The 72089-nt window shown below is 33.9% G+C and overlaps 1 protein-coding gene and 1 long non-coding RNA gene across 2 annotated transcripts; both read right to left on the reverse strand.

Annotated features, from left to right (window-relative positions):
• Window positions 1-9627: 9627 nt before the first annotated feature.
• On the reverse strand, window positions 9628-23736 carry LOC128240788 (uncharacterized). Its single transcript, XR_008262302.1, has 6 exons — window positions 23495-23736; window positions 19620-19714; window positions 15427-15534; window positions 12554-12646; window positions 11690-11733; window positions 9628-11003 (listed from the first exon to the last, which is right to left on the reverse strand). It is a non-coding gene; the product is annotated as an uncharacterized LOC128240788 (long non-coding RNA).
• A 12017-nt stretch (window positions 23737-35753) lies between these two features.
• On the reverse strand, window positions 35754-43141 carry LOC128240784 (uncharacterized). Its single transcript, XM_052957661.1, has 3 exons — window positions 42833-43141; window positions 41925-42092; window positions 35754-41672 (listed from the first exon to the last, which is right to left on the reverse strand). Exons 1-3 carry the CDS (start codon window positions 43122-43124, stop codon window positions 41248-41250), a joined length of 885 nt encoding a protein of 294 aa, XP_052813621.1. The 5' UTR covers window positions 43125-43141; the 3' UTR covers window positions 35754-41247.
• Between the last annotated feature and the right edge of the window lie 28948 nt (window positions 43142-72089).

Consider the following 72089-nt stretch of genomic DNA (forward strand, 5'->3'; position numbering starts at 1 on the left):
TGTAAGCTGAAAATGATCCGCAAATGGATCTTAATGCCGTGAATGATTATTCTGATTTCTGAAAGTAAAAGGTGAAAAAACTGTATATATTGTGCAAGATGACAAATAAGCCTTTTTTATTATCAAGGGAATAATGTTGAAGTTGCTGATCAGCTGTCCTGTAAATTTCGAATTTGAACTTAAAATGAACTGAAATCCGGTAATCTCTGAAAACGAAATAACAAAAACAACACATGGACTATCAATCGTTCTTTTCAAATGCCTTTTTAACAAGTTGCGCTTTGTACTAGAAAAGTAAGAAGACGTGACATTAAGCGCATATATCCACGGTTTTGAACACTCTAATCTATAAGATCAAGCAATGTTTGCCATAAATCATGAAATATCTTGCCGCTATAGTTTAGCAAACATGCAAGAATAATCGTTCTTGGCGCTTATATTTTCTTTCCTAATCATGAATTTTTTGTCCTTGACATCAAGGTTTTTATTTAAGGAAACACAAAGGAAAATAATCGACCGAGTATTTCTTATGAGGATTGAATTGCGTGTCCATATGTTATCTAAGACGGAATTTTATTTTCGTTCACGTGACGCCATATCCGCGAAAATTGATTGCTTCTAGTGGCACTTTTATATTACTGTTTTGGTCCTAATCGCGCCTCCAGTTGTCATGGTTATGAACAATGAAATAAAATATAGCCTCCAGAATTGGACGGAGAAAAGATGGTTAAGATTTACTGCAACAATATGGATAGATTTAAACGAGATGGTTATGTTGATGTCGTAGAACGTCATCTCAATAGATGGCATTTTTAAGATGATATCTAATACATAATATTGTGAATGCTAAAATATTTATTGTAGTCTTTTATTGTCTCATATGGTAGAAATACTGTATTTCCAAATTTCTTTCAAATTAAACTCGTTATCCTTCATAAGAACCATTGTTTTTGATATTTATTCACCCGTTTTGGATAATTAAAGCAATATTATTAATTTAGGTGAATCTTATTTGAGAGTAAAAGTGAATCTTTAACGTGTTTATTTTTTTTTTTTATTAAACAATCTGATAAAATCTTCTTAAGTAAAACTTGCTCAACTCCTAATCACCATGTTTTTTTCTTAAATTGCTTCTATGGAAATATATACTTGTGATTTGAAAAGCTCTGAAACGTACTAAAACATTCTGATTCGTATACAATCAAACAAAATATTTATATTGTACCTTACAAATAGATATATTAACCGGCTACAATAAAAAACAAACAAAGAAAACATGATATAGAACATTATGCGACGTTGAGTAAGTCAATCAGGTACAAAACACACTTATAAGTACGTTATGAATAATTCACTAAAATGCAATCGCATTTAGGCACGTTATAAGCGCATTTAAGGACATAAATTAACTAGTAAAAATCAGTACATTCGCATTGAACCACATATCACTTCAGGAGAAATAGGTTACAATCTGCAAGTATAATTATGTTTTTAACCAAATTGGTATCCAGAGAAATAGGTGCTAAAGTCTTGATTTCCCTCAATAAATTTGCCACTTTCATCTGCAACTACATACACGGTGTCCTCCTTACTTAATTCCAGCACGGTTGTACCGGAAGCAGTGTCAAACTCAACGTCCTTTCCATGCATATCGGGATACACTTTCATTACAACGACATCTCATTTCTTGATGCTAAAATGTCCTTCGAAACCATAACTTGGATATCCGTATTGTCTTACAGTCAGAGAAAACACAAACAAGCCGTTGGTTGGGGCGGTAAACAGTCCTGTTGATGGTTCATACCCACCGCCGATGTTGGTTATCACGTTATTAAACACTAAAGGCGCGCTAGCTGTCGTTTTACTGATATCGTCACTAAGGCTAGCATAAAAAGCGATCTTTTCAAGCTGACCTGAATTGAAATAAACAAGAAATAAATGCAAATGATTGATTCAAACATCCGGCTTTGGGTGAAGGCTGGAATCTGTAAAACAATAAAATATAAAGTTTGTAAACCAAAAAAATACACATTATGTTTTATTTCCATTATTCCATTATAAAAGTTATCTTCTCTAAGACTTCAGCATAAATCGCTCACATGTACTTCATTGTGATCATATTTTATTTCTTATATATTCGAAATAACTTTTCATATTATCAGATAAGAACCAGTATTACCATAACATTCCCTAAATTTACAAGTTTTCCATTCCCGGTCGTTTCCAACGCACTGTCAACCGAACTTCCTAAGGGCTGGATTGTCACATGACCGTGATCTCGCTACCGTGGAAACGCCACACGTAGCAGGACATGTATTCCACGACGACCAATCCGACCACCCGCCGTCTGTGTGGAATAAACGTTACTTATTAAAGGCGTATATGGTGTGTTAATGTCTTCCCCTACCCCATTAGTCAGATCCTGGTGGGGTGTTGACATATGGTAAGAACAGAAAATTAATTATATCATGACACGTCTAGCAATAACAGTAATAGCAACACTATTCGGAAAATATTTTATCTTAGGATCATGAAATGCAATGGGGTAGCTATAGCTAGTATTAAATGTGACAAATATTACACTGACACAGAAAACACTTGTGATTAACAGGGCATAACTTTGAGAGGTTCCAAATATCATCGCAACTGCATTTAATTCTTCGTCAACATATACATAAGAGTTATGAAGTGTAAATTATATGTTGTAAACGTAATAACATAATGAAAAGAATGCCGATGATAAACGCGAAAATAGTGTATCTGCTGCTTTAATTAATGGCACTTAATACATTTATGTTAATGTTAATATCGTAAACAATATATTTCCAGGCAATAGCATCACCTACTGCCATCCAGTTTGTACGCGTAATCATATAATATATCATTTTAAACCTTAACAGACAGGACGTCATAATGTGTTTCCCTGCCTGCTGAAAACGGGATAAAATCTAAGTTAGATCATAACGTGTACAATCCTAATGATTCGCGATGGTCGTCCCGGCCTCCTGGATCATTAAGAATTTACACAGAATATTCTAAATAGTGCATTAAATCTGAGATCGGGAGTTATTTATTTGTAATTGACTTTATCAATGATCGTATAACTGTTATTCTAGTAAAATGAAAGCATGTTACCTGTTGAGTTTGCAACATATTTCTGAATGAAATCATTCAAATCCATCGAGACATCTTCTTTTGCCGTTTGAATCTTATTACGAACATCAGTTTTTATATCGCCCACTGTAGCATCATTCAAGTCCATTCTTTTAGCAAACTCTTCCAGTTTAATTTCAGCCCTAATCATTTTCTCAATCATTTTCTCATCGTAATCAAACCTGGAATAACATTTCGGTTCATCAGCAATAGCCTTGTTTGATAACAGGACTATCAGTATTGCAATTCGTAATATCGTGGTATCCATAATGTTTATAACTTAAGGTGAATTGCAAGTCTGCTGTTCCACAAAGAAATCGAAACCCTTATTTCTATTTCACATATTCCGTGTATTACTGTAGAACCAAGCTTATCAAGATATCATATCAACCAATACTGATCTACGAGATATGAAGAAAAGAGATTCATTTGTAAATTGGAAATCGATCCGTTTTCAATTTCTCATCTCCAAATAAATATGATCACCCACAGTGCAGGTACACTATTTCAACAACCGTTCTGTCTAAACCGACGTTATTTTTGGGGCTTTATTCTGACAATATACAATACAAATTCATTTCATACCCATTTTAGCCACATGATAGAAAACTTTTACGGCGTATTTTTAAACCGAGTGAGCACCAACACAAGCTATTGTTATTTGCGTTCAATCGATAAAATATATTGCGTTCCTTCACTGAAACAAACAATAAACATCAATATATTTAAGATTTCACAAGTCTTCTTGATTGTTAATATTTCATTGTTTTCATGTTTTTAAAATCAGTTACAACTAGGAACGTTTTTAAATTATTTTGTAATTGAATACATTGTCAAATGGTCAAATGTTGTAGTAAGTACATCTAGCTTCAGACAGGTTGTCTGACTAATTTGAATTCTTTATGCAGATAGGCTTTTGAATGATAAAATCAAAATAAGGCATTAGGGTAGAATGTGTATATGAATTGAACACACACACACACACACACACGTACTTGCAAGCACCGCCAACTGAGGACACGCAACATTTCACATCCAAATGAGGACACCATTTTCCAGGGTGTAATTTTGAAAAATAATTACGTCAATGTGTTAAACGGACTTAAAGCTATCTGGTTAGAGGTTTAAATACGTAAACATTTTTTAACAAAACACCGCCAACCAGGGACATTGACACACCCTAAAAATGCGAACGAAACGCCTCCAACCAAGGACATTCTGCCTCCGACCTCCAAATGAGGACAATTTATTACCAGGTAAATTTGAAGAAAAAAACAAACCGGTTGTTCGGGAAACGTTATACGTCAACCTGTTCGTTGTGTGAATTGACTGTAAACCCTCATTTAAGAAAAAAAATATACTCGGGACAACGAAGAACCCAACGGGGGTCACACTGACCTCATCGGTTCATTTGTTTAACATTCTGCATGGCGTTTTTTAACAGATTCCGCCTGTCATTCTTACATGTTTGTTTCCTTGATCCACATATATCCCTCGATATTCTTTGTGTACGACAAATAACAACTTCTAAATCCCAGAATCTGTTCAGGATGCACATTATCAAGTATGTTCATTCCAGATGGACCTTCGATTTCGATTTCATTATTCTGTCAAAGTCGACATTGTTTCTCCGTTGTTTTTTTTTCACTGGTCCATGGGACTCGTTTCGTGGCCGTTGGAGCGCTAGATTGCAGAGTTGGTGTCATGGACGTTGAAACACAGGCTCGCGGGCTTGGAGTCATGGTAGTTCCGGCGCTGGGTCGCGTGACGAGATACGTAGTCGTTTGAGCGCTAGGTTGCGGGGTTAGAGTCAGAGTCGTTACAGCGCTGGGTTGTTTGATGAGAAACGTGGTCATTAGAGCGCTAGGTCGCGGGATAGGAGTCAATGTCGTTGAAACCATCGGCTTGTGATGAGACACGTGTTCGTTAGAGCGCTAGGTCGCGGGAATGAAGTCATGGTTGTTGAAACGCTGAGTCGTGTGATGATAGACGTGGTCGTTAGAGCGCTAGGTCGCGGGAATGGAGTCATGGTCGTTGAAATGCTGGGTCGTGCATTGAGAGACGTGGTCGTTAGAGCGCTAGGTCGCGGGAATGGAATCATGGTTGTTGAAACGCTGAGTCGTGTGATGAGAGACGTGGTCGTTAGAGCGCTAGGACACTGGAATGGAGTCATGGTCGTTGAAACGCTGGGTCGTGCATTCAGAGACGTGGTCGTTGGAGCGCTAGGACACTGGAATGGAGTCATGGTTGTTGAAACGCCGGGTCGTGTGATGGGAGACGTGGTCGTTAGAGCGCTAGGTTGCGAAATTGGAGTCATGGTCGTTGGAACACTGGATCGTGTAATGAGAGACTTGGTCTTTGGAGCGCTAGGACGTGGGAATAGAGTCATGGTCGTTGAAATGCTGGGTCGTGTGAAGAGAGACATTGTCTTTAAAACATAAGATCGCGGGATTGGAGTCATGGTCGTTGAAACGCCGGGTCGTGTGATGAGAGACGTGGTCGTTGGAGCGCTAGGATCCGGAAATGTAGTCATGGTCGTGGAAACGTTTGGTCGTGTGATGAGTGACGTTGTTGTTGGAGCGCAAGGTCGCGGGATTGGAGTCATGGTCGTTGAAACATAGGCTCGCGGGGTTCGAGTCATGTTCGTTCCAGCGCCTGGTCGTGTGAAGACAGACTCGGTCTTTGAAGAGCTGTATCACTGGTTGGGGTCGTGGTCTTTGAAGCGCTTGGTCAGACTATGCTGTCAATATACAAGATAACACTGTGCGGACACTTATTCTTAGTAAATCAAGTAGGTAATTGACCAGATAAGGCGTTGTACGTATGTAAAACAGTTCAATGGAATTTCGCTAGATTTCGCTTATGTTTATTTTTATTTAATCAAGTTCTGCCCGTAATCATTAGCTGCATGATGACTTTGAACTGCCATGATGCTATCACTACATGTGTTGTGGTTAATGAACTTAGTAAGATGAGATAGCAGTGACTGCACTTCTCAGTCAATTTATATAAACATTTGAAGAAACAGAGTGATCCGTGACAAGAGATCCGTGTGCGAAGCATGCAACCGCTTGGTTCTTTAAAGAACCGGCAATTTCCTTTGTATCACCAGAACAAGGCAAGAAATGTTTATTTGTAATACACGACGTGTATTAACAGGGTGTTAATGAGCTATTTTCCGACACGTTTAACATCATAATAAGCATATCATAAAAAAAGTGCACAGCGGGAAAGAAATACAAGATATTAAATTTAATGCCGAAAATAGAACGACACAAAGGCAATCATAAAATTGATTCCTAAATAGTGGGTGATTAGGAATTGATTCACACAAATAGAAACATTATCATTTTGGGCCAAGGCATAAGAATAGTTAGCATAAATATAGCCGTGACAACTTTATAAATATTCTTATATATGGTTGACTTCGCCAGCATTCTACGATTTTGAATAATATATTTCCTTAACCTTTTTCTTAATTTCGAAAATAAATTTAGATAAAACAAATAGGACCATGGGATATTCATTTGAAAAACTTTGTCGCCAAAGACTGTGAAATCTACGGTCATTTTTCAAACTTGCATATTTTAAAGCATTTTAATACTGTACTTTGATAGCTGTATTGGTAGGGAATTTCTTATGCATTTTTTTTTTTTTTTCATAAGCCGAACTTCAATGAATAAAGATTTTTTTTCAATATATCTATAGAGTCGTATATCACCCAATAGGGCGGTGTTTTACCCTATACAGTTATTCACACTATTACCAAATAAGATTACGGTCGGAACGCTCGAACGAAATTTAACAATGAATAATGAAATAATTAACATTATACAGGATCCCCGAAAGGGCCGTGTTTTCCGTATACAAATATCATAGGGCCTTACTTGGGCCGCATTTTACACTAGTTTACAATCGGAACACCCTGACCATCTCCGCCATAAAACGACGGCCGAGGTGTTCCGATTGATTACTGTAAAAGGTTGCGTTGCACGAAATTTGTGATGGTTGGCTTATACCATATTTATCGAGTACCGCGATTGATTTGTGTTTATATACGAAGTCGATACATGTGTATTTATTGCAAATATTTACAGCATAAGTTTTAGGTAGGCAAACAAGCTCTGTCTCCGTTCACCTACCTTAAAGTGACACTCTTATTCAAAATCAACTCATACCCATGTATTAGAAATATACATTTTAAGCGATAAACCTTTAACTACTTACTAAATAATACATATATGGAAAGTATAACTTACTGATAGCACGATTGTTGTGGTGTATTTAATGGCTAAAAACGCAAAAATATTAAATGATTGGTGAATGCTAAAAGATTTCCTGTGATTAACAATAGTCGTATCAGGATGGAATACCGTGTTTTCTGCAACTTTCTTTCAAATTTAACTCGGTATCCTTCATAAGAACCATTGTTTTGACATTTATTCATCCTTTTTGGTATTTTTAAACAATCGTATTAGTTATGGTAAATCTTACATGGGTATAAGAGTGCATCTTTAAAAAGGGTAGGTTTGACGGCAAATCTTTTTTCAAGTTATTATTTTTATTACCAAAATTTACCCTTTGTGACCCAAAACCATAGATTCTGTGCTTCAAAACATCAGAAATTCCAGCATTAGAATCTTTGACATTATCTTAAGCCTAAAATACTTCAGTGTCCTAGTTATGGTGAACCCAAGCATAAATGTATAATGAAACTATGTACAATCCTCCAATGTATATCAGTGTCATGGCAAAGGGTTACTTTATTTAATGGAGCGATATCCTGGTAAATCATCGTCAGGGTGCTTGTAATGTAAATTCATGCATATAATTATGTATGATTATTAAAATAATGCAAATTAATAACCAGTTCTCTTCATTATAATAGCAGTGTTGCAGACCCTTTAATGCTAAGAAATATCAGCCTCGACAATAGGCAGATAAATTACCCATTTTTTACTTTCAAAAATCCATTGTTCGAGTGCTCTACACTTATTCGAAAAATCATGTAATGTTTGTTCGAGATTTTCTCAGTTTGTTCAGGCGCGTAGGAGCTGGTACCACAGGGGCCGTGGCCGCGGTCCCAATATTCTAGCTATTAACGGCAATTGGGCCGCAAAATTTGATACCAATTTTTTTTTTTTAAATTGTATTTCAAATGAAGCTACGCGCATATAGATTAATACATGTCTGACACGATATTGAATATACAGGTCACCATGGCATGATTACTCTAACTGATTAAAATGAATTTAATGTGTGTGATTTATTAATTTGTGACTATTTGTGACTGTTTGTATTTGGTACAGAAATAGAAAATAATAGTATTAAATGTGTGCTTACAAACGTGTCCATAACATGTGTATTACTGTTTTATCATATTAGCAATTTTTTCTCAGTGAATAAATGTAACCAAACGATATTAGTTTTAGATCTAACAACTATTTGAAACGTAAAAAAGGTTTAGAGAAAAAAACATGAAAACAAAACCTGAACTCACTGGAAATCGAGTCTTTCAATGCTTACAATTAAAAAAAATCTCGACCGGAGGGGACACCCAGGCGTGACACGAGCCCAACCCTTCCGCGGACCAAATGTCATTTGGAGTCCTTTGCGCCTGATGTGTTCGTTTCGAAAGATACCCCGCTTGGTATCTTCCTAACTGTAAACTTCATTTCTATTTTTGTTCCTAGATATGATCGTAAGAAGAACACATGGATTGATTTGTTCGGCCCCTACTCAACCCCCCCCCACCCCCCACGATCTTCCTTCGGACTCGTCAGTTAATTTCCACCATGCGGAGCCATTCATGTATCTTAGTTCTGGTCCATAAACGAAATTCAATCCACCAGTGTTAAGCAATGTTGAGGCTCTTTGCTACTTGAAATATTTTTGTCTTCGGCGAGTAGGCTCTGGCTGCCTTCAAATGGATGGAACTTGGAAAGGGTGTTTAAATGTATTTGTAAAATGCTTTTATTATGTTGTTGTTGCTATTCATTGAATATATGATCAGACCATACTTTTTGCATTTTTGATGCATGAAAAATGCCTAATTTAGCGACGCCGACGGGTATCAATCCAGCGAATTCGTACGGTACTACAGAACAGAAATGTTGTCGGTGCGTTTATAGGTCAAGCTGGTAAAATCTTTCTCACTGTTTCTTTTCTAAAAAAATAACACCTCTGCATATTGTAACTCTTATATGGAAGTAAAACAGATAGTCATTCTAACTGCCCTTAATTTCAATGGCTATTTCAGCGTGTGATAACGACTGCGTTGAAAAAACTGAATCACCCAGTGTGTTACATGGGAATAATACTGTAATGTAATGCGAACAACGCATCATCTTGTGAAACTAAAATGACTCCTTTGCACTTTAAGGATGTGACACAGATATCTGTTTGCATATACATCAAGGATAATGTCAGCAAGTCAGTAAAGTTTTCAGAAGTATTTTATTGGTCTGATTGTAATACTGTAATAGTTAAGTGTCAATTAACAGAAACTTCAGAAGGATGGATATATTTATATAGCTGATCATTACAGGACAGGTATTAAATACGAATATATCAATACTAAGTAATCAGTATTATGTAGACAAATGGATACAAATACATGTCAAAAGAACCTCGGATACATACCATGCTCGGATATGTGAAATAAGTACATAATTATCAACAGCCGGAAAGTAGATAATTTTTAGCTCCAAAGAGCAGAATTCATACTTCTATTTATATGATAAAATATGTTGAAAGTCCACTTTACACAACAATCACTATTAAAGCTATTAAAGTCTAAACTAAGGCATATCTTATTTCAACATTGAACCTTGATCTTGCCAAGGTCAACAAGAGCGCCATGAAGAGAACACCAGCGCTCGTCTGTTTTTTTCTCCTTCGAAAATGAGGCATAACTCAATACAAACTAAAGCCAGAGTTATGCCCCTTGATGTACACATGCATATTGTCCCTGGCAACATATTAACCAAGTTTTATCTAAATATGAAGTGATTTAGTTACTGTCCTAGGTAAAAGACTGCATGATGCCCACAGCCCTGACAGGTGCCAAGGCATATCACAATACCAAGATACTTTTTTCTGAATTTTTTTTTTTACAAAAATTAATGCATATCAAATTTCAGTAATTAACAAATCTTCATTCATTGGCTCTAGATACAATTCAACCAAACAAATACTTAACGTTTTGATAGCAAACAGAAGAAAATTAATACATTTTTGTTTGACATGTTCATACATGATGATATTTCATTTGCATTTCATCAATTTATCCAACAACACGAAAAACATCACATCACTGAGAAGTGACAGAAGCATTCAATACAAAACAATACCACACACAATTATTTACCATGGAACAAAAAAACAATTGAATACACTGCAGTGTAAATGACCACAAACATCATGGACAATTCGAGCAAAATCACCTCCAATTGAGGACAAGTTATTACCATATTTAATTTCAAATTTTTAATTGTTAAAAAATAAATAAAAATAGAACAACATCCAAAGAAAATGTCAATCACTGATTGTATTCAGATATAAAGCTTAAATCAAAATGCAATCTAGTCTATTCTATAATTTAAAGTATCTATTTGTTTAATTGTTTGCTTTTTGATGAGCCTATTGCAAGGCCAGTTGCCTTGTTCTAATATACCCTTTCACCATTGTCCTTGATCGCCTGGCAAGAATTGGATACTTCTTTATAAGTTCAAGACAATCTAACTTATTTTTGGTGGAGTATTAAGCTTAAAACACTTTTTAAGGCCATTTTCTACCACGTCTTCTTCAGCCTAGCTCCAAGGTGTTCTGACTGTGGCTGTTCGTTTTTCCTAAAACACAGAAATACAGGCTATTTTATAGACAAAAAAAATCACTATATTTTGAGCACTAAAATATGAAAGTGTGTTCTTGATAGTCCTCTATAGGACAAATAACCATAAAACATATAATCCTATATTAAAACATGTTTTATTAATTGAAGTTGTCTAGAAATTGGCAACAGTGCCTCTGCAAGTCAATATATAAATATGACCTGTATTCAAGATGATGTGTTTTCACTGATAACCTTTATATTATTTGATTTCTGAATTTGTACACTAAAATGGGCACGGTAAGCAAACTCATTTTTCTGTAGCACTGACCTGAGCAACATGTCTTACAGTGCTATATAATATACATTGTTGTCCATGTTAAACATGTTTAACTTCAGGATTTTATTTGATATGTAGAAATTCAATTCAAGGCCTTTCTGTTAAATACAATTAGATATTTTCACTGTAACTTTTTACACTGATCAGTAACATGACACACATTCTGGCTAATTTAAACACTGAATAGGTTTTTTTTAAGATTACAAGTATGGTTGTTACACAAAATAATTTGTGCACTAAGGAAGACAACAGAAAAGCCTGATCACAAAAGTGCACTACTCCTTTACAGAAACAACACTTTTTAAATCAAATTTGCTTTCAGAATAGAAATTTCTAACTGTTACAAATTTCAATATGATTCTTACATGGTTTGTGCCAATCCCAGCATTTAGGACTGCTTCGAGTTGACCTATGGAGACAAAAACATATTATATACGCAAATAGGTCTGCTATGTTTCTTAACGCTAACAATTAATGCTATTTATAATAATGAAACAGGCGTCTTTCGACAAGTATTATTTGAATGAAATTGATGTACATTAACAAAACCTCTTTCTGAGGACTTTTCTAAAAATATCACCTCCAATGGAGGCCAATTACTTTTATTAGACACCATGCCTGTATTGAGATCTCAGGTATTTCAAATTTCCTTGATGCCTATTATTTAAAATGCAGTACTGGTTATGAAATATTGAATGTGTAGTGTTTTTAATACAGGAGATAATTTATCTCAAACACACACACACCAACCTCGATTTAGGGAGACAATTTATCTCTACACAACTAGGCTACCTCTGGTATTTTGATTTTGTTCTGTGGTAAGCATAATACTGAAAAAAGTATTCAGCTTTACTGATTGTAAGCAGGTACATATATTAAACATTTCGGTTAATGATAATGTTATTTACATACAATGATGTACAACCAAGATTGTGAAATGACATTCAACCTACGACTAGAATGATGTCAAACTGATTTTAATATCTCTGGTGGTTTGAATTTCTTATTTGTTAAGCAAATTTCTACATGTAGTCATCACCACAAAAGGCAATGAATTTGGTCGAACACCCATTGATGTCCAAATGAAGACACTTCATTCCAATCACTTGGAACCCATTATGAAAACTATATTCCAAGACTAATTCTTTTACAACAAGGGCAAATCTATACATGAAAACATCAAATATCAGGCACCCGTTCATCTTATATTAAAAAAACGATAAGTGTACCTATTTCAGTCCCTGGTTGATCAACGGAGGCATCAGCATTATCAACATCCACATCATCAGTATCAACAGTATTCACATCATGGCACTGTCCAGCTGCAATACAAAAACATCACATCACTGAAAAATGACAATAGCATCAAAAACAGAACAAGATTATACATTATGGTATTTACCATAGAAGAAAAACTACTAAATACAGTGCAGTGTGAATGACCTCCAACTGAGGACAATTCTAGCACAAACACCTCCAATTGAGGACAAGTTAATACCTCTGGACAACACATAAAACTATTTCATAAATATCTCTTGTTTCAAATATCATCCTACTCTAGGCACTTCAAACAATTTAGTCTTTAAGACAGGAGGCACGTTTAAAGAAAGTATTTTAAAGAAAATCCACTGACAACCACTATAAAAAAAACTTCTGCAACTTCTATTTAAGAAACAAGAGCTGTTATAAGACAGCGCGCTTGACTACGCCGCTTTGACTTAGAAGTGAAAACAATAACAATGTTATATATGCCTGTCAAACACAATAAAACAATCAAATTAAAAAAGTGAACAAGAAGCGGGATGTGACAAAACCAGGTTTTTAATGATTGGCAGAAGAGATTCAGTTTCAACTGCTTTCTTCTATCTTTAGTAGCAGTGACCTTGATGCCATGGGCCCCAAACACAATCCCATGGAAGTCCTCCATAAACTCTTCCTACATATTAAGTTTGGTCACAGTATGTCAAACATAACTGAAACAGTAATCTATTTTTAGTAACAGTGACTTTGACCCAAGGGGGCCGAAAGGCAATCCATCAAAGCTCTGCATATTGTCCTATATTCCAAGTTTGGTCACACTATGTCAACCCTTACTTGAGATATTCAGTACTAAGCATATTTTAATTTTAGTAGCAGTGACCTTGATTCGATTGGCCCCAAACACAATCCAATGGAAGTCCTCTATAAACTTTTCCTACATATTAAGTTTGGTCAAAGTATGTCAACCATAACTGTTACTACATTTTCCTGTGCTACAGAAGTTCATTACTTTTATTTGGATCGGTTTTTCTTACTGCTTAAAGACCGACTGAATTAGTTTCAGTAAGTTATCTGTCCTCTGACGATACCTTCACCATTTTTACTTTCCTGGGCTCTGTTAAGGTAGTGCATGGATTCCCTGTGGGCCACTCACATTTTTTCATATAGGTTTTCCAATTTAAAAAATTGATTATTGTACCTGAGATGTTAAATTTCTCTGATTTTTGATAGTTAGAAATAAATTACTTGGAGTTTATTTTTTTATACTGTGTTTGTCATTTTTTGACACTCGACAGAATTGTTTCAAACTTACAGCCTAAAGTTGCATTATGGCTTGCCTGAGCAGCTAGGTATATCTAAGGCATTTATTAGTTTCATAGTTATTTTGGTTTTTACAGTGTTATTTTCATTTGAATTTAATTAATGAACTTGAATTCTTGAATAGATTGTATAAAAAAAAATGCAAACATCTCAGTTGTTCTTCACACCCAACCTCCCTGCCTTTGCCCTGTGTCGAACCTGAGGGTTCTTGTAACCGCCCGTGCGGCTTACTACCACTTGTTGAGGTTCGGTTACACAGTAATCTATTTTTAGTAACAGTGACATTGACCCTAGGGGGGCGAAGTCAATCCATGAAAGCTCTGCATAAACTTGTCCTATATACCAAGTTTGGTCACACTATGTCAACCTTTACTTGAGTTATTCAGTATAAGCATATTTCTATTTTTAGCAACAGTGACATTGACCTAGACCATAACTCTAGGGGCCCAAAACACAATCTCAGAAAAGGTCTCTATAAACTCTTCCTATATATCAAGTTTGGTCTATTTATTTCAAACCTAGCTAAAATTATTCCATTCATAAGGTGACTTTGACGCTGCCTCCCACCAGCCGCCCGAACAATGACGCAAGTCGACATTCAAATAACTGGTTTTCCCTTTATGAAAATGTGGTTAAGAATATATATAAAAATGTGCCTTTCAAAGGATATAAAAAGAAAAACTGAAAAAAAAAATCATTCCCATAATTTGTATTAAGGGTTAAAATGGAGTTATGTTCCTTGTTCTAAGATGGTCGTCAATAATTATGCAAAGTATTAAGGGCATTGAATGAAGGGTATAGACGTTTTTTTTTATTAAAATCCCAACTTGCCCTACAACTTTAACCTGCCCTAAAACTTTAACCTAAGTCAATCAGGGGCCATAACTTGTATTAAGGATACTATGGAGTTATGTAACCTCATGATGGTCCTAAACAATTGTGTGAAGTATTAAGTCAATTGAATGAAGGGTGTTGGACTAATACGTGAAAATCCCAACTTGCCCTAAAACTTTAATCTGCCCTTAAAGTTTAACCCAAGTCAATCAGGGGCCATAACTTGTATTAAGGATAATATGGAGTTATGTAACCTCAAAGGAGTGATGGTCCTGAACAACTATGTGAAGTATTAAGTCAATTGAACAAAGGGTATAGAAGTTATTAATAAATATCCCAACCTGTCCTAAATCTTTAACCGAAGTTCAATAGTCAATCAGGGGTCATAATTTGTAAAAAGGATAATATGGAGTTATCTAACCTCATTGTGTGATGGTCATGAACAACTATGTTAAGTATTAAGTTAATTGAATGAATGTATTGGACTTCTAAGTGAAAATCCCAACTTGCCCTAAATTGCAATTTCTAACCGGACGCTGATGCTGGGGTGAATAGTATAGCCCTCCTAATTCTTCGAATAATTGAGCTAAAAACTATATTCCAAGGCTTATCATAAAACTTTTTTTTTTGCAATTTTGCTCAAATATCAGGCACAAATTCATCTCATATTATAAAAAGATAAGTGTACCTATTTCAGTCACTGGTTGATCAACGGAGGCATCCACATCATCAGCATCCACATCATCAGCATCCTCATCATCAGTATCATCAGTATTCACATCATGGCACTGTCCAGCTGCAATACAAAAACATCACATCACTGAAAAGTGACAGAAGCATCAAAAACAAAACAAGATTATACATTATGGTATTTACCATGGAAGAAAAACTATTAAATACAGTGCAGTGTGAATGACCTCCAACTGAGGACAATTCTAGCACAAACACCTCCAATTGAACACATGTTATTACCCTTGGACAACACATAAAACTATTTCATAAATATCTCTAGCATTTAATTCCTTTTATGTTAGGAACTTCAAAGTCAGTTCCGTTTCATAAGACTGGAGACACCTCTACTTAAAGTGTTTTATAGCAAACCCACTGACGACCAATATTTAACACTTTGCAACTGTTAGACCTTTAAGAAAAAAAACTAAATTTCAAGGCTTATAATGGAACAAAATTAAATTGCAATTTTACTTAAATATCAGGCAACCATTCATCTCATATAAGTAGAAAGGTAAGTGAAAAAGCGTACCTCTATTAGTCCCTGGTTTATCATCCGGGGCATCTACATCATCAATATCCACATTATCAGCATTATATCATCAGTATGAACAATATCCACATCATCAGTATGAACAGTATCCACATCATGGCACTGTCCAGCTGCAATACAAAATATCACATCACTGAAAAGTGACAGAAGCATCAACAAGAGGGCCATGATGGCCCTAAATCGCTCACCTGAGTAAAAGAGTTTAACCTTTGTTATTAATATAGCTTGTTTCTCAAAGAATATTGAACAAGAGCTGTCAAAGTATGTGACAAATGCCCCCCAATGTGACATTGATCTATGAACAAGTAAATAAAAAGTTGATCTTGCCTTTATGTGTCAAATACATATTGCAAGTTATATTAAATTGCCTCTGAATATAGAAAAAAAAACAATCATACTAAATGACAGCCAACACTCTTTATGTCCTCATATTCAGCATTCCATTGTGAATAAACACTTAGTGTATCTTTCACCTTAGAGGTAGGGACATGGGTCTTGCACACGACACGTTGTCTTGGTATGTCGAAAACATATGGCAAGTCATTTTAAAATCTGTCCATATAAGAGTAAGTCACAGCGCTGACATGACAGCCTATATTTTCCTTCAGGTTGCCATGGCAACCAGAGTTCTGCATGGAATTAATTCTTTTGAACAATTTTGAAAAAGCACCAACCAAGGATCATTCCTATGAAGTTTCATCAAAATTGTCCAAGCGGTTTAGGAGAAGAAGATGATTGTAACCAATTGTTGACACTTTTCCTTTAGGTTGCCATGTCAACCAGAGTTCTACATGGAATTAATTTCTTTGAACAATTTTGAAAAAACACCAACTAAGGATCATTCCTATGATGTTTCATCAAAATTGTCAAAGCGGTTTAGGAGAAGAAGATGATTATAACCAATTGTTGACATTTTCCTTTAGGTTGCCATGGCAACCGGGCCAAACAAAATTATGTGAACAAATTTAAGAGAGGTCCATGCAAGGACACTTCAAACCAAATTTGCTGAAGATCTATCAAGGGGTTCATGCGAAGAAAATGTAAAGTTTTTTTTACTAATTTTAGCTCTGGTGGCCCTTAAAAGGGGCCAAACAAAATTATTTGAAAAGACCTGACAGAGGCCCATGCTAGGATGCTTCAGACTTGAAGATCCATCAAGCAGTTAATAAGATCAAGTTGTTTAAAGGTTTTTCTATTTTTTGCTCTGGTGACCCCTAAAAGGGGCCAAACAAAACCATTTGAACAAAGTTGAGAGAGGACCATGTAAGGATGCTACATATCAAGTATGGAGTCATTCTGACCTTTACTTTCAGAGGAAAAGATGTTTAAGTGACAAGACAATGTAAAAACAAATGACCCCTGAGCAAGGCCAATTTGACCCCGGGACAATAATTTGAATACCTTTGGTGTAGGTCCACTAGGTAACACTATATACCAAATATGAAAGCTCTAGGTCTTATATTTTGGAAAAGAGGATTTTTAAAGTTTTATTATATAAGACTATATAAAAATATTGAAAACCTAAGCCTATGAACACGGGGCGTGGCCAATTTTGACCCCAGGGCTAAAGTTTGAACAATCTTAATAGTGGCCCGATAAACAATGCTTTATACCAAATATCTAAGGCCTTCGCCTTTTGGTTTCGGAGAAGAAGATTTTATAACTTTTCATCATATACATATATAAGGAAACCCATGACCGCCCGGGTGGGGCCATTTTTTGACCCCAGGGCCAAAGATTGAACAATATTGGTACAAGTCAACTAGATGATATATCATGCCAAATATCTAAGCTCTTGTCATTACTTGATTTTACGTGTGTATCTATATATGTATATTTGTTATTAATTGTTGTATGTGGCCCATATTGAAAATTGGTATGTGTACTAAATATGTTATCCAGTTTAAATTAAGACGTTACTTGTCTTTGTGAGTTCGGAGAAGATTTTTTAAGTTTTCACTATAACACATATAGAGAAAACCCATCAGCCACGGGGTGTGGCCAATTTTGACCCCAGGGCCATAATTTGAACAAACTTTGTAGAGGTCCACTAGACGATGAATCATGCCAAATATCTAAGCTCTAAGCCACTAAGTTCAGAGGAGATGATTTTTGAAGTTTTCACTATAAACATATAGAGAAAACCCATGACCCCCGAAGGGGGTGGGGCCAATTTTGACCCCAAGGCCATAATTTGAACAATCTTTGTAGAGGTCCACTAGACGATGAATCATGCCAAATATCTAAGCTCTAGTCCAAGTAAGTTCAGAGGAGAAGATTTTTGAAGTTTTAACTATAAACATATAGAGAATACCCTAACCCCCCTGGGCGGGGCCAATTTTGACCCCAAGGCCATAATTTGAACAATCTTTGTAGAGGTCCACTAGACGATGAATCACGCCAAATATCTAAGCTCTAAGCAACGTAAGTTCAGAGGAGATTTTTGATTTTTTTTAAATATAAACATATAGAGAAAACCCATGAACCCCCCGGGGCGGGGCCAATTTTGACCCCAGGGCCATAATTTGAACAATCTTTGTAGAGGTCCATCAGACGATGAATCATGCAAAATATCTAAGCTCTAGTCCAAGTAAGTTAAGAGCAGAAGATTTTTGAAGTTTTAACTATAAACATATCAAGTATACCCATGACCCCCCGGGGCGGGGCCAATTTTGACCCCAAGGCCATAATTTGAACAATCTTTGTAGAGGTCCACTTGACGATGAATCATGCCAAATATCTGAGCTCTAGTCCAAGTAAGTTCAAAGGAGAAGATTTTTGAAGTTTTCACTATAAACATATAGAGAATACCCTAACCCCCAGGGGCGGGGCCAATTTTGACCACAGGGCCATAATTTGAACAATCTTTGTAGAGGTCCATCAGACGATAAATCATGCCAAATATCTAAGCTCTAGTCCAAGTAAGTTAAGAGGAAAAGATTTTTGAAGTTGTAACTATAAACATATCAAGTATACCCATGACCCCCCGGGGTGGGGCCAATTTTGACCCCAAGGCCATAACTTGAACAATCTATGTAGAGGTCCACTAGACGATGAATCATGCCAAATATCTAAGCTCTAGTCCAAGTAAGTTCAAAGGAGAAGATTTTTGAAGTTTTCACTACAAACATATAGAGAAAACCCATGACCCCCCGGGGCGGGGCCAATTTTGACCCCAAGGCCATAATTTGAACAATCTTTGTAGATTTCCACTAGACGATGAATCATGCCAAATATCTAAGCTCTAGTCCAAGTAAGTTCAGAGGGAAGATTTTTGAAGTTTTCACTATAAACATATGGAGCATACCCATGACCCCCCGGGGCGGGGCCAATTTTGACCCCAAGGCCATAATTTGAACAAACTTTGTAGAGGTCCATTAGGCACTTCAAACAGTTCTGTCTCATAAGATAGGAGGGGCCTCTACTGAAAGTATTTGATAGAAACCCCACTGAAGACCAATATCAAAACACTGCAACTTCTAGTTAAGAAAAAAACTATATTCCTCTAGACTTATACTAGAACAAAAAATAATTGCTGTTTTACTCCAATAACAGTCACCCGTTCAACTTATATTATATTATAAGAAAGATTAAAGTACCTATTTCAGTCCGGAGGCATCCACATTATCATCATCCACATCATCAGCATCCACATCATCAGTATCAACAGTATTCACATCATGGCAATGTTCAGCTGCAATACAAAAACATCACATCACTGAAAAGTGACAGAAGCATCAAAAACAGAACATGACTACACATTATGGTATTTAACATGGAAGAAAAACTACTGAATACAGTGCAGTGTGAATGACCTCCAACTGAGGACAATTCTAGCACAAACACCTCCAATTGAGGACAAGTTATTACCCTTGAACAACACATATAAAACTATTTCTTAAATATCTCTGGTATAAAATTTCATTTAAGCTAGGCACTTCAACCAGTTTTGTCTCATAAAACTTGAAGCACGCTTACTGGAAGTTCTTTATAGCACACCCACTGACAACCAATATTATAACACTGTGCAACTCCTAGTTAAGAAAAACACACCATATTTCAAGCATATCATAGACAACAAAAATCTTCAAACACTTATGCTTTCTCAAACCAGGGGACAATTCAATACAATTTAACAGAGCAACCTTGGAGTTTACCAATTGCACTGACAGCAAATAAAAACTTTCTAATAATTTTAATTGTAAACAAAACATGTACGTTATACCAAAGAATTACACTTTATTAAAAATAAAGGTTGGGGCATGATGGTGAACAAGCATGCAAAGTTTCAAAGCCAGATGTCAATGGACTTTGAAAATATTTGAGGTGGTACGTAAACTTTAACGTAAATTCTAAGAAGAAAAAGGGGCATAATTTTCTCAAAATGCTTGATAAAGTTACCTCTTCCTGTGTACAGGTTGGGGGAATGATGGTGAACAAGCGTCCAAGGTTTCGAAGCCATATGTCAATGGACTTTGAAAATATTTGAGGTGGTACACAAACTTTAATATAAGTGGTTACGCCGACGCTGCTGCCGACGCTCGGGTGACTAGGATAAATCTCCTTATTCTTTGAATAGTCAAGCTAAAAAATCATTGGTTAACACCTTATGCTGGGGCCTGAAGTATAACTTTCTGCCAACAAAGTTACATCCTGGTATAAATGTAAAATAGGTATTTTCCCCAATTCTGCGACAATATTTTCCTTTAGATTGTCCTATTTATGAAAAACATTTGATAGAAATCAGGTAAGAATTGGCCAAGAAAAAAACTTTGTCTGCAATAAAATAATTAATTATGCCTCCACTGGAATATGTGAATGCAAATGTTTATATGGCACATCATCACTTACATTCATTTATACTTTGATAATGATTATATTTTGCATTTTTTTTAATTATGCTTCCTTGTTTTAAACAGTATTCTATTTTACAATCAATTATTGGTTACAATCAATTGATTAGATATTGGCTGTAATTGGAAAGCTGTTGCTATTTATATACTGTTTAACTGTTATATAAAACAGTAAGTCACTCTAAGTTGAATTTTATGCATTTTATCGGATATACATGGTAAAGACTGATTTAGACTCTTAGATTGTTTTTTGAAAGAAATAAAAAATATACATTATATCATATCTTGCTTTCAACCGGCTAGTGGTAACATTCAATCATATTTGGAGTTTTTTTATAAAGATGAAATTAAACAAAATGTACGCCGTTAAATATGATATTGTTTTGGACTTCTGCTACATTAACAATAAATCTGACTGCAAAACAACCATGTATCTTAAAGATAAGTGTTTAACATCACATCAGTTCACATACAAATTTTGGACATATAGATCTATATTATTTTTGATTTTGATTGTTTTAATTCCTAATGACCACACTTGACTTAAACATTAACATTAGAAAGTTAAGGTTAGTCACTGTACCCTAAACAGAATAATTTTGCATTCACAGTCAACTTAACATAAAAAACATAATCGGGTCAGGATTCTTTGTCGGTAGGGTTTGGTTGTCTTGAAAACCTATTCAAATCATATTGTAGTTTATTTTTCAGAAGGCTACAAGTTTACTAACAGAAGTCGTACCAACACAAACTCGCACCAATACGAGTCGTGCAATATACGGACAGGTCGCCCCACATATATATGTATTATATAGGCGGTATGGGTAGATTCATATAAGTAGCTCAATGTCATATAGACTTTATATTAATTTACCATCATAAATTCTTAATCAATAAAATACCTTTAAAAAAGATATCCAATAAATATTGTAAAATTTGACAGAAATAATATGTACTACCATATATAATCCATATGCAGGGCGACTTCTCTATATATATGGTGAGACTTCATAGTAGTACTAGTTTGTGTTGGTACGACGGCTCTTGTAATCACGTGTTTGATGAAGTTCATGCATGGTTGTTAGCTACAAACATGATTTTATGCTAGTCTAAAAAAATAGACGTGTTATATAGGATTCTTCCAATACCTAACGTATAAACGGGTTTGTGCAAAAACAGGTTTTTTTTGAAACGTATTGAAACTTTATTTCGAGAAGAATTTTATGTTTGAAATAGGTAAAAAAGGTTTATGTTCATATTTTACCATGTAAGTGCAAATATATTTTGCACAAAGCATTAAATTGCAATAAAACAAAACTTGACTAACACAGACTTCAATTATGCAAAGCTTAACAACAATGCATTGTTAAATTAAACCACAAAGGTTACACTTGAATTATTTTTAGACAATACCTTTCTCGTATTACACTTAATGCACCAGTCAATTGTAACCTCGGTCCCCCCAGGTCCCGTGGTATACCCGGGATAGCCGGGGAAAAGGGCTGTGTTTTTATTTTCCAGGTGCCCCCGCAGGGCCGGGTGATCGCGATGGTTTAGTCATAACGGCAAATTAAGCAGAGGTTGGGCCTTATATAGAGTCTCTGGGGTGCGGGGGCATTTGACCGGCGTTTAACAATCAGTTCGTCCCCGCAAGGCGGGGATTTTACCCGGGGTTTGCTGGAATGAAAGTCAAAGTCCCGGCTATTCCCTTGGACCGGGGGGGGGACCGTGGTTACAATTGGCTGGTGCATAAGTGTTTCATGAAACCAGTCATCGATATTAGACTTTTGGATGAACAAGCCTGAATTCTTAAACTTTTGCTTGGCATGAATTTTTTTAACAAGCCCTGCTATATAAAATTCAGAATTTTAACAAGTCCGGAAGACATTTTTCCAATGCAGGGGTTGCTAATTCATATTGATCTGTCAACAAAGCATCACCAATTTAAACTACCTAGCAGGTGCCTTTTATCTTTCCGCTCAATAAACTTAGCGCTGGGCTCTGTCATTCTTGGCTAGGAAAACAACAGGTGGGACATGGATGCTTAGAGTCGCCAAATAAAAACCGTCTCTGAAGACTGAAGCTAACATTCATCAACGTACAATTATTTGGACTTAGATGTATGCTAAGCATAATGCTTTAATGCACTGCTTTTGTAGATACATAAGCTTTAATAAATTAAACCATTCAAAAATAACAACTGGCGAATAGCTGGTGTTAAAACATAACAGCTGACCAACTTATATCTTGTTTTGTTCATTTTTTAAAAGGATACACTGAATGTCTCCGAAAACTCGTCGTGTTGACATATAATAATTCTTTAAATTAGCATAAAAAATGAAATAAATTTCTATTTAAAGAAAAGTATATAGTTTCTTATATAAACAGCTAATGGGCACATCATAATTGTAGAAACCATCACTGTATCTTCATTGTAATGAAATTTTCCGTTTCCGGGTCAGACATCGCGAAAACATATGACACTCTCAAAAATCAATCGAAGTAAACAACGTCTGGCCATGACCGTATCATACTGATAAGATAACACCTTTAAACATATATTTTACGATAAAATATTGTTATAAAGTAAATTAACAATTGAAAAAAGATGTTTCACTCACTTGATGATGCGTGTAACACAGCCAATCGAGACCACTGTCCAGAGTGTGACCAAAACAGAGGCAAAAAATGGAAATTTACGGACGGTCACGCACTTCCCATACACTTGACCCTTCTGACCTCCAACTGAGGGCAGTCCATTTTTATGATTTTATTTTTCGTTTCAAGTCATAAAACGAACTTTGAGACTACCTTAAAAAAATGCCAAATGAGACCGTCCTCAGTTGGCGGTAATGGTCTCAATCGTTGCTGTTATTTCTAAGGATTGTCCTCAGTTGGCGGTGTGTGCACACACACACACACACACACACACACACACACACACACACACACACACACACACACACACACACACACACACACACACACACACACACACACACACACACACACACACCCGCACACACACACACACACACACACACACACACACACACACACACACACACACACACACACACACACACACACACACACACACACACACACACACACACACACACACACACACATATATATATATATATATATAGATGATAATATAAACATTATATTCATCCAAAATGATATGTTCTACAGTAAGTCACAAAACCCACAGCTGCAAGCCATTGACGTTATCTATCCAAGGCAGACAACTTGAATGTCAACACATTTAATTGGCGAGCACATGTGCCTTCAATCTCGCGAATGACTAAAACAAAAATACGGGTTGTTTTCTAATTACTGACATTTGTGCTTTCAATCTTCGATGTGCGTTGTTTAGTTTGGGGTAAAACAAGCGATATTATAGAATAGCTATTGAGAGGTAAATCATTTATTAAAGAAATGCAGCGAAAAGATAATGTTTGTGAAAGCTTACTTGATACGTTTTGATTGTTATGGAATCTATGCATGTTTGCGTTGTAAAAGTATAATGGATACTGTCGACATCTAAGAAGCATACTAAATTTTGATATTCATCATGAATGTATTAATAGCTTGCAATATGATGACGACCTGAAATACACCAGATGTTAAAACGGTGATTCTAACTGTCGCTGGCCTACTGAAACACTGTGACCTACCTCTAACAAGTGACGTCTTGACGAGTAAAACGGCACAAGGTGTTAAGCGGTGTATATTGGAGTGGCGGGGACTACTATTTCAAGTGCAATAATAAATTTCCTGAAAGACGATCGACTTAATTAAGGTCAATTGCAAATACAACTAGTACGGGTGAATAAGTATTGTCTTGTACATATTCGAATATTTTACAAAATCAACATGGTTTACAATACAAAGACAGCTACATACATGAACAAGGACACTTTTAAAGACCCAAACCTAATGCTAAATGTTCACTAAACGAGAGAAACATACACGTACAGAAAACATATGCACGAAAGTATCTATCAAGTATGTTTTGCGTTATATTTTTTTAATAGTGACTATCAGCAAAACAGGAATTCACGGAGGGTTTCAAAAAATTTACGAGCACTCAACGTTATGTTTGCATATTGGCTTATTTTATGGTGATAAAATGGTACCAGCTTAAAACTGTACATTGCTTGTATCGTCCTTTAAACGAAAATAAGTAGACACGCCTTTTTACCAGCCAGATACATACAAGTCAACATATTGAAAGCAAAGCCTTTAACATACATACCGCTATCAATGAAAGTTTGGGTTACGCCTCCAAACATTCACTTAAAACGCTTTCATGTCGTTCCTATCCACACATTTATTCAACATGAATATTGCTTAGAACCGAAAAAAAACAGTATTTATATGAAAAACTACAGAAACAAGCCCAGTAGCCAAAAGGTTAAACATAAACTCTGTTTAATGGCACAGGTAAACGCCAAAAACATAGAACACAATAAAACAAAAGCTCGCAACATCACAAAACTGCATAAACAACACAATGAATATATACTATATAAAAACTAGATGTGTGTGTCAAGGTATCGCCTTGGAACGGTCAGTAAAATGTAATGTTCAACTTTTTATCCCAACAATCAAAAATGTATTAAAATCGTTCCAAGTAATTCTTATCAAAGTATGCATTAACTTTAGGAAACTTAAAAAAAGATAAATAAATAATAAACTAAAAGGTAAATCCAGAGTATTTCAGTGTTTAGGGATTCCAACTTTATCTGCAGACGAAGGAATACAATTCAGAATACCTAGTGTAAAAACGTTTCAAAGATACGTAACAGTTGTTGTTTGAAACTATGAGCATCACACACGGTCTGCCTTAGCAATTAAAAGGTTTAAAACTGTGTGATCAGAGAGTTTCATAATAAAAAAAGCATAATTGTACACAACTAGGAACAAACAAAGAAAACATTAGTAAAAAAAAAAAACACGTACAATTTTAAAAGAAAAAAACGTCATACGCTGTAACATCGCTAGCCAACAGAAAAAAACGGTTTTAAAGATAACATGAATCTGCGAATTTTTCATAAAATCAAAGTACAAAAAGTTAGTTGTGTAAGGACACCATATGTCAACCATATGAGGAATTGTTCATCAAAACAAGAAGGCAAGCACTTTTGTGCACAAACCTCACCGAAGCCGTCTTATTGTTAGGTTTAGTAATATGAAAGGCATACTAATATATCAACTGATAACTTAGTGCAACCCATATAGGCTATAAATGACACCCCCATTTTGTATGTGATAATATATGTTCTGTAATGGAATCATGTGTACGATAAGTTGTACGTAAGACAAGAAATTTGTAATAAAAGAGAAACATTCGTATAACTGAATTTTCTTAAAAGTGTATTTAATCCATGTGTAATACCAATGGTACTTTCAGACATCATGTTATGAAAAGGGGTTGACACTTTGAAGGAATCGGTCATGTGAGTTTAATATTTCTGAGGCAAGGCTATGTTAAGCGGGTGCCACACTATTTTTGCAGTCTCTCTTGAGAAAACATTAGCCTAATGTTCATAGCTGACAGGCGAGTATGCCATTTATTCCAACAACATATGGTTCCTATCAAATGCAAGCTTGAATCGGATCTTTCTCATAAGAGAACAAACTTTTTACACAAATGACTGACAGATTGTTTAAGACATGTCAGATTTTTTTGCCATTAAGAAGAAAACCAAATTAACACCCATTAATACTCGACAAAAAAGTATGTATTTTTTGTGTCTGTTTTTTTTTTTCTGTTGATTGGAACATATGACTCCGTGTATAGTTAGATTTAATCAGAGGATACAAATTATGTAAAAAAAATATTTATTTAACTTCTTCAAGGGGTCATCGGTATTTGCAATGAGTTTTAAGGACGTATACTCAAGCGATTAAAACGGATGGCTGAAGCGTAAGACAATTCTCGGACATTTTTTTTGCGGATCAAAGGTCATAATTCTTAAGCAATCATAATAACCTTTATGGATGGTAAACGCAAGCCGAGAGATTTTAGTACCGCTAATCGAAATCAGTTATTGTCAGATCGATCTACTTGTTAACATGATATTTCTAAATAATGAATGCGTTAGGCTTACAGAATGGGATGTATGGTGTTTTGCAGTTAAAACATGCGAATTTACCACTTCATTTAAATACGTTCATTAAAGTGCAATCTTAATGTACATTTGACTGCAGGCCGAAGAATGTCAAATACATCGTGGTAGGTTTACCTAAGGGAAAAGGTAATGGTGGAAGCTAATAACACAGAAAGTTAAAAAGGTTTTTGACTAAAATGCTAATCTTTAATTATAAATAGTCAAAACTTCCTGGGCTTTTATCGGGTTTCATCTATTTTAATAAACATTAGGTTAGCAATTAACTTGTGAGATGATAGCAAATTTCCTAATACAAGTTTATCATCAACTGTTTTAATAACTAGCTATAAAAATGTAAAATATCTTCAATTTACAGTACTTTTTCACAGGTTAAGAAAGGTGCTTATCGATAAAAGGGTTTACTTTAAAAAAGTAAATTCAGGCTTGTCGCTCCTACATCCTTTCAGCGCTTTCAGCACTTTTATTAAAAATGGGTAAATATTTCATTTCAAATGTGTCATTTATCGAAACAGATTTAAATAATTGTGTTTGGAATAAAGCATTCAATTTGTTTAAAAAGCTTAGAATAAAATGGCTCAACATAACTTTTATCCATTGTATCTTGTTCTTGTTCTAGCTGATATTCATTGTTAATGACAACCATCTCTTATTGCTCAGCCTTATCTGCGAATATTTTAAACAAACAAAAAATCATTTATAAGTTATTATTGTTATGTTTTCAGTTTCTTAAAAAAACAGTATACATACAAACAATCATTTGGTTTAAACATATTTTATTGAGCAAAATCTATCAATATTTCAATACAAATACATAATCAAATTTCAGGATTGGAACGGTAGAAATAAACTAATAGAGTTCTTTTCCCTGTTATGATAAATTACAATTAGGATTTGAGGCGGATACTAGTGATGGAGTTATAATCATATTAATGTACAAGCTCATATTAAATAATGTTTAAAATTTAGGCAATTGAATGATAGACGTTAAATGAAAAAACATTTATTGTAGAAAAAACAACTTTATTCTAAATTAATCAACTGTATTGAGGTAGAAAAAATAGTATGAGAAAGAACGAAGAAGAAAAGAAGAAGAGGCAAAGTAAAAGATGTGTGAGTGTTGGTGGTTTGAGTCGATCACTGGCTTTCAAATCTTTTTGACAAATAAATAAAACGATGAACTGCAACAAACAAAGTACTATTTTGCTCTTCTGTCAGTGTGTCATCACCATATAGTAAGCAAGGGAGGGTAACTTCAGTTAGAGATTGAACAGTATTAAACATATTTTCCTTTGTTCAGTAAAGAGAGGACAAATAAAGAGATTATGGTATGTAGTCTCCTGTCTTCCACAAATGCAAAATGGTGAGGGAATTTTTAACATAGAGATGGTGATTCAGGGAACTACAATCGTTGCGTAGGCGAGTGTGCAGGACCTGAAGCCGGCGTTTACCGTAATAAAATATTCTAAGTGTTTTGGACTTATCAGAATAGAGGTATGATTTAAAACCAACGATATTGTTTATAGCCTTTGCGTCAACTGGAAGAGAATTCCATGCAGATATTGTAGAAGGAAGGAATGAATTCATATACAAAGATGTGGCTCGGAAACTAGATATTTTGGATGAATTTCTAAGTGTTCTTGATGAAGCTTGTCCTACTGTCTGGGGAACCAAAACCGACAAGTAATCTGGCATAAAACCATTTTTTCATTTTAAAGAAGAGAAGAACTTTGTGTTTCTCGCGTCTAGTACTTAAAGTTTCCCAACCAGATTCAATTTGTAGTAAATGCAGAGAAACAAGCCTAGTACAACCAGTAACCATACGTGCAAATTCGTTTTGTATTTTATCCAGTTCGTCTTTTTCGTATTGTGTACAATTATCCCAGATACCATCTGCATACTCCAAGATAGGCCTAATAAAGGAAAGAAATATTACCTCCAGAGACCGCCTATCAAGTAGATAACGAAAACCTTTCATTATATTAACTCTGGACCAGATGTTATCTTTGATGTAGTTTATATGAGCATGCCAACTGCAATTATCAGAGAGAAAAATGCCAAGCTGTTTGTGAGATTCAACAGAATGAATAGCTGTGTAGAACATATTCACTGGTGGGTGAATGGGTTTATTTCTTTTACGAGATATGACCATTCATTCTGATTTTGATGGATTGAACTTAACGAGCCATTTGTCGGCCCAGAGAGATATTTTGTTAATATCATTCTGTAGTTTTAAGGCTGTAGACTGAGGGGAGTCGACAATAACAAAGAGACTCGTATCATCCACAAAAAGGTTTATATTTGAATCTACCTCCTTAACAATATCATTGATGTACATAAGGAACAAAAGAGGACCTAGAATTGATCCCTGTGGGACTCCAGCTTTAATCTCAGATAATGAGGAAGTAGCTCCTGGAATTGCAACGCGCTGAGACCTATTTCCTAAGTAATTGAAAAACCAAGACAATATACGACCAGAAAGTCCTGCTGGTTCAAGTTTGTACAATAGGCCACGATGCCAAACCTTATCAAAGGCTTTACTTATATTGAAAAAGACAACTCTTATTTCAAGTCCATCGTCGAGAGCTTGACAAAATGTATTATAGAGGTAAGTTAACTGGTTAACAGTAGAGTCACCGGGCATAAAACCTGATTGGAAACTGGTAAAGAAGTGTGAATCACGAAGAAAATTAAATACATGTTTAAATACAAATCTTTCAAAGACCTTTTCCATTGTATTAAGAAGAGAGATTGGGCGATAGTTAGAGGGGTTTGAAGGATCACCTTTTTTGAAGACGGCGCAGACATTTGAACATTTCCATTCTAATGGCATAACCGAAGAATTAAGCGAAACATTAAACAATTCACATAAAAGTTGGCTAAGTTGGACGGATGCTTCACGTAGGATACGATTATCAATGCCATCTGGGCCCGATGCTTTACCTGTCTTGAGACAATTATTTGCATCCGGACGATAACTCACGAAAGGCTAGACGGATTTCAACAATTTTTGGTACACAGGTGTAACATCAAAAGATACAGATCAAGTTAGTGAGCTTGTCGGTTGGTCGGTCGGTCGGTCGTTCTGTCGGTTTTCATGGTTTCCGGACGATAACTCATGAAAGGCTAGATAGATTTACAAAAAAATGGTACACAGGTGTAACATCAGAAGATACAGGTCAAGTTCGATATTGGGGCTGGTGGGGCCAAGGTCAAGGTCACTGTTACTAAAAATTGAAAATTTGCCATTCCTGTGTCCATGCGGCATTTGGGGGTATTCGTCACTCCTGTGACAGCTCTAGTTAATATTTTCATTGAAGAGCTTAAACTGTGTTCTTAAGCAATTGAACATTAATTTACACTAAATGGTTAGCAATCGTATGTACAAGTTGATAGCATAAATATAAACATTTCAGTTTGTACATAGACACAAAGGATACCTAAACACTTTAAGTCATAACCTATTTAACATATTTTCTTGAAAGATCCTCAGTTTACTTAAAATTGAAATAGATGTTGTTCAAACGAGATATATAAGTAAAATCAAGTAATCATCAATAGTACAGTACAGTACATATACACACTATGAAGATGCCGTAACTATTACGAGTATCCGTGAAGTATCGCATAGGTTTCTATCTATATGACAAAACAGGGAATATGCTATGTATTAGGACAAATGAATTGAGATATTTTTATAAATGTTTACATTAAAGCATACACATGAATATTGTATACAACTTGACAGACACTGGCACACTCACATGTATATACATACTTATACATAGTTACGCAATACAACAGGCAGTACCATTAATGAGTAAATACCGTATAGTCAGATAACCTTTAGTTTAAAGGGACTTTAACAATTTTTAAAGAAATGGTTTTACACAAGTTTAAATGTGAATAATGAGTGATTAAACATCGCGTTTTAAGTGAAAATAAATAAATGATAATTTACAAAAAAAAAATTAACCCAATGTTAGCATAGATACTATCTTAAAGATTAACAAAACCGATACAACATGCTATACGAAATCGACAGGTATGAATTAAGGCACAGGTAAATAGTAAAAACAATAATTTATTGATATCGATCTATACACACAAGCTGTATACAAATTACACAATCTGGTATGCATATTGCCATAAACTTAATACAATGGACACTCACTAAACCGGATCTCCACAAAACCGGAATCCTCGGGATACCGGACTTTTGTCAGAGTCCCGGTTTTCCCCTTTTATTTTCAATGTAAAATAATCCCTACAAAACCTGAACCTCGGAATTCCGGATACCGGACAAAAAATCGAGAAAATTTGTTAGTTGTCAACGTAATTTTACCTCACAAAACCGGACGTATGTACATATTTGTTCAAACATGTCAAAACGATTTTGTGTGTTAGGAATTCGCGAATCGCGTGTCACTTTTTCACTTTGTTTTGACAGTCGGTGCGTCGTTAAATATTGCACCTATGATGTTGTGTTAACTCGATAATGATGATTGCGCGATAATCAAACGATGATCAAACTTGTGAAAAGAAAATTGATTGAAACATTAATTTGTTTGTTGCAGAAAATAAAGAACTAGAAACGGTAATTAAGTGATCATTTTGGAGGGTTGTTTTATCTTAAGACTTCTATGATTGAATCAAATTAGAGCGGTGCGTTAATTAAACTATCAAACACAGACGACACTGGACACTTTCTTTAAGTAATGTAAGAAGAATTACCTTGACTGAACATTATGCATGACACTAGAAACGTAAAGATACAATGATATAAACTGTATCTGTAATGTTAAAAAGACATGCACATTGATATATTAATGAATATACACAATCTGGTATGCATATTGCCAGAAACTTAATACATGTATAAGGTACTGGTTAGGGTACATAATATTGACGAAAACTTGTTATTCCACTAGACGTGCTATTAGAGAGGACCCGGTATAGCATTGCATTACTAAATAGCTGATAGACATCACAGTCAATCTGCAATACCACAATAACGTTAGTTTATTTTTAAATGCGCATTTATAAGGGAGATCATTGTTGATAACTTTCATTTATTCCCTAATAATAAGTTATCTGCCTGTTTCAGTTGCAGATTGTATTATTCGAAATAGCGTAAAAACATTCACTTAACGTCATATGGTTAACAAATAATGCTTCTAGTTACATGTTCATTGTTTTGTTTTTGTTTACGTAAGATTTGTCTTTATATTATGAATAACTGGCTCGGGATCTGTCTAAATATTTATATTGTTTCCTACACAGAATTCAATGCACAAAATATAATGTAAAATACCGAATTGGATATGTTATGTAGGTTTTATCAAAATCTTTATGTTAATAAAAAAGTTAATATTTCACCTTGATAATTTCTACGAAACGATGTTATGAACTGCAATTAAATTCCCATTTACAGCTCGCCGTTAAAACGATAATTGTCGACGGATATTCCTTCAAAAGCTTTTTGTTTGTATAGTTGCTATGTTTGTCTACAGTTTGGCATTTGAATGTGGGATATTGACATATACATGGCTTTGATATATATCTCTATTTCCAAACAGGCGTAGTTGTTATCTTTCAGACATATAAAACATATATTTCCCAATCGCTTTTTACATTTTAAATATCAAATGACTTAAACTACATCTGTTAACTGTATAAACAACACGCCGCTGTAAGTTTATTGATTGATATACTAGTTTCTAAAAAAGCCTTTGCTTCGGAAGGGATGTTGAGATGTATTGGACTCCCCAAGAAATCTGCAAGATATGATAGTTTTACGCCTGATATAATGAGTCTATTGCCCTGGCCTAGGCCTTCCTTGGTGAGATTTTGTGTAGCGTTGATGAGCATGATGTGTGAATAACCTCCTTAATACCAAGGCGGAAACACAGAGGGTAGGAAGCGTCAAATGATTAAGGTTTATTTTTGGAGTATTTTCAATTAAATCTGTGCTAAATACCGTCTGCCCTCTTTAGGTGTATCTGTATCAAAGGGCGTTAATTTCGACAATATTATATATTTGACAGCAGTAGAAGTGAGTGAGCTTTTGCTGTTACAATATATATTTAAAAGAAATGCGTGGTTCTTAATATAGTAAGTCATTCGCGTTAAAATATGCGTATGAGCTCGACTATATATTCATATATTCTGTGCCTGAAAACATAAAAAGTAACACGTTACTTGTTTATCTAGGCCCTCAAACACTTACATTTAACCAATGCAGAGTATTAATAGTGTGTATGCCACTAAACAAATATTTCAATTTTTATTGTGTGCCTAAAAGGGAAAAAATGACATGTGAAAAAGTTCTTTTTAGTATAGCAAGCCAAATTATATGCGGATATAATTGTTTAAAATTTGAGAATGTTTCGAACCGAGAATGGTAGATGATCATATTGCCAAGTCTTCTATACTTATATAAATATGTCACAAAATCACCATAGACCGTGTATAATTCATTCTAAAAGATACCGAGATTGAACTTAAAATGAACTAAAAGATCGTTATCCGTGTTTAAATGAAACAAAAATAAACCTGAACATTTTATTGTTCTTTTCAAATGCCTTTTCAACAAATTGCGATTTGCACTAGTTAAAAAAGAAGACGTGATATTTAGCACATGCATCCACAGTTTTAAACACTCTGAACCAAAAAGACCACGCAATGTTTGATAGAGATCATGTTATATCGTGCCGCTATTGCTTAGCAACCTTGCAAAAAATCGTTCTTGTCACTAGTATTTTCTTTCCTGATGATGAACGTATTGTCCCCTACAACATGAATTCATTTTAGGAAACACAAGGGAAAAGAAACGGCCAAGAATTTCTGATAAGGATTGAATTTCATGTCAATGAATTCAGATTTTAATCTTAGTCGGAAATTTCTTCTCGTTCACATGACGTCATTAGCGCGAAAAAAATTTTCTAGTGGCACTTGTATAGTACTGTTTTGGTCATAATCGCGCCTCCAGTTGTCATGGTTATGCACAATAAAATAAATCCTGAATTAAACGTAGACTTATTGGATAAGATGTAGTTTAACAAATCGGTAAGATCCAGTCGAAATTTGAATAATGATATTTAGGAACGTTTATTAAATTTAAGTTGCTTTATTGAAAGGTACTCTAACACAAGAAAAAGAAATGTATTCATAAATACAATTTTTCAAAGGGTAGTTTTTGCTTAAAAAATTACAACCGAAAATAAATGAGTTTGTCATCCGAACTATCTTTCAAAATAATTATTTAGAGACATTAGCCTTAGTTAGTAAATAACTATATGTAGAAGTCAATGTGTCTTTAACTCTAATTTGGAAAAGGGAATGAGCTGAGTTGACAATGGTGAAGTGCGATGACCAAATATAATCGAATACCCGCAAATATGTGACGTAAATCGACGAGATTATAATCGCCAATACTAGATTATAAACAATGTAAATGGAAATAAAGGCTACGTAAAGTACAATTATGTTGGCTGATGCCAGAATGACTACACCATCTCAAATATCAGTATTCCCGTCAGAAATTGATATCCGGTCTAAAGCTTTAAGGGTTGGCGTTTCAGACATTTCTACCTTTTTGCATAACATATGAATTTCAATAGCCCAATAATCGGTTTGTAAATATTTTTGAAACGCTTTTTTGTCTTAAATTGTGTGTTATAACGTTGGGCTTATTGTTTTTTATCCTTAAAGCATTTTTAACAACGTCATATAGGTTTGTTCTGCATCAGTTCAATTCATTTTACCTTTAACTCACATACAGCGGTATTGGCGTAAACAACTTTTATAAGCCACTATCAAAGTATAATATAGGTGAACCCTTTCATTTTGATACTTGAAACTCATCATTTAAATATACTTTTTATCAATAAAGTAATTTTGTTTCCGATATATCCACAATTTAATGATTCTATTTATCGGTGACAATTTAAGCTGTAACGAATTGTTGTTGCGACTAGCTATCGCCTACACGCTATAGGCTGATGTTTGAATACTACGGGGAGTATTGGCGTTTCAAGAAGTGGCCAATATTTAAAAGATTACCATGTTAGCGGCACAATGTAAAGAAAAAACAAACATATGCTCAATACATTATCGACATGTTGTGTATACAATTAATAATATGACATATTTATGATTGATTGGTGTCCTGACACCTTATTGTTAATAATTATGTGCAAAACTGTTCAATGAACTATGCTCTATGTACGACTCAAATTTTGTAAGCTTTTCAAGAAGAGCTGAGCATTAAATGTTTTTCGCAAACCATTTCAAACAGAGACTCTTACTTTGTTCATTTTCACTGAGCATTGTTGAAACAATTTCTGATAGTAAAATAAGACGTTAGTTTATGAGACAGTAAACATGTTCTATCAACTGTAATTTTTGACTGTCCTTTTTAAGAATTTTCTCTTTGAATCATGACTCAATCACGAGGAGTTGCACCTAAAAAACCCCAACTTATTTAACCTGGTAAATTGCTTATATTTGTATTTATCGTAAACCATATTATGTTGTTTTGTTCACATATTTGTATTGCATTATACTACGCATTTAATATGCCAATAACTGAAATAAGGGCAGTATTGTTAGCGAGATCACAAAACCTTACACTTATGTATAATTATTGCAATGCTTGTTAATAAAATATTCGATGTGCTAATATCGTTATGACGCTATACTGAAATATTGAAGTTGTTTATTATAGAACAGAACAGAGAACAGAACAGAATTTATTACACATAAACTATACAGTTTTTTTGTGTTTCATATACATATTAAATATATTACAAATATACAATGTAGTGTAAAATACTAAATCAATATCATAATCAATCTATGTTTAAGAATGAACTGGAATAGTAAATCACAAATCTATCAAACTATAATAGTTTACAATACAATAACCAATAGTTTGCTTTTTATTTACTATATGTTGGAACAAATGATATTCAATTGATCAATTTCTTACATTAAAACAGACTAACATTGTATACATTAACATAAATTGTAACACATAGTTACAAATGTTAACAAAGCATACTACTGCTTGAGATAAATATGTGTATCAAGGCTTATAACTATAGATTCATTAATAAAGTAGAACGCACCTTAAATGCTTCCGATATATATATTTCCTGAACATAAAGGTTTCATATGTGTTCTGTGTATTAAGCAGTTGCACAAGTTTAAACATAATAGGTCTAATTCTATAGTAACCTTTACTATAAGTTTGTCTTAATTGGACATAAGGTGTACACTTAAATATAAAACTCACTTTTATGAACTACACGAAAATAAGTTATTTCTCAATCTGAAGCTCAACTCTAGATTCAAGATTAATAATGATTTCGTTTTTAAAAAAGCGCATTCTCTTATTCATTATGTTGATAAACATCATTGCTCATCATTCTAAAGATTCATTTTCTTGAGCAACAAATGTAGTTGATTAATAACTTAAACTTATTAATTAGACTCACGTACATGTTTTTTCTTAATTTTATTTCTAGGAAATATTGTTTAAACAACGTACACTCCATAAGAGAATGAAGTTTAAAAAAGAGTGAAACAAAAGTATGTAAAAGTAATAACTATATTGCGGATCAAGGGATTTTTGCAAGTCATCTCGGTCAATCAAAAGCCTTTAAAGTGGTGTACACAGTGTAAGCATTTTGATTGACCGAGATGTAAGCCTACACAATGTGGACACCGCTTCTGATTCTCCCGATGTTCACACTGCTTGAATCAGTCCTAGTCTAAAAGTCAAATGTCACGTTCTATTAAAATGCTTCTTTCCTCTGTACTGTTGTCATAGGAACGGACGTAATATTCTGCGAAGATTAGATATCTTGATATTATATCTGTTTCCATAGTGTTTAATTATGACTGTCCAATCAAATTAGAATCACGCATAAGTATTTTTATTTTTATTTAATTTAAAGGTGTTTGTTTCATCTAAAATGGTTTGCTATTTCTCATTAGAAATGTTTAATAAAGGCGAAGCCGCAGATATGAAATAGTTGACAAATGGACATTATTACATTATTTCCGAATAACGTTAATTTCTTATTAAATTTTGCGCATTTTCGGTAAAAATGTTATTGAATGTCATTCAAAATCCTTTCTACGCATATCATATGAAAACAATTGTTTGTTTCAGTATAAGATCGCAATAATTATATTTTTCCCGTGATCACCATAAGTAAACAATGCATTCATAGCTTTTGGTATCACTCGGTGAAATATATTGCGATCTAACAACGACAAAACAGATTGCCTTGATGTATTTTGCATTTTACAGATCGGTAATCAACTTAAATTATATTGCATGTATATTGTATTCACCAAGAAATATCATGAAGGGTTAAATGAAATGACATATTTGTACATCGGATACTTTCAAAAAATGGGATAGTTTTAGTGAAATGCTTTATCAAGGATATAATTAAATTCTTCAATAATATCAATTTATTTCACAGATACATCTTTATATACACCTGGAATACTATACTCATTTTTTTCAAACATAGTTAAAGGTGCATTTCATTGACGATACTTAAACAAAAAAGGTTTTGCCTTCCTTCCATCCTTTCTTGTTTCTTTTAATGATTTCTTCTGGGAATCATTGAATTCAGCTCAACAGTGTATTGCCTGAACCATATGAATACATGCCCATAACAAAAACAAGATGTAGCGATATCAATGCCAAGAACTGAATTCCCACAATCTTAAAATAGAACTGTTAACAGACGAAATAGAAAGCCACAAACCGTGTGAAGTCATCCAAAACAAAAACAAACATCAGTGCGCTTTATTTTTTATCATACTATGGAGGGTTAAATCCGGGCCATCGCAGTCAGGGGAAATCACTTATAACTTTAAGTAATAAAGTTTTCACTAAGCATGCAACAGTCCTAATGTTGGATAACTGGACACATTTTAAAAGCGATGATCGAATCGAAAGGGTGTATCATAATCGATCGGATAAAATCGAAATAACAGGTTTCGTGCATAATATATATTAAGATTAGCACAAAAGATTGAATGACAAATGAATGCGTTCAAAAAATATTTTGAACATTGTATGCACCAATTTGACATAGCCATAACGTAACACAACAACAAGAAAAATTGCGTAAAGTTATCATTGTTAATATAATTAGATTACACTGGTATTAAGATATTACAGTTTTATTTTTTAACACTTTATTTTGGATTTATTCAACAATATGTATGCATTTAACAGATCATAGTATAACATTACATATTACAAATTTACAAGCATGATATAAGAGTGCAGTTTATTTATGTACCAGTAATAATTGAAATACTATGAATGTAAAAAGCAATTTAAATAAAAAAATGATTAAACATATTACAATATTTATAAACCCAGAGATGTTGATCAGTATTTCCAAGTTGCCCGTGTTGAAAACACGTTGTTTCAAAGCTACTATTGTAATTTATGCTTCTATTGTTATATTTATTTCTTGTGTTGATGTTACTATTATTATAATGTTACTCTTGTAACAATATCGATCTTGTTATAAAGCTACTCTTGTTGTAATGTTACTATTGTTATAATGTTAATATTTTTTTTAAATATATCTCTGGTTTTAATGTTACAATAGCTAATAGGTTACTATTGTGATCATGTAAACAATGTTATACTGTTGCTCTTGTTATAATGTAAATTTTGCTGTAATATTACTCTTAATTACTATTTTATAATGTTTCTTATGTAAAAATGTTACTGTTGATTTAAAGCAATTCTTGTTGTATTGATACTGTTGATTTAAGGCAACTCTGGTTTTAATGAAACTGTTGATTTAGAGCATCTCTTGTTATAATGATACTGTTGATTTAAAGCATCTCTTTTTAAAATGATACTCAGTCTGTTAATTTAAACCACCTCTTGTGATTAACATACCGATGATTTAAAGCAACTCTTGTTATAATGATACTGTTGATTTAAAGCAACTCTTGCTTTAATGATACTGTTGATTTAAAGCAACTCTTGCTATAATGATACTGTTGATTTAAAGCAACTCTTGTTATAATGATACTGTTGATTTAAAGCAACTCTTGCTATAATAATACTGTTGATTTAAAGGAACTCTTGTTATAATGATACTGTTGATTTAAAGGAACTCTTGTTATAATGATACTGTTGATTTAAAGGAACTATTGTTATAATGATACTGTTGATTTAAAGGAACTCTTGTTATAATGATACTGTTGATTTAAAGCAACTCTTGCTTTAATGATACTGTTGATTTAAAGCAACTCTTGCTTTAATGATACTGTTGATTTAAAGCAACTCTTGTTATAATGATACTGTTGATTTAAAGCAACTCTTGCTATAATGATACTGTTGATTTAAAGCAACTCTTGCTTTAATGATACTGTTGATTTAAAGCAACTATTGTTATAATGATACTGTTGATTTAAAAGAACTCTTGTTATAATGATACTGTTGATTTAAAGCAACTCTTGCTATAATGATACTGTTGATTTAAAGCAACTCTTGCTATAATGATACTGTTGATTTAAAGCAACTCTTGTTATAATGATACTGTTGATTTAAAGCAACTCTTGCTATAATGATACTGTTGATTTAAAGCAACTCTTGCTTTAATGATACTGTTGATTTAAAGCAACTCTTGTTATAATGATACTGTTGATTTAAAGCAACTCTTGTTATAATAATACTGTTGATTTAAAGCAACTCTTTTTATAATGATACTCAGTCTGTTAATTTAAACCACCTCTTGTGATTAACATACCGATGATTTAAAGCAACTCTTGTTATAATGATACTGTTGATTTAAAGCAACTCTTGCTATAATGATACTGTTGATTTAAAGCAACTCTTGTTATAATGATACTGTTGATTTAAAGCAACTCTTGTTATAATGATACTGTTGATTTAAAGCAACTCTTGTTATAATGATACTGTTGATTTAAAGCAACTCTTGTTATAATGATACTGTTGATTTAAAGCAACTCTTGCTTTAATGATACTGTTGATTTAAAGCAACTCTTGTTATAATGATACTGTTGATTTAAAGCAACTCTTGTTATAATGATACTCAGTCTGTTAATTTAAACCACCTCTTGTGATTAACATACCGATGATTTAAAGCAACTCTTGTTATAATGATACTGTTGATTTAAAGGAACTCTTGGTATAATGATACTGTTGATTTAAAGCAATTCTTGCTAAAATGATTCTATTGATTTAAAGGAACTCTTGTTATAATGATACTGTTGATTTAAAGCAACTCTTGCTATAATGATACTGTTGATTTAAAGGAACTCTTGCTATAATGATACTGTTGATTTAAAGCAACTCTTGCTATAATGATACTGTTGATTTAAAGCAACTCTTGCTATAATGATACTGTTGATTTAAAGCAACTCTTGCTTTAATGATACTGTTGATTTAAAGCAACTCTTGCTATAATGATACTGTTGATTTAAAGCAACTCTTGTTATAATGATACTGTTGATTTAAAGCAACTCTTGTTATGAAGACAAACTTGTTGGTGAAATTTGTGATTTTTAATTTGTTTGCTATGTTCTGTTCATCAAAAAACATATGAGCACAGAACATACATAATTCATTTCCTACTGTGTAATCTATAATTATATTATTGATTGGGTACACAATACATAGATTAACACGTTTTTAAAGGTTAAATCCTGATGGAAATAAATAAACAAGTATAATACATTTTATAATCAGTACACGTGCATTGAATAATATCAACTTCTTTAATGTGATCAGCATTGCAAACTCCAATATTTGTTTCTACTCAACTCGTTATCAAATAAAATAGGTACTGAACTCCATACAGCCCTCAATGAATTATTCGAGTATATACAACAAAGACAAACACGTTTTGAAAACATATTATGTAACATACTGTGACAAATCGAAAATCTGTGCGGTGTTTTCAAACAAAATGTATAGAAGTACGTTATGAACGTCTTGTGTTAATCCTTTTTGAAGATGCTTGATTTAATCTGGTAAAGTATTTAAGAAAGCACATTATGATCGTCTTAAATTAAAATGCAAAACATATAGACAGGCTCATGCAAAAACTTAACGGACATTAACTAGTATAATGCATGTAACAGTCAGCACAATGACATTAAATAATATTAACTCATTTAAGGAGGATAACGTTGAAACTTCCAACAATCATTATCTATCCAATCCGGTATCCAGAGAAATAGGTGCTAAAGCCCTCACTGCCTTCAATGTATTTACCACTATTATCAGCAACTGCATACACGGTGTCCTCCTTACTTAATTCCAGCACGGTTGTTCCGGAAGCAGTGTCAAACTCATGATCCTTACTGTGCATATCGGGGTACACTCTCATTACAACGATATCTCCTTTCTTGATGCTGAAATGCCCTTCATTCCCCTTACTTGAACTTGACCATTGTCTCACAGTCAGGGAAAATACAAACAAGCCGTCGGTTGGGGCTGTAAACACTCCTGTTGATGGATCATACCCACCGCCGACATTGGTTATCACGTTATTAAACACGAAGGGCTTGTTAGCACTCGTTCCATCAATATCGACTTTAATGCTAGCATAAAACGCGACCTTCTGCATAGACTGACCTGAATGCATAAAGGATGATTAGATCAGGATTTTATTGAATGATGCAATTGATAAAACAGGTTAAACGTGAAGCTTTATGACAAATACGCATTATGTTTATTATAAATAATTCCACTATGTATACATGTTAGACCTTTGCTGAGTATATGCTTTCATATGTCCTTTTGGGATTGTAATCGCGTTCTTACATTTACATATATTGTTTCCATTCGAAGTAAAATTTCATACTATGAATTAGGAATCAACATTACCTTGGCATTTTAAAACTTCACAGGTCTTCCACTCCTTGTCGTTTCCCATGCACTGTCTACCAAACATCCTTGGAGCTGGGTTGTCACATGACCGTGATCTCGTTACCATGGAAACGCCACACGTAACAGGACACATATTCCATGACGACCAATCCGACCATCCGCCGTCTGTGAGGAAATAGTGTTATTGATTGCCGATAAAAATGGGTTGTTAATGTGTTACTCTATCCTGTAAGCCAGATCCATTAAGGTACGACACAAACACCCTGGTAGTATAACATGTTGTAAAAACAAATGATTTCTTGAAGGGGTAATATCTACCCTAGGATCATTAACAGCAATGGGGCACCTGTGGCAAGTATTAATTATAAAACAAAATATCACATATACGCTAAGTGTCGTAAAGTGTTACTTGTCTTAATAAGAGTAATTACGTAATTAAAATGGTGTCATAACGAAAAGCGAATGCGTAAAAAGTGTATACTTGTACACATGTATGTGTGTTTATATGATGATATAATATTACATTTTATGTTAATATCGTTAATTTGAAAAAAAAAACACCTATAAATTCAGGCAGTGAGATCAGCTATCGACCTCCAATTAGAACCACAACTAATCGTTAAAACTCGAATTTTTACAGCTTAACAAACATGACGTTATAACGTGATTCCCCGCCTGCTGAATAGGTGAGTAAGTGATATTCTAAGTAAGGTCGAATTCAATGTTTCACTACAAATGACTAAGAAGGGCTGGCTCATTCTTTTTTGCTCCGGCCTTCTGAATCATTAAGATTTTACACAAAATGTTCCTACTTTTGCATACAATCTGAAATCGGGATCAATTTATTTAAATCAGACCTTATAAATGACAAATAACCGAATTTAAAGAATAACAAAACGTAATACCTGTCATGTTAGAAACATATTTATGAATGAAATCATTCAAATCCGTCGCGACATCTTCTTTCGTCGATTGAATCTCATTACGAAAGTCAGTTCTTAAATCACCCATCGTAGCATCATTCAAGTCCATTCTTTTAGCAAATTCTTCAAGTTTAATTTCCGCCCTAATCATTTTCTCAATTAGTTTTTCATCGTAATCAAACCTTGAATAACATTTCGGTTCCTCAGCAGTAGCCTTGTTTGATAACAGAACATTGAGTATAAATATTGCGATTCTTAATACCGGCGTATCCATGTTGTTTAGGACTTGAGGTGAACGGAAAGTCTGCTGCTCCGTATACTAACTGTCTTCCTTATTTCTATTTTACAACTACTGTGTTGTCCAATTACTGTAAAACGAAGGTATTTAGAAAGTGATTACTTTATCAAACAAAACTTGTTCGACACGATGCGAATAACAGAATGGGCACTCCAGTAGTGCATTGATATTAATTAATAAAATATAAATTGATTTTTTTTGCAAATTCTCATATTCAAATCAAATGTCAGATTTCTTAGTGCAGGTGCACAATTTAAACGCTGGTTTTTAAACGAAGTAACAGTATATAATTTTGCGCGTTTATTTGTTAAAATATAAAATCATCATTAAATATCTATTTCAAGCATGAGTCAAAATGATATGGTGTATATTTGCCGAGTTAGCATGGTTGTCAGTTGAAAAAATATATTACAATTTTTCACCGGAACACACGCTTATCTTCAAAACAAATCTTCTTGATAGCTTTTGTTTTTATGCTGTCTTTTCCTTAAATGATATTTAAGGAAACAAGGTTTGCATGGATCAGCTGAAATAAGGAAAGTTTAAAAAAAAAATGTCAATGAAAGCATTTACTTCATTGTAATGGTCAAATATTATAATCGAACTCAAAACAGGTGGTCAGACTGTTTACAGGATTGTGTGCATTATACAATTCATATCCCAATAAATTAGGTAAAATTTGTATAACAATGTACTAATGCTAAACATGTCAAATAAAGTCAGCCAATATATGTATATACTGAAACAGCCAAAATGGTTGGTTTTACAGTAAGTCACAAACAACAGCTGCGATGCCATTGACGTTAAGAATGTCAAAGTTTTTGCTTTGCAAACGTTCGTGAAATGGGTAAAACGAATATTTCTTTTTTAATTACTGGCATTTGTGTTTTCAATCTTCGTTATGCGTTGTGGTGTTTTGCCAAATAGCTAGCTATGTTGTAGACACGCTATTGAGAAGTATATCAGTTCATGAAGTAATTCGAAAATGAAGCCGTTGTAAATGCTTCTGATCATTTAACGCATTGTTGACATCCAGGACACATACTTAGGTGTGATTTTCATCATTCATGTATGAAAAGGTTATTGCAATATTGATGCAAATGAAGACCGGAATGAAATCAGGATTCAAAGCGGTGTATCTCAGAGTCGCGAGAAATACTGGTACAGACTGAAAAAAACAAATTTCGTAAAAGTCGAACGAATCAATTAAAGTCAACTGCAAATACTGTTTGTATGGGTGTTCCCGCAGTGTTTTGCAAACCTTCTCATGTTTAGAAAATAATCATGATAAGCAATAAAAGGAAATATAAATAAATGTTCCTTAGATCCTGTCTAAATGCACTAACATGAGCCAACACGGACATACCACACATGCAACCAGTATGTGTGTTAATATCTTTGAACGGTCAGCGACACACAAATTCATTTTGAACTAGAGACGTTTACGAGTACTCAACCTCACACTTATCTCTATATCCTATTTTGCGGTTACCGCTTAGGATGGTCAGTCAAACTTGAATTCACTAGAGGTTAAAATATGTTAATGAGTACCCAGCCTCCTCATATGTCACTGTATGTAATGTTAGTGTTGACACATTGGAACGGATACAATTCTAGAGTTCACAAGGGTCTAAATACGGTTATGAGAACTGAGCCTCTTCATTTTATCCTTTATTTTATGTTGAGGTTACGACATTGCGACCAATTAGGGGCACTGTGCATCTTGTCAAGACACCAAAAGTGTTTGCCGAGAGCACCAAACAAACCGTACTTTATCTTTTTCTTTAAATATGGAATTATATTTGTGTTAGGTTTTCACCTGCGTATAAAGTGTTTTTTATGTTTTTTTTTCTAATTTATTGTCGTCTAGACAGTTTCCTTGTGCCCGATAAACCCCGTTAATTTTGAATCTACGAATGCTGTGCTCGTCCCTGTATCTTTCTTGTAATATTGAGTTGTTGTTTTTTTTTTATTTAAAGATAAAGAGCCAAAAGTATTTGACATATTGAAGAACATTTTTTTAAACAATTCAATAATAAAATTTGCTTGAACACATTTATATTCAATACATATGCAATACAAAGTTTAGTTTTTAAAATATATTAGTAAAGTTTACATTTTCATAATACAACGTGGACATTATTGCAGAATGTCGACTTATAAGCGGAGCGCCTAAAGAAAAAGGGATGTAGGTACACCCCGTACTGCATCGTACTATGACGTCAGTGGGTAACATTACGTTAGCGGGGAACAGTACAGGTTAACACAGCCAAAACATTGTCCCACCACCCCCTGAAGTTTATTATATATTGCAAAGAGAATACAAAGAGAGACAAATAAGAACAATTTGAATATTTGTGACGTTTAAGGTAACGCAAAACTCATTAACTTGCGGACAAGAAATCATAGGTTTTAAAAACAATTGTTATTACCAATCCCTTATCCTGTTTGTTATAATATATGTATTAAATAAGAAACCCTGCGTATAGCTAACTGTACACAAATCATTGTAATAAAAGCGGCAAATATGTATAACTTAGATTTTACTTGTATATTTAATTTATTGTCTGTATCAATCTTACTTTATAACCGTTAAGACATTTTGAAACGACTGGGCTATATCGTTGAACAAATCTACCATTTGTAAATTAGGTTTCTGAGGCAAGGCTATGGTATAATGGTATGCATACTTGTTCAACCTACATAATCTCAGGTAGGAAATTTTAACACTCACTTTATAGTTTCTTTTCAGGAAATTAGTATAATGATACAGCTGACAGGTGATATAACGTTTATTCCAACAACATATGGTGCCTATCAGATAAAAGCATTTATTTTCTCTTTCTTGTATTAACACAACATTTTTACCTTAATGACTTGTTGTCTAAGACATACCAGGTTTTCCATCTTGAAGAAATATAAGTGCAACTCCAGGCCATCCTTTAGACCCGAGAAAAGGCAAGTATTTTGTGTATGTTTTTGGTTGGTGGGATATATGACTGCGTGTTACATAAATTTAACCAGAGAATAAATATAATTCTATAATTTATTTGTTGGTGTTCTTCAATAAGGGTGAACAGAGTATTCAATGAGTAAGTTTCTACTATAATCATGCAATTAAAACGAATTGATGAAGCGTACGGCAATTCTCGGACATCTTATCTTTGTGGATCAAATGTCATACATCTAAAACAACAATTATATCAATTAATAAAACTGAAGGACACAGACCTAGCGACGTTTGAATCGCAAATCACGTGGTTTCTAAAATTAATATAATTGGTTGAAAAATAAATCTAATTAATAAACGCAGAACGTGCTTAGGGATGTCAGAGCAATGTATTAAAAAGCCGCAAAGGTTACTTGATTTGTCCCCGCAATTTAATGCAATTTAAGACGGGTGCTTTTTAGTTGTCAAATTATGATTAATAAAGTGAAGAAAATAAGTTAAAAATTAGAAATATATTTACCAGTCACAGGGCGTTTATTCAAGCATTTTTTGTATCAGTATACACATCATAAAACGGAAACGTAAATAACGCACTTATCTAATGTTGCTGTTTTCGTCACTGCATGCTCTAAATCTATAAAGGTAAAGGGACCTTGCTAAACATGTATGTATTGTCACTAACAACCTGTGTACCAGCGTGTGAGCATTTCAAGTAAACGGTTTATGTGCCATGGCAAATTTAAATTTTGACCCTTTTTTGAAAAATAAAACAAAAGACGACCTTAAAACGACAACTTCAACAAAAGACATGTGCAACGATCACCGTCCATAAACTTGGACCATCCGCTGTTCCCAATCCATTCCATAATCAGGCGAGTGGTATGATTTATAGTAGAGCACAACCTGCAAAAGGAATAAAGAATTTATATACTAAAACAAGACAGTATGTCAGTTTTCAGTTACTTTTGGGGATAGATATTGTGATTTCTATGAAGAGAATATGAAATATTATATCACGATATAATTAAATTAACTGTTAAATATAAAGTGATCAACCAGATCAAAGACGGAAATTAGTTATCGTTCACATGGTGTCATAGCCGCGTATATTGATTGCTTCTAGTGTTGCACTTCTATGATACTGTTTTTGTCCGAATTGTGCCTCAAGATGGTATAGTTATTAACAATGAAATAAAATATAGCCTCCAGAACTGGACGGAGAAAAAATGGTTAAGATTTACTGCAACAAGTTGGATATATCTAAACGAGATGGTTATGTTGATGTCGTAGAACGTCTTCTTAATAGATGGCCTTTTTAAGATGATATCTTTTACAAACAATGGTGAATGCTAAAAGATTTACTGTAGTTTATTATCGTCACATAAGGTAGAAATACTGTATTTTAAGGTATTTCTTTCAAATTAAACTCGTTATCCTTCATAGGAACCATTGTTTTTGACATTTATTCATCCTTTTTGGATAATTAAAACAATATTATAAATTGTGGAAAATCTTATTTGGGAGTAAGAGTGCATCTTTAACGTGTTAGTTTTTATTTAAAAAATCTTCTTCAGTAAAACTTGCTCAACTCCTAATTACCATGTTTTGTTTTTAAATAGATTATATGGAATTATATACCTGTAATTTGAAAAGCTCTGACATTCTAAATTATTCTGATCCGTAAACAATCAAACGCAATTGCATTATGTACACCTTTTATTCACTTTGTATTGTACCTTTCAAATAGATATATACTCCGGTACAAAAAACAAAAACAAAGAAAACATCTATATTACGCGACGAAGCGTAAGTCCATCAGATACAACACACAATTATAAGTACGTTATGAATAATTCATTAAAAATTCAATCACGTTATCAGCGCATTTAACGACATAGCTCAACTAGTAACAATCAGGTCATTCGCATTGAACCACATATCACTTCAGGAGAAATAGGTTACAATCTGCAAGTATATGTTTTTAACCAATCTGGTATCCAGAGAAATAGGTGCTAAAGTCTTCATCACCCTCAATGTATCTACCACCTTCATCAGCAACTACATAGACGGTGTCCTCCTTACTTAATTCTAGCATGGTGGTTCCAGAAGCAGTGTCAAACTCACTTTCCCTACTATGCATGTCGGGATACACTTTCATAACAACATTATTTCCCCTCTTGATGCTGAAATGTCCCTCATACCCATACTTTGAATGTGAAAATTGTCTCACAGTCAGGGAAAATACAAACAAGCCGTCGGTTTGGTCTGTAGAAACTCCTGTTGATGGATCTTACCCACCGCCGACATTGGTTATCACGTTATTAAACACGAAGGGCTTGTTAGCTGTCGTTCCATCAATATCGACCTTAATGCTAGCATAAAATGCGATCTTCGCCATGGACTGACCTGAATAAATAAACCAAGTATAAATACACATTCATGATGATTTGAATGTTGCAATTGACAAATAGAGAATACTAGGTTAGTGCCGTGGATGGAGGAAGTTTATCTGGCAAGGCGGAGGAATTTATCGGGTGAGCCGAAGGCGAACCCGATAAAATCCGCAGCCGAGCTAGATAAACTTTCTCCTTCACGGCACTAACCTAGTATTCTATTTATCCTGTTACTTTGTTAATTACACACTATAAAAAACTTAAAATTATAAAGTATCTTAAAAAGTAAGGGGGGCAACTGTTTTTTCCCCTGTTGACGTCATCACACCCGGTATCCATGTTTAAATCGCCCCCAAAATAGTTCTCAAAACTGTTCAACCTTTTTCAATACGTTTATATTCAAAGTCACTGCATTTTAATACGTAAATATCAATTCAAAACGTAAAAAGCTTTTAAACGTGCATAAGCATGGATCAGTCTCCAAACATTATCTGATGATGTAACAATTATTCCGCAAGTCACAGTACAGTACACAGGTCAAGATTCAAGATCACGAGTGTTTACAAACAATCGACAAATATTAAATGGATTTAATTCATGTTAATAGTGTTGGATGTTCAGAACTGCACCGGCAAAGAGATCATACATTTCTGTTGTAAGTGAGATTTTGTCATTCACCACAGAAATGGAATAAACTATCGACGAGTATCGTTGAATGCTGTTTCACAGTTTCCAGCATTAGCGGGTGGGGTAAGATTTTCACATCACATGTAGGTTTTCAGGTCGATTGTTTTGCCAGTGTCATTATTTTGCATAATGATGGGACTTTATGGGCGAGTGATTGTTGAGGTCGGCTGTTGGTGGTCCATTGATAAGATACTGAAACAGTATTTGTGCTGTTCCTCTGACATTGCAGGATATAGAAAAGAAGTTCGTTTTCGCTGTCACATGACCACCTGACTGTAGATAAACATCACGTGGTCTAATATCCTAATAAACTAAAATTTACAAGGCACCTTGTTATTGGATCGATATGTATGCAAGTGACAGGATAAAACAGGTTAAACGTGTAGCTTTATGACAATAACGCATTATGTCTTATTCCAAATAATTTCACTAAGTATATTTTGTTAGACTTTTGCTGAGGATTTGCTTTCATATGCCCTTTTTCCGAGGCAATGGCGACCAAACATTCTAGGGGCTGGGTTGTCACATGACCGTGACCTCGTTACCATGGAAACGCCACACGTAACCGGACACATGTTCCACGACGACCAATCCGACCATCCGCCGTCTTTGTGGAAATTATGTTATGAAACGAAATAGCACATTGACGCTAAGTGTCTTAAAGTGTAAATTGTCTTTAATAAGGGTAATAACATAATTAAAATAATGACATATCAAAAAATGAATGCGTAAAAAGTGTTTTGTTTTTATTGATGGCTACCCTGTGTTTATACATGATTCAGGCAGTGAGATCACCTATCGGCCTCTATTTAGAACCTCAACTTATCGTTAAGACTTGAATTTTATAGCTTAACAAACATGACGTAATAACGTGATTCCCTACCTGCTGAAAAGTTCAATAGGTTATATCCTATGTAAGGTCGAATATAATGTATCACTACAAATGACTAAAAAGGGCTCGTTCACTTATTTTGCTCTGGCCTTCTTCATCATTAAGTCTTTACACAAAATGCTCCTACTTTTGCATACAATCTGAAATCGGGAACTATTTATTTAAATTAGACCTAATAAATGATATATTAACCGAATTTAAAGAAAAACAAAACGTATTACCTGTCGTGTCTGAAACATATTTCTGAATGAAATCACTCAAATCCATCGCGACTTCCTCTTTTGTGGTTTGAATCTCATTACGGAAATCAGTTCTTATATCACTCACTGTTGCATCATTCAGGTCCATTCTTTTAGCAAACTCTTCCAGTTTAATCTCAGCCCTGATCATTTTCTCAATCATTTTCTCATCGTAATCGAACCTTGAATAACATTTCGGTTCATCAGCAGAAGCTTTGTTTGATAACAGATTATAGAGTATTAATGTCGCAATTCTTATTATCAAAGTATCCATTTTGATAAGGACTTGAGATGGAGTGCAAGACTGCTGCTCCGCAAAGAAATCAACTTCGTTATTTCTATTTTACATGTTCCGTGTGGTTAGTTTATCGATGATATATGAAGAAACGAGATTCATTAGAATAGAAATTGATTCATTTTCGAATTCTCATGTCCATATAATCGTCATCACTAAAATCGCAGACACACTATTTCTATGATGTTCTTTATTTTCACAAAGACGTTATATCTAAAAACAATATTTTGATAAAATACAAAAACAGTCTATTTAGTACCCTTTTTAGGCACGTAATTGAAAAATGTTATGGCGTATGTTTAACCGAGTGAGCACCCAAACTAGATATATTTATTTGCGGTCAATCTTTTAATTGAATGTCAATGCTACATTAAAACAAACAATACTGTTTACTCAATTTATATTAAATTTCACAAGTCTTCTTGTTGTTGTTTTTATGTTAATTAAATAAGCTGTTTTAGAAAACAAAGTTTGCATGAATAAGCTACAACTAGGAACGTTTTGAAACTACTATTGTACAGGAATATGTTGAAGTTAGTATATTCTAGCTAAACCTAAGATAAGCGGTCAGACTGGTGTGAATAATATTCATGCCAACAGGATTATGAAATGGTAACATTCCTGTTTAGATATTAAGTTTGGGTAGTAACATAATGAATATAAACCATATCTTCAGCCAAAATGATTGGTCCTACAGTAAGTCACAAAAAACCGCTGAGATGCCAAAACATTTAACAAACTGGCATCTGTGCCTTCAATCTCGCGAAATGACTAAAACAAAAATACGTTGTTGTTTTTTATATTGGCATTTGTGGTTTCAATCTTCGATATGCGGTATCATGTTTTGGCTAATAGCTAGCGATATTATAGAATAGCTATTGAGATGTATACCATTTATTGAAGAAATACAGCGAAAATAAAATGTTTGTGAAACTTTACTTGTCCATGTACGTTCTGATTGTTACGGAATCGTATGTATGCGTTGTGAAAAAATAATGCGTACTGACGACATCAAGGACACATACTAAAAATGTTATTTAATTAATATAGGTATAAACAGGCATTTTGTAAGGGGAATTGTTATAACGACCGGAAAATAACCAGGAGTAAAATTTGTGTTTATCAGAGTCGCGGGCCTACTGGAACACGTTGAACAATGTAACCTACCTCGACAGGTGGCGTCATGACGACAGAATAGACTCTAGGTGTAAAGTAGTGCATATACGAGTTGCGGGGACTACAGGTACAAATGAATTATATTATTTGTTTTATATTTTGTGGAGATCCACAGCAAACACTACTTAACGGGTGTAAACGTATAGTCATCTAAGCTTTCGAATTACTTAATCACCATGGTTAACAATAACATATCTACATAAATGGAACAAATACACTTTTAAAGACCCAAACCTTATGTCTAATATACAATTCACGATAGCAACATGACATTCAATTCAACACTGACAGACACTGGCAGACAACACATGCTTCAGACTATCTTTATAAAATTGCGATTGGGTTGTCGTTTTTTTAATAATCACCATCCGGAGAACAAAAATTCACGGAGGATTCAAGAACATTACGAGCACTCAACGTTATTCTTGTAAAATAACTTGTTCTATGATAAAACAATGTGAACAAGCTATATCACTCCTTATATTGTCCTTTGAAAAAGGCACAGAGCAACGCCATATATATAATCAGCCAGTTACATACACAACACATTGGTAGCATAATTTTCAACATAAATATCGTTATCAATGAAAGTTTGGGTTACGCCTTCAAACATATACTTAAAACACGAGTTGACTTGGGAAACAACCTTTTCATGTCGTCCCTATCCATAGATTTATTCAACATTATTACTGCTAAGAGCCGATATCAACAAAACCTCGTTGGAGCCGTGTTATGGTAAGGTTTGGTGTAATCCATAACCCAATAACACAACAAACCACACAACAGCCATGTTATGGTTAGGTTTAGCAATATAAAAAGCGTTATAGTATACCAACTGATAACTTAATTACACTTTTATATGCTATAAATGACACCCTCAGTTTGTATATGATAATATATGTGATCATGTGTACGATTAGTTGTACATTAATCAGGAAATTTGTAATTAAATTGATTTATGTATAGTTTAGATTTTTTTATTAGTGTATTTAATCCATATGTAATACCAATGGTGCTCTATAACATTTCAGACACCATGTAACGAAAATGAGTTGATACTTTGAAGGAATCGACCATGTGAGTTTAAGATTTCTGAGTAAAGGCTATGGCAATCGGGTGGAACAACAATTTTGCAGTCTCTTTTGAAAAAAAACAACAACATTAGCTCAATGTTCACAGCTGACAGGCGATTATGCCATTTATTCCAACAACATAAGGTTTCTATCAAATTCAAGCTTGAGTCGGATATTTCTCATAATAGAACAAACCTTTTACGCAAAAAACTGGCAGATTGTATCAGACATGTCAGATGTTTTCTACATTTAAAAGAAAAACAGATCAACCCCCTACGTCATCCTTAATACCCGACAAAACAAGTATTTGTATATCTGTTTCAGTTATTAAGAATATATGACTGAGATTTAGATTAAACCAGAGAATACATATTTTGTAAATTTACAATTTTTAACTTCCGCAAGGGGTCAACGGTATTTGCTTTGAGTCAGTTAGGACTATACTCACGCTATTAAAAAGAAGGAACGTGAGACAATTTTGGGACATCTTTTTTGTGGATCAAAGGTCATAATTCTTAAGTAATAAGTCTAATAATCTTTAAGAATGGCGGAGGCAAGCCAAGAGACTTAAATACTGAAAATTGAAATCATTTATCGTCAGAAAAGAGGGGCTTTAAATCAACATGCTATGTTGAATAATTACTGCGTCGGCATTACAGGATTGGATGCATGGTGTTATGCAGTTAAACACATGTAAAAGTTCCATTTTATTTCAATGAGTGCAACCTTAAGGTGCATTTAAAGGCAAGTCGAAAAATCATATATTCATCTTGGTTAGAAATCGAAGGAAATAGGAATTTATAGATAATTACACAGAAAATGTAAAGATTTTGACTATTGCCCCTTTTTACCTACTACAATTTATCAAAACCTCCTCGGCCAATACCAAATTTCATTTAAATCTTTCCACTATGTTAGCAATAAACTTTTGAGATGATAGCAATGTTCACATGTTCGAGTACATAGTATTATCAGTAACTATTTTGAAGCTAGTTACATATTCCAAACAACATCAATTTACAGTACCCATTTCAATGTTATGACGGGAACTTATCGGTAAAAGGGTAAGCTAAAAAATCAGGCTTGCCGCCCTAAAATCCTTTCAACGCTTTGAGACCCTTCATTTAAAATGTGTAGATATTTCATTTCTAACTCATCAGATATCACAACAGATTTAAAATAATTGTGTTTGAAATGAAATATGTCTATAAATATAAAACGTTTAAATGAACCGGCAACCGTTAAAAGATAGTATGCAAACTTTGTTAATCTACCTTTAGTTGAAAACATATCAAAATAATATTCACAGAAAAGACTAAGGGATGTCAGATAAATGTATTTTAATGCTTTCAAATGTTACTGGATTTGTCTCCACAAATTAATGCAATTTAGGAATTGTGGTAATAAGTTTTCTACTAATTATCAATAAATTGAATGAACTAAGTAAATAATTAGAAACAAATATATACTAGTATATTAAAATACGACTGAATCTTTACCTGTCAAAGGTCGTTATTCTGGCAAGTTTTAGTTTAATTATAGAGAAACGTAATAAATAATAAACGTTAACATGAATAACTCGCTTATCTGATAATGCTTTTTTCGATACTGTATACTAAAAAGATAGTAATGTAAGAGTAATGGACATTGCTATATATGAAGGTGTATCGTCACAAACAACAAGTGTACCTGCAGTTGAGTATCTTGATTGTACATCTTATTTGATATGGCCAAGATAACAAATGTGAAAGTCGGAAACGTCACCGTCGATTACAACGGCACAAACGCTATGTGTTTTCCTGGACCTTTTTCTTCGAAAAACAACAACAGACGAGCTAAACTGAGAGCTATAACAAAAAACGATCCCTGAAAACATTTGCGAATATCATCTGCATCCCACCGTAAACTAGGAACATCGGCTGTTTCCAGTCCATTCTGTTGCCAGGCGGATTGAATGAGTAATAAGAGGGCGCAACCCGAAAAACTGAATGAGAAATGTACATACTAAAACAAAACTGTATGTCAGTCATTCAATTGTTTATTCTCTAGCTTATTTGTGTGTTTGATTCAGTAGTATTAACAATTCTACAGTCACGTCAATAATATCATGATATCATATTAACAACACGCCAAAATTTGTTTATCGAAATCTTAATATTTACCCAAAGAATGGTTGGTAATACTTTTCTACAGTTTGGCAATTGAATGAGGGATAGTTGCATAAACATTGCTTTGATCTAAATCTTTATTTCCAAACAGGCGTATTTGTTATTTATCAGATATATAAAAACATATATTTCCAAATCGCTTTTGACATCATGGCTATCGAATGACTTCAACTACACGCGTTAACTGTATAAACAACGCGCCGTTGTGAGTTAATGGATTGATAAACTAGTTTCTAAACAAGGCTTTGCGTGGAAAGGGGATGTCGAGACGGATTCGACTCTCCATGAAATCTGCAAGATATTATAGTTTTACGCCTGTTATACGAGTCGTAATGAGTCTCTTACACTGGCCTATGCCGTCTTTAGTGAGATTTGTGTAGCGCTGATGAGCATGATGTGGGAATAACCTCTTTAGTACCAAGGCGGAAACACAAGGGGAGGAAGGGTCAAGTAATCAATGTTCATTTTGGGGGTATTTTCTTCTTCAATTTAATCTTTGAGAAATACCGTCTGCCCTGTTTAAGTGTTAAAGCGTATCTATACCAAACGGCGTTAACTTCAGCAATATCATATATTTGAGAGCAGTAGAAGTGAGTGAACTTTTGCTGTTAAGAAATATATGAAAAAGAAATCTGTGTGTGTTGATAGTGTATGCCATTTACGCTTAAACATGCGTATGAGTTAGACTAAATTCAATACTTTTTGTGTTTGAAAGCATAAAAAGTAGCACGTAACATGATTATCAAGACCATCAAACACAAACATTTTCCTAATTAGGATTTTTAATATTGTGTATGCCACTAGACATATATTAATATTTTTATTGTTTGCTTGAAAAAGAATGAAAACGATATGTATTAAAGTTCTTTTAAGAATACCAAGCCAAATTATATGCAAAAATAGTTGCTCAAAATTGGTAAACGTTTCGAACCGAGAATGGTGGATGAAAATATTGCCAAGTCCTCTATACGTATACAATTATTTCACAAAATCACCATATACCGTGACTAACTGCGGGTGAGGCATTCGTTCCACAAATTAGCGAAATTGAACACAAAATGAACTAAAACTGAACTGGTTATTCTTGTTTATGTGAAACAAAAAAACATGTACATTGTATTGTTCTTTTCAATTGCACATCCAACAAGTTGCTTTTTGCATTAGTAAAAAATAAGACGTGACGTTTAGCACATGCTTTGAACACTTTGAACCAAAAGACCACGCAATGTTTGATAGAGATCATGTAATATCGTGCCGCTATAGCTTATCAACCTGGCAAAAAATCGTTCTTGTCACTAGTATTTTCTTTCCTGATGATGAACTTTTTGTCCTTGACAACATGAATTCTATTTTAGGAAACACAATGGAAAAAAACGGTCAAAAATTTCTGATAAGGATTGAATTTCATGTTTATGAATTTACATTTTATCTGAGCCGGAAATTTCTTCTCGTTCACATGACGTCGTAAGCGCGAAAATTGCTTCAAGTGGCACTTGTATAGACACTATTAGTACTGTTTTGGTCCTAATCGCGCCTCCAGTTGTCATGGTTATGAACAAAGAAAAAATAAACATCCTGAATTAAACGTAGAAACATTGGATAAGATGTGCATCAACACATCGGTTAGATCCAGTCGAGATTTGAATAATGATATTTAGGAAGGTCTATTAAATTTAAGTTGCTTGTTTGAAATCTACTCTTATACTCATAAATACAATTTTTCAAAAGGTAGTTTTTGATTAAAAAATTACAACCGAAAATGAATGAGTTTGTCATCCGAATTATCTTTCAAAATTTTATTTAGAGACATTAGCCTTAGTTAGTACATAACTATATGAAGAAGTCAATGTGTCTTTAACTCTTATTTGGAAAAGGGAATGAGCTGAGTTGACAATGGTGAAGTGCGATGATCAAATATAATCGAATACTCGCAGATGTGTGACGTAAATCGGCGAGATTATAATCGCCCATACTAGATTATAAACAACTATTTTACGTAATTTAAACAACACATAACCACGCCTGTATAATATGAAACAAAAACACATCAAGTTTTTATATGTTATATATGTAGTGTGTTGTTTGTGCAGTTTTGTGCTGTTGTTCCATGTTTCTTGTTTGTGATTGTTTGCTTTTTTGTTCTTTGTCTTTGGCGTTGACCCTGTGCTATTAAACGGAGGTTTTGTTTAATCGTTTGACTGCTGTACTTGTGTCTGTAGTTTGTCATATAAATGTGGAGGCTTAACATCATATATCCGACATGGAACAATCGATATTCACACAATTTCTCTTTTTGTATTTATGATATTCATATTGTCAATGAATGAATTGGGCAAATCTTAAATATATAGATTAAATTAAACAAAAATATTATATCCATAACATTGTACGTTGTTCTTATTATAGTCGATTTAATTATATCTTTCATAAAGGCCAGCTCGTATTGTTTAGACTCTCCTGCGGATGTCTGAAACGAACAAGAGCATCATTAATAAATTATGAATGCTATGTTGTCAGTTTCTTAATAAACATTACCACTATACATACCCACAATGCGGTTATTCATATAAATATACAGCCACAGGCTGTATACAAGTGACATAATCTAGTTTGCATATTGTTTTAAATTACAGAGACTTATTACAACCTACATGTAAGGATATATAATATTGACGAAACTATTTTTAATCAAAGAGGTAAAGTTGTAGTCAGCATTACTACATAGCTGATAGGACATCGCAATTGTATGCAATAACACAATAACATCAGTGCTATTGTGTTGTTTTCTTTTAAAATACGCATGTATAAGGGAAATCATTGAAGGTACCTAACATAAATTCGTTTGAACCAAGTTATCTGCCTTTTTCTGTTGCAGATAGTATTATTCGAAATAGCGTAAAATAATGTACTTAACGTTATATAGTAATCAAATAATGTTATGTTTTGGTTACATTTTCATTGCTTTGTGTTTTTGTTTATGTATCATTTGTTTTTATATTATGCTTAACTGGCTATGGATCTGTTTCATTGAACATTTTCCAACAATAATTTAATGCACTAAATTCTAGCTCAAATTTAAATAATCGAATTGTTCATAACTGACCACATTTATTCTCCGAAGATTTCTGCAAAACGATATGATTAACGGCAAACACATTCCCATTGACATCACGCCGTTTTCATTATGATGGTAAATGGATATTCCTTCAAAAGCCTTTTATTTGTACACCTGCTACATTGGTCTTTATTTTTATATTTAGATAAGTGATTTCTTATAAACACTGCTTTGATCTATATCTTTTTTTTCTGAACAGATGTAATTGTTATCTTTTAGACACATCTAAGACAGTTTTCCCTGTAATGATTATTTTCATGACTCATAAAATATAGATTTTTCAAATGTATTTTGCCATAATGGATATCACATTATTGTATCTACATCCGTTAACCGTATTTACGACACGCCGCTGTGAGTTGATTGATAAACTAGTTTCTAAAAAAGGCTTTGCGTGGGAAGAGATGTTAAGAAGTATTGCACTTTCCGAGACGTCTGTAGAATATTGTAGTTTACGCCTGATATATTAAGTCTATTGTCCGTGCTTACATTTCTTTCGTGATCTTTTGTGTACGGTTGACGAGTATGACATCATCATTACCAAGGCGGAAACACAGAGGGTAGGAAGCGTCAAGTGATTGAGGATGATTGTTTTTGTATTTTTCATGAATTTAATCGGTACCAAATACCGTCTGCTCTGCCTAAGTGTAACTGTATCATAGGACGTTTTCGACAATATAATATATTTGACAGCAGTAGAAGTGAGTGAACTTTTGCTGTTACGATATATGGTGAAAAGAAATGTGTGGTTCTTGATTAAGTAAGTCATTCGCGTTAAAATATGCGAATGAGTTCGACTATATTTATTTATTTTTGTGTCTGAAAGCATAAAAAGTAACACGCTACTTGTTTAACTAGGCCCCCAAACACATACATTTAACCAATGCAGATTTTTAATAGTGTGTATGCCACTAAACAAATATTTTTATTTTTATTGTGTGCCAAAAAAGGAAAGAAAATGACATGTATTAAAGTTTTTTTTTGGAAACGCACGCCAAATTATATGCGGAAATAGTTGTTCAAAATTGGAAAACGTTTCAAACCGAGAATAGTGGATGATCATATTGCCAAGTCCTCTATACTTATATACATATGTCACAAAATCACCATATACCGTGAATAATTGCGGATGCGGAATTTCTTCTACAAAATATCGAAATTGAACTTAAAATTAACTGACAGCTGGTTATCAGTGTTTAACTGAAGCAAAACATGAACGTTTATTGTTCTTTTCAATCGCCTTTTTAACAAGTAGGACTTTACACTATGTAATAAGAAGACGTGAAGTGGAGCGCATGCATCCACGGCTTAGAACACTCTGAACCTAAAGACCAATTAATGATGGACATAAATCATGAAAAATCGTGCCGCTAAAGCTTAGCAACCTTGCAAGAACAATCGTGATTGACACAAGTATTTCCTTTCCTTTTCATGAATTTATTGTCCTCAATAACAAGGTTTCTATTTTAGGAAACACAAGGGAAATGAATCGACCAAGTATTTCTGATGAGGATTGAATCGCGTATCAATGAATCCATAGTTATCTAAGACGTGACTTTATTTTCGTTCATAGCCGCACAATCGGCCTGCAGTTGTCATGGTTATGAACAATGAAATATGATATATCCTCTAGAATTGGACGGAGAAAATGGTCAGGATTTACTGCATCCAATTGGATATATCTAAACGAGATTGTTATGTTGATGTCAAAGAACGTCTTTTTAATAGACGCATCTTTTTCAAGATGATATCTAATTAAAAAAGATGGCAATATATAGGTGTTAATGTAATTTGTCAAAAGGTAGATTATGCTTACAATTAAAACCGAAAACAAATGTCTCAGAGGTTGTCAGCCGATTTAACTTTCAAAAACAGTTTATTCAGATACATTAGTTTTATTAAGTAAAATAACTAAATGTAAAAGTCAATGTGTCTTTAACTCTAATTTGGAAATTCGGGATGAGCTAAGTTGACGATGGTGAAGTGCAATGATCCAATATCATCAAGTAATCGCCGATGAGTGACTGAAATTGATGAGAATGATCACCAATACTTGATTATCGATTTTGATATATATATCCGGATAGCAAATATTGCGAGCCCTTTTTATAAATCGTAGTTGCATAACATCATTCTTTATCTCCCCTTACTGTGAGGACCCGGGTGTAACGCTTTATACTTTATCTTCATTTCAATCAACAGATGAATTGAGTTGAATTAATTACTGTATGACCTCATTGTGAAGGAATAAAGTAACGAAGGGAGGAAATGTTAGTGTTTCGCATAAATATTATATATGGAAAAGTAAATGGAAACAAAGGTTATGTAAAGTAAAATTATGTTCGCTGATGCCAGAAAGACTACACTATCTCAAATATCAGTATTCCCGTCGGAAATTGATATCCGGTCTAAAGCTTTAAGTATTGGTGTTTCAGACATTCCATCATTAATGTTTTTACAGCCTTTTCATACATAAACATGGATTGGGAAGGAAAACATTTTTTTCCTTCGCTGTCAAAATTATATTTAGGGTAAACATGTTGTTGTTGTAGTTTTTTAAATTGAAACCACATAATCAAATGTTTATAAATTTCATAAAATAACAACAACTAAATTGTTAAAAGGAACAAGCCTCTTTTTCTTTTAAAACGAATGGAAACAAAATGCATACCGTTTTTATCGTCAATTTCATGCTTAATTTTTATAGTCTTCTATATATTAAAGTTAATAACACAACTGAGTGTCTTGCAGTTTGGTGGCAAATTTCACTCATTGCTACTTTTTTAAGATGGCATTTTACAGCCAGATGTGTTTTAGTGCTCCCTCTTCAACATTATATGCCCCATATACATTTAAGCAGTTGCCCGGCATGTAACCTCAGTTACCAGAAGTGTCAGCCTTTAGACAGTGCTAGCATTATGTTTACGACTTTGCTTAATGAAAATGAAAGTCATAAAAAGTTTAATACTCCTGTCTTGTCTTAATGCAGATATAAATACATTACATATTCCCTTCATTTTTGATGGAAATTTAAAATAAGATATACGAAAAGGAAACGTATTTATAGAGAGAGAAAGTTCTCCCACCTCAGATAAGTAGATCCAAAAATGTAACCATGCTAGAAATTCTTATCTTGCCCACGGGCAAAGATAAAACGCCCGTATGGAACTCCTTTTTAATGATCATCACATTGTTATTACCTCCATTGTTGAAGATTGTCGTCTGTAGCATCATATACACCTTGTCTTGTTGCAATATTTAGAATGCTAATTTATCATTTCTCGCTTCAAATGTCACCACAAAGAAGTTTTTACGCACCTTTCAAGAAAAAATGCTTCACTCTCCTCAGAACTATTTAAAGTCTGATTACACTATTAACATAATCTGAATCACTGCGTGCATATCCATGACAACCACGAATGATCACATATCTATACGCATTTATTTTCACTACGCACAAAAGAGTTCGAGTAAAAGAAAATTCATTTTTACTTAATTTTGTTTAACTGAGGTGGGAGAAAAAGCATATACCATTGCCGCTCGTGTAAGATGTGTTCATCCAAACACTCGCGTAGGGTGTTTCCCTCGTTTCCACAAAGCAATCTACGCTCGGCTCGGGATGAACCTATCTTACACTTAGAAAAAATGAGATGATGTATTTTATCATTATAAGACAATGAAAAATACAGTTACAAGCCCAATAGTCCGATATTCAAAAATCAACCCTGTTTAGGGGTACAAGGAAAGAGCCCATTCGTCAATGAACTAAAGACACTGACATATTCAAACCAATAACACATTATTCATGCACTCGAAACATCTCGGTCATCTCAGTCATACGACTAGCCTCATTTATGTGCCAGGAACTTTAGTAAAAGTAGATCGTAAAATTAAAATGGCGGCGACGCCTACAAAATTGGTCTCTGTCTGTATTTTATGTTAAGTGTCAAACAGTAAAAATAAATGGAGTCAGTTGGATTAAGCTAATAAACTTCTACACGATCGACTTGCGACGTATTTCAATTAAGAGCATTCTGAAAGTTTAACCGTCCGTATACAGACGATTGATCATTCATCATCTTGTACATGGCTTTTTATATTATAACGGAAATGTCAGTGTATTTCCTACTTCAGTGTTACGTTCCCGACGCAGATTTCATTTAAAGCGTCTTATTGAATGATGCTTATTTCTCAAATGGAGTTTTTGACAAACAATGAAGTCACACTTTCGATACGAATTATCAATATCTTCGCTATACAACCGACGGAAAATAAAACGTCAATCATATGAAAATCAACCGTTTGTAGCATACACATTTATTTTTTTGAAAAATATATATTTTGTTATTATATTTATTGCCTTTTCTAAAGGAACATTTAATCGGCATGGTGTACAGCGGTTCGGATTTTAGTTGGGGTTTTAATAATAGCCTACCATATTTACCAAACAAAACTTTTTTTCTAAATTATTATAACCTATATATGAATACGTGATTTTATGATGAATCATGTTTTCCTTTTATAACCTTGACCCATATATGACTAACAGGCGACTGTGAAATATATATTTACAGTGTGAGATACAAGCCAATATTGGTACAAACTAGATAAAAAACTGTGACAATAACAATTACCTACGAATTGAACAAATGATGTTAAATACAAATCAATATGTTCGCATATGCAAACTGAATGAATGTGTGATGCTCCAGTGTAGTTGTTTGATGATGTACTTAAATTATTGAAGAACCAATTTATGTTTCGAAACAACAAAGTTAAAGTAGACAACAAATAATTTATATTGCATTTTTTACATTAAACTATATTCATCAATATATAGAGGATATTGTGTTTTTGTTTTAGTGACAACAACTATATCACCGTCAGAACAGCAACTGATATGTTCACAGGAGTCATATATAATATTAGCCTATAATAAAATAATTTATATCAACGTGGTTCATGTCTTTTATAACGTCCTTGTTAGCTCTTGATTTAGTGCTATCTAATTCGACCGTTCGTATGGTCACACATTCATCAAATGTACAAACATCCGCACATACACCAAAACAACATTCATGGAATACTGTAACGATTCAGCATTTAAAATGCTGCGATTAAAAGTACTGTTAATCTGTATAAGGTGATATCTCAAAGAAAAACAACAATTGTCTAAAAAATGGGAAGTCTTGCATTATTTTTAAAAGTTAAATATGTGTTTTCTCTCCCATAAGTTTCAAAGAAAAAAAATGAGGGAATTCACTGAGCACAGTGCATTGATTAAGATGTTTATAGCTGGGTCAGTCTTACACCTTATAAAGGGCGAAATTATTGGTAATAAGGTGTACAGAATCAAATCATTTTTTGTTTTATCATTCAAGTCAAATAAGTTTAATATATTAATTGTGAAATTAAATTTAAAAAATCAACAATGTTTGCTTATATCAATAGTACAATTAAAAATGCAGGGACGAGCCAAGAAGTCAAAAACACAAATAAAATAAAAACCGTTTAGGGACACAAGGCAGGGAACCAAACGACAATGAATTAGAGACACAAACACATTAACATCACATACATTAACATCACATACATTTACATCACATTCATTAACATCACATACATTAACATCACACACATGAACATCACATACACAAACACAATAACTTCACATACACAAACACATTAACATCACATACACAACCACATTAACATCACATACACAAACACATTAACATGACATACACAAACGCTAACAACAGACTGACTCCACGTGTAACTTATATCTTGTTCCTTTTAAGCATCATGAAGTTGGTATACCGAAAATTCCTACGAATAAGAACATAAACAGTAAGATAACACTTTACTAAAGGGTCACACGTAGCGCGTTTTAGGGGCATTTTAATTTGGAACATTGGTATTTAGGGGGTATGCATGTTGAAATCAAAAGGGCTTGATTTAATTTCAGTCTTAAACAAACATTCAAATTTAAAACGCGTACATTTTGCAATCAAACATTGATGTTTATCTATTAGATATTCAATGATCACTTGTAAAGTGAATACATATAGTCAGACGTTGCATTTACACCTGCTTTTGGGTATATGTTCTTAAATACAATAAACTATTGTTTTTAACATCATTCGCATTTTCTTCCTTTGCCTTAAACAAAACCATAGGCAAGTATCAGATTTCCTAAGGGTTCCAAACTTTTCCTTACACGACCAATCCAAATTAAGGTCTATGTCCAAAGTAACAAGACCAGTCAATGTTTTAATTAAAAGATATCAAACAAGTCTATGTTTTGATTAGAAAATACATGACCAGTCTATGTTTTAATAAGAGGATACGTACCAAGGTTATGAGTCCATCAGAAGATACAAGACCTGTCATTGTTTTGATAATAAGGTCCAATATAAGCCTGTGTTTTAATAAGATGATACGTACCAAGGTTATGTTTTAATTAGAAGATACAGGACCTGTCATTGTTTCAATGATAAGGTACAATACAAGCCTGTATTTTAATAGGAGGATACGTACAAAGGTAATGAGTCAAGTAGAGGATACAAGACAAGCCTGAGAGCATAGAAACAACACTTATGTTATTATTTGAACCCTCAAACCTTTATCCAAGGAATATTTGTTTTATTGTGTATTTCACCAAAGTTTTTTTTTTCAGAAGAAAATAAGCCAATATTGTATGCGGAAATAATTGTTAAAGATTGGAAATGGTTCCTCCGCGAAAAAAGGTGAACATATTGCTCTTTATAGTTCTTTATACTTGTATTTCAAAATATGATCATAGTCCGTGAATAATTGCAGATGTAGAATTTGTTGAACCTAAGTATGGTTATCCTTGATAAACGAAACAAACAAAAAACAAAATGACCTTTGCTTTAGTTTAAGATGTGATATTTGAATAATATAAACCAACAGATCACGCAATGGCAGACATCATTTAAATATGTGTATAACTCTTCGTTTATCACCCGTGTTAATTTACCTAGCATTTGAAAATGGTTATATCAGCACGACTGTGTGTTAAGTAAAAAAAATAATAACGATTCTTCATAAACAAAAAAGGCGGGAAAAAATCGAGATATTTTCGATAATGCACAATATATTTACACGTCACATTTGTTTCTCTAATACATTCATCCATTGTACTAAATAACCTACGCGTAAATATATGACGTTTTTCCCATTTAAGTCAAAAGAAGAATGGCACTAAAAAAAGCAGGACGAACACCGGTTAAATATAATGGTTTTATGCGGATGAATTTAAATTTTGTTTGTTGACTGGGAGCTATATATCTACAAAGGACTAGTCAATATGTAAGTATTTGTAGTATAAATGACTGAAGAAGAACGTATTATTACAAAATGAGCTGGAAACGCAAGATATAAACTTCACTTATAAAGATATTGTTATTCAAACATATCATTTGATATGTAAATAATGAAGACAATTAGATGTTTGTTGAGATACTATGAAACCTTGTGATATTCATAATATAAAACATGTAAATAAATTGTGGTTGAAGTGTGACCTTGACCTATACACATGGGTCTTGTTAGGAAACGCAATCAGCTTATGGTGAATACTTCTTCAGAACTGTTTTAAAACATAGGTCAGTACATTGCCAAGTTAAAGTTGAAACAAGCCAAAGCAAGACACTAGAACGCATTTATGCACGTAATGACGGATGTAAGTGTAACAGACTACACAAATTGCTTTGTGCACCTGTCGGGGTTCGAATCCGAGAATCACTTGCTCATCAAGCGGGCACTACCGCGTCGCTTTCAAAGATAGTTCTATATCGAGACAGGATCAGTGCCGCTTTATTTATATCGAAAACCCGGTTACACATTCCCCCTCACTTTAGGAATTCTTCCTCAAATTTCGAAGAAAAATTTGCAAAGACCTTGAGTCTTGCAACACGTACCAAATGTTGGGTGCCAAATGTAACAGACAACACAAATTGTTATGTGCCCCTGGCGAGGTTCAAAGCCGCGACATCTAGCTCTGCAAATGGATACTATACAGTGTCACTATAATATATATATATCTTTAGCGAGACAGCATAAGTGCCGCTGAATACATATCGAATACCCAGTAATATAAGCATGGCGACTTTGTCGAGCTCTTCGCAAACTGTTTTAATACAGATAACACTGTAGCACATAATGTTGGCCATGGTACCTTTTCATTCTTCAGTGTATTCTTTTCCAAAAGAACACAATGGGGGGAGGGGGAAATTATGTCTTCTTATTTGTTTAAGTTTAAGTTATTTATTTTAAAATGATTGTGAAATGAGTTTCAACAACATTATTGTATTAATCACTCTCGTTTGTTGACCACAAGCGTACATGCGTCAAGGTGTAGAATTGAACCAGGTTCGCCTAGATGAAAAGCGAGTGCGCTAACCTAGGCGCCAACCCATGAGCCAATAGGACAAACTTAATATATCACCATCTGAGCCATGAGTAACTAATACTCCCTGCATGCCTAATACATTACCAAATATTGATTGTCTGCGCATAAACTGCTGAAATACTTACGTAGTTTTCAGTGTATGAAATTCTTATGTACCAAAAACTTATACTATGTTTAATCCATAATAAAGGTACATCTCCCTGTAGTTGTAAAGCGGTACTCGGTGTTTATTAATGCGTACTAAGGATAAAAAGATGCTGGTACGCAGGAATCAGCAAACTTGTCATTAGCTAGCTAGCAGTATCAAAAAATATTTTTAGTAAACAGTATTTCGGTAGAACAGACAAATATTACAAATTTAACACAAAGAGGATTTACAGCTTCCAAATGCAAACTAGTGGATTGATTTTTTTTAATTAAACGAGTTCAAAAGGCTTTTAAATAATACTAATTCACATGTTTTATAAACCACTGTTCTGGAGAAAGTCATCTTCTCTACCGTCTATTGGCGAGTGAGGAGTTAATTGTCCAAACAGCTTCGCTTTAACCCATATCCCTTTTCATAAATGCAATTTTAGCCAGACATTTTACTAAAATCGCTATAAAGATTTTCCGTTTACGGATAGATGTTCTGGATAGTGTACAAAAAACACTGCTGATGCTGGTACATGTCAGAATGATGAAACACAATTATACCAATATAATTATGGTAAAATGGTATCCAACACCATTTTCATTCCTTGATAGACTGAATGTTTTGAAGTCACAAAACTAAATTAGAGAAAAATGTTCTGCCCCGCTCCTAAAACATAAGCACATAATGCGCATATCTTATTTAATACTGCGCAACTCATGCGAAAGTCATTCATCGAGAAAACGTTTTATGATGTAACCGTATGCGATGGTACGTCAATATCTCTGGAACAAACATACATGTATAGTACCAATACGATCACTTTAAGTGTCACTTCTTGAAAATGCCTAATACAATGAGGTAAATGCAAATAAATTTGGCCCGTTATGCACAGAACCTATGGATGCAAATTAACTCGTATAAAACATTAAACAATCAGCACGATGGCATGGAATAACATTAACTCCTTTAAGGAGTTAAACCTTGAAGCCTCAAAATATCTGTTTTTATCCCATCCGGTATCCAGAGAAATAGGTGCTTAAGTATTCACTTCCCTCAATGAATTTACCACTATCATCTGCAACTACATACGCGGTGTCCCCCTTACTTAATTCCAGCACGGTTGTTCCGGAAGCAGTACCGTACTCATCACTCTTACCATGCATATCGGTATAGACTTTCATTACAACATTATCTCCCTTCTTGATGCTTAAACGTCCTTCATAACCATACGTTGAACTTGACCATTGTCTCACAGTCAAGGAAAACACAAATTAGCATTATATTTATTTCAAATAATTCCACTAAGAATACTTTGTTAGACCTTTGCTGAGTATATACTTTCCCTCATATGTCATTTTGTGATTGTAATCGCGTTCTTACATTCACCTGTAATATTTTCATTCGAAGTAAAATTTCATACTATGAATTAGGAATCAACATTACCTTGGCATTTTAAAACTTCACAGGTCTTCCACTCCTTGTCGTTTCCGAGGCAATGGCGACCAAACATTCTAGGGGCTGGGTTGTCACATGACCGTGACCTCGTTACCATGGAAACGCCACACGTAACAGGACACATATTCCATGACGACCAATCCGTCCATCCGCCGTCTGTGAGGAAATAATGTTATTGATCGACGATAAAAATGGATTGTTAATATGTTACTCTATCCTGTTAGCCAGATCCATTAAGGTAAGGCACAAACACCCTGGTAGTATAACATGTCGTAGAACAAATGATTTCTTGAAGGGGTTTAATCTATCCTAGGATCATTAACAGCAATGGAGTAGCTGTGGCTAGTATAAATTGTAAAACAAAATATCACATGGACGCTTAGTGTCGTAAAGTGTAACTTGTCTTTAATAAGAGTTATTACGTAATTAAAATGGTGTCATATCGAAAAGCGAATGCGTAAAAAGTGTATACATGTACACATGTATGTGTGTTTACATGATGATATGATATTACATTATATGTTAATATCGTTAATTTGATAAAAACCTATAAATTCAGGCAGTGAGATCAGCTATCAGCCTCCATTTTGAACCACAATTAATTGTTAAAACTTTTTTTACAGCTTAACAAACATGACGTTATAACGAAATTCACTGCCTGCTGAATAGGTGAATAAGTTATATTCTAAGTAAGGTCGAATATAATGTTTCACTACAAATGACTAAGGAGGGCTTGCTCATTGTGTTATGCTCTGGCCTTCTGAATCATTAAGATTTTACACAAAATGTTCATACTTTTGCATACAATCTAAATTCGGGAATTATTAATTTAAATTAGACCTTATAAATGACGAAAACCGAATTTAAAGAATAACAAAACGTATTACCTGTCGTGTTAGAAACATATTTCTGAATAAAATCATTTAAATCCGTCGCGACATCTTCTTTCGTCGATCGAATCTTATTACGAAAATCTGTTCTTAAATCACCCAATGTAGCATCATTCAGGTCCATTCGTTTAGCAAACTCCTCCAGTTTAATCTCAGCTCTGATCATTTTCTCAATCATTTTCTCATCGTAATCTAACCTTGAATAACATTTCGGTTTCTCAGAAGAAGCTTTGTTTGATAACAGAATAAATGGTATTAATATTGCAGTTCTTATTATCGAAGTATCCATATTGCTCAAGACTTGAGATGAATTGCAAGACTGCTGCTCAACAAAGAAATCGACTTCCTTTTGTCTATTTTCATATGTTCCGTGTGGTTCATTTACTGTAGAACCAAAGTATTTAAATATGAGATACCTTATCATTGAATACAGATTTATAAGATATGATGAAAACAGATTTGTTTCATTAGATTTCAAAAGTCTCTTTTATTGTTAATATTCCATTTGTTTATGTCTTTCAAATCAGTTGAAGTTATATATCCAAGGCAGACAAATTGAATGTCAAGACATTTAATAGGCGGACACATGTGCCTTCAATCTCGCGGAATGACTAAAACAAAAAATACGGTTTTTTATTCTAATTACTGGCATTTGTGCTTTCAATCTTCGATGTGCGTTGTATTGTTTGGGCCAATAGCAAGCGATATTATAGAATAGCTATTGATAGGTAAATCATTTATTAAAGAAATACAGCGAAAAGATAATGTTTGTGAAAGCTTACTTGTACGTGAACGTGTGAAATACGTTTTGATTGTTATGGAATATATGCATGTTTGCGTTGTAAAAGTATAATGGATACCGTCGACATCTAAGAAGCATACTAATTTTTTTATATTCGTCATGAATATATCAATAGGTTGCAATGTGATGACGACTGGAAATACACCAGATGTTCAAACGGTGATTATCACTGTCGCTGGCCTACTGAAACACTGTGACCTACCTCTTACAAGCAACGTCTTGACGAGTAAAATGTCACCAGGTGTTAAGCGGTGTATATCCGAGTGGCGGGGTCTACTATTACAAATGCAATAATAAATTTCCTGAAAGACGATCGACTTAATTAAGGTCAACTGAAAATACAACTAGTACGGGTGAATACGTATTGTCTGGTAAACATTCGAATATTTTACACAATTAACATGGTTTACAATACAAAGACAGCTACTTACATGAACAAGGACACTTTAAAAGACCCAAAGCTAATGGTAAATATTCACTAAACGAGAGAAACATACACGTACAGAAAACATATGCACGACAGTATTTATCAAGTATGTTTTGCGTTATCATTTTTTAAAAATAACCATCAGCAAAACAGGAATTCACGGAGGGTTTCAAGAAATTTACGAGCACTCAACGTTATGTTTGCATATTGACTTGTTTTATGGTGATAAAATGGTAGCAGCTTGAAACTGTACACTGCTTGTATCGTCCTTTAAACGAAAACAACCTTATATTTAACCAGCCAGATACATACAAGTCAACACATTGAAAGCAAAGCCTATAACATACATACCGCTATTAATGAAAGTTTGGGTTACGCCTCCAAACATTCACTTAAAACCCTTTCATGTCGATCCTATCCTATCAACATGACAATTGTACAGAAAACATTAGTAAAAATAAAATAAACACGTACAATTTTAAAAGAAAAAAAAACGTCATACGCTGAAACATCGCTAGCCAACAGAAAAAAACGGTTTTAAAGATAACACGAATCTGCGAATATTTCATAAAATCAAAGTACTGAAAGTTTAATTATGTAAGGACGCCATATGTCAACCATATGAGGAATTAATCATCAAAACAAGAAGGCAAGCACTTTTCGGTGACGCCATGTTAAGGTAAGGTTTGGGGTAAACCATAACTAATTAACACAACAATACTTATGCGAAAAACTACAGAAACAAGCAAAGTAGCCAAAAGTTTAAACATTAACACCGTTTTATGGTACATGGAAAACGCCAAAGACATTGAACACAAAAACAAAAAAATCTCAAACAAAAAACATGACACAACAGCACAAAACTCTACACACGGCACAGTTCATAAACACTATATAAAAAAAACTAAGTATGTTTATCCAGGATTTTAAGTTATCGCCTTGGAACGGTCAGTGAAATGAAAATTTACTGGGGGTTTAAACCAAGTTTTGTGCACAAACCTCACCGAAGCCATCTTATGGTTAGGTTTAGTAATATAAAAGGCATACTAATATATCAACGGATAACTTAGTTCAACCCATATAGGTTATAAATGACACCCCAAGTTTGTATGTGATAATAAATGTACTGTAATAGAATCATGTGTACGATTAGTTGAACACAAGACAAGAAATTTTTAATAAAAGAGAAACATTCGTATAACCGAATTTTCTTAATAGTGTATTTAATCCATGTGTAATACAAATAGTACTTATGGGACACCATGTTACGAAAAAGGGTTGACACTTTGCAGGAATCGACCATGTGAGTTTAAGTTTTTTGAGGCAAGGCTATGTTAAGCGGGTGGAACACTAATTTTGCAGTCTCTCTTGAGAAAACATTAGCTCAATGTTCATAGCTGACAGGCGATTGTGCCATTTATTCCAACAACATATGGTTCCTATCAAATGCAAGCTTGAATCGGATCTTTCTCATAATAGAACAATAATTTTACTGGCAGATTGTATAAGACATGTCAGATTTTTTTATAATTTAGACGAAAAACAAATCAACCCCCACGTCATCCTTAATAGCCGACAAAAAACAGGTATTTTTGTGTCTGTGGGTTTTTCAGTTCTTTGGAATATTTGACTGCGTTTATAGTCAGATTTAGTCAGATGATACAAATAATGTCACACTTCCTTTGTTAGCTTCCGCAAAGGGGCAATAGGTATTTGCATTGAGTCAGTTAGGACGTATACTCAAGCGATTAAAATGAAAGGCTGAAGCGTGTGACAATTTTCGGACATCTTTTCTTTGAGGATCAA

The sequence above is a fragment of the Mya arenaria genome, chromosome 7 (genome assembly GCF_026914265.1).
Source record: "Mya arenaria isolate MELC-2E11 chromosome 7, ASM2691426v1".
Lineage (NCBI taxonomy): Eukaryota > Metazoa > Mollusca > Bivalvia > Myida > Myidae > Mya > Mya arenaria.

Bases quoted from the DNA above. Each gene is read 5' to 3' on its own strand.
- LOC128240784 (XM_052957661.1), bottom strand. From the start codon at position 43,124: ATGGATACGCCGGTATTAAGAATCGCAATATTTATACTCAATGTTCTG. The intron at 42,093-42,832 runs GTATTACGTTTT...ATTTCCTCACAG, and splicing joins ATATGTTTCTAACATGACAG to ACGGCGGATGGTCGGATTGG. The intron at 41,673-41,924 runs GTAATGTTGATT...TTATGCATTCAG, and splicing joins TGAAGTTTTAAAATGCCAAG to GTCAGTCTATGCAGAAGGTC.